The 70052-nt window shown below is 51.8% G+C and overlaps 1 protein-coding gene and 1 non-coding gene across 3 annotated transcripts; one reads left to right on the top strand and one right to left on the bottom strand.

Annotated features, from left to right (window-relative positions):
- Nucleotides 1–23183: 23183 nt before the first annotated feature.
- LOC118613184 lies at nt 23184–23302 on the bottom strand. The gene has a single exon (XR_004955339.1). It is a non-coding gene; the product is annotated as a 5S ribosomal RNA (ribosomal RNA).
- Nucleotides 23303–49595: 26293 nt separating this feature from the next.
- CSF1 (colony stimulating factor 1) lies at nt 49596–67668 on the top strand. 2 transcript variants are annotated; one of them, XM_016155584.2, is made up of 9 exons: nt 49596–50289; nt 53447–53569; nt 54865–54927; nt 56463–56633; nt 58723–58870; nt 60055–61073; nt 61619–61671; nt 62010–62068; nt 65613–67668. In XM_016155584.2, the coding sequence occupies exons 1-8, from the start codon at nt 50251–50253 to the stop codon at nt 62053–62055; spliced, it is 1662 nt and encodes a 553-aa protein (XP_016011070.1). In that variant the 5' UTR covers nt 49596–50250; the 3' UTR covers nt 62056–62068; nt 65613–67668. The 2 variants fall into 2 exon arrangements, with proteins under 2 accessions (XP_016011070.1, XP_016011072.1); XM_016155586.2 differs by having other exon boundaries at nt 49597–50289; nt 60949–61073.
- The last annotated feature ends 2384 nt before the right edge of the window (nt 67669–70052 follow it).

Here is a 70052-nt window from a genome sequence, read left to right as displayed (position 1 = left end):
CCTCTCGTCATGCTCTTTGCCCCAGTAAAACCTGCTGTCTGCGAGGGGCCTTATGGTCCACATTGAGGCAAAAATGACTCAGAAGGCGGCTGGGGCATTCTGGGGAAAGCAGCATGCATGGACGACTTGGCTCCAAATCCTCCCTGGGCCACTTGCTAAATGGAGGAAGATAACATGAGAGGAAAAGCCTAGAATAATGCCCGATGTACAGTAGGTGCTCATTAAAATTGTTATCTGTAAAAGCAGAGGTTATAACCAAACCAGTCAATCTGTCCTAAGCTTGGATGGATATTCTGTATGTGAAAACGCTTAGGAAACCATAAAGTTATTTAACCATAAGAGTGTTAGTATCCTTTCAGGAATGCATGAGTATTATGACAGAAAAGCCTGGAGCCAAGGGATGAGGCCTAGACTGGCTGGGGAGTTTTCCTGGGCACAGAAAGTCCCTGTTGGTTCTCTTGGAACGCACCTAAAAATTCACAATGGGCCTCTGGCTGCCAGCCTGAGCTGGTGAAAGGCTCAAGGAGGAGTCCTGATGCCAGATGCATCGGAGCTTCAGAGAATATTCTAAGGAGCAGGAAGTCCTGTTTTCAGAGGGTGTAGCTTAGGCTGTGGTGCCTGGGAGGCTGTCTCGAGAGGGGCTCTCTGTGATTGCACGGGGAGTTCCAGACAGTACTGCCATTGCTCTGCAAGAGGGCTCTTGCAGACCAGAGGGTGGACGGACAGACAGGCAGACAGACAGACAAAAGAGCAATAGGAAGGGGCTGTCAGTTGCATACTGCACGTGGACAGCACGGCTTCTCGCATTTCCCTCGATTTCTGCCAGGCACTTTACCAACCCTCCTGATGGCACTGAGAACTAGTTATTTTGCTGTTGAAAGCACTCAGGTGTCAAGTCTCACCGCTCCGAAGAGGTAGAGTGGGGATTTAAACTCAGGTTTGTCAGGTCTAACACCCAAGTTCTGTCTGGTAAGTGGTGTGACTTCCAAGGAGCATCATCTTTTAAAAAGTTTTTTTTTTTTTTTAATTTAAATTGTGACTAAAAAAAGAACAAACTTTACCATCTTCATTTTAAGGGTACAGTTCAGTGGTATCAAGGATTTTCACATTGTTGTGTAACAGATCTTGAGAACTTTTTCATCTTGCGAAACTGAGGCTCTTTATCCATCGAATAACAACTCCCCGCCCACCCCTCCCCTCGGTTCCCGGCCACCAGCATCCCACTTTCTGTTTCTATGAGTTCGACTGCTTTAGGTACCTCGTGTAAATGGAACCATACGGTGTTTGTCTCTTTGCGACTGGCTTATTTCACTTAGCACACTGTCGTCAAGTTTTATCCGTGCTGTGGCATGTGAAAAGATTTCCTTATTTTGAAAGGCCGAATAACATTCCATTGTATGTATATATAGCATTTTTAAAAAACCCCACTCACCCATCAGTGGACATCTGGGTTGCCTCTACCGCTCAGCTGTTGTGAATCATGCTGTAATGAACATGGGCGAGAAGCATCAGCTGTTAAAGCAAAGACATTTGCGTATGCACACGTGTACATGAAGACATGGGAATACACACGTGTGAGCCGTGTGTCCATACACTCCACCGAGGACACACCTGGTCCCAATCTGCTTTTTTTTTTTTTAATTTTCTTAAGAATTTTTTCTGACATTCTTATGTGTTTATAAAAGTAAAATACAAACAGTTCCTGATATCACAAAGGTATACTTTATATCACAAAGGTATAAAAGAAAGTGGGCAAGAATATAAGTACCATATCTCTCATTAAGAATACATTGCAAAAACCAGTCTGCTTTTGGGAATACCTCAGAGCAAACCAACTCTTTAGGCTTTAAAAACTTCTACCAAATTAATATAAAGACTTCTATCAAATTCATAAGAGTATTAAAATACAATGGAAATAGTCTTTAAAAAATTTTTCGAAGTGTTTCACTGAGTTCAAAATAGTGGATTTTATTAAATTGGTTTGGGACTTAAACCCTTTTTTATTAGCTTCATATTTTGAAACCGCCAGTCAGATTTTCTCAGAGCTTGTTGGGCAGTGGCACTTGGCCATCAGGTGCATTTGGAAGGACAATGTCCCTCTTTAAGGGTGGCCTGTTCCATTCTAGGTGAAGATAGATGTCAGGAAGACATTTAAACAGTATAAGAAATAACAATACATTTTATATCTCAATCCTGAACACAAAAACATGTATTCGACTGAAGCAAACATTGTCTAAAGCAACACTTAACCTCACTCTATGTGGTGTGCTCACATTTTCCAGTCCAGTGCTGTAAGAAGTGAACTGTGACCCACTCATCACGGGCCAGCGAGGCAATACATGCACAAATGAAGACTAAGTGCTCGGTGCACGAAAAGATGCCTGACATCATCGGCTGTCAAGGAAAGGCACGCCCTGACCCCAGCGAGATATCGCCCCACAGCCGCTAGGATGCCGGTACTGACAAGGGTCGAGGATGCGGAGAAAGTGGAACCCTCCTGCGTTGCTGTAGAGAACGTAAAATGATGCAGCTGCTGTGAAAACAGCGTGATGGCTCCTCGGAATGATGAAGAGACTCATACGACCCAGCAACTCCACGCCTAGGTGTACGCGCCCAAGGGAGATGAAAACACATGTTTGCCCCAAAACTTGTACGTAAGTGTTCATGGCAGCATTATTTATAATAGCCAAAAGGTGAAACAACTCAAATATCCATCAGCTGAGGAATAAACTACGTGTGGTTTATCCATGCAAAGGGGGAGGGGGCCAGGAGGGCTCTGCTAATGGATGGAAGGTTTCTTTCAGGAGTGAAGAAAATGTTCTACGATTGGTTGTGGTGATGGCGTACAATTCTGTGAATACACGAAACACCATTAAATTGTTCACTTTAAATAGGCGAATTGTATGGTACGTGAAGTATATCTCAGTAAAGCTGCCAAAAAATGGTTTTAGAAACTTTGACAGCAATTTGACATTGCTGTGACGTCCACGTATCAGTTTGTGACAGATTGAATTTAGAAAAAAAAAAAAATAGCTACTTGGCCATGACAGGTCACATGAAAGGCACGGTTCTAGACTATTTCATTATTAGAAAAATAATAAAATTCTAGTCTTAAAACACTAAATTGATTTCATTATCCGCTAATGGGTTGTGACCTGTAGTTTGAAAAATACTGAAAAGGACTGCCTCGGTTCCCAGCAGCACCCAGGCAGGCAAAGTCTTCCCTGTTCAGGGCTCTTAGCGGGCAGTCAGAAGTGAGTGGCGGCTGCAGAATGAACTACAGGCCGCAATCTGTGATCCGAGATCCGCCCACTCCTCCAGCCCCACGTGGCACCACGTTGCCACGCAGGTTCTCTGCTCCGGCCACGCTTTCCAGAACAGGCCAAACTAGCTCAGATTCCAGTGCTTTTGTGAAAGACGTCTCCTCTGCGAGGAATGGCCCTCAGTGGCACCCACCTGGAAAACATCACGTTATTCTCCAAATTACGGCCCAGACGTTATCTTCCTCATACCTGGACCTGTTTCCTCGTTGCTCCTCTTACCCTAGGTTTGCAAAAGCAATCGCTACACAACATGGCCATCACCCGTCTGACAGTCTGTCTGTCCCAGGGAACAGTAACCGTCCTGAGGGCAGGTGCGACCCTTTTGGTTCATCTTCACATCCTGGCTTCACCAAGGGCAGTTGCATGATCAATGCTCAAAGCATAAAGATGGGATAGTTTGCCCCAGTTTTTATGAAAACCGGGATATTCCCTGTCTCTGACACCAGGGCAGAGAGCCAGGCAGAGCTCCCTTCAGGTAAACCCTGCCCACCCACATCTTGGTCTACACATTCCCTTCTCTTCTGCTTTCGGGCAGCATCAACCAGTATTGAGGGTTTCCATGGTGACCTCGGTTTCCTGGAGGCTTCTATGTCTTTCCTTCCTGTCTCCCCTACCTTGGTACGCACTGCATCAGGCTTCTCTTTCTCTTTCATACTGATTGTCTCTGGGGCCCCGATCGCTATCATTTCCAAGCTTCTTTGATATGGGAAATTCTTATTTTGCACTATGCTTCTCAGGAACAAAATGATAATTTCTAAACATGTTACTCAAAGGAGGATCCTCCTCCCCGCCCCCTTTCATTTGGCCTAATCTTTTAAGTCCAGCTGGACCCAAGCTACTATGATACATGATATTATGTTTATCTTGTTTCTCTTTCCCTCTCTCTCTCCCAGCCCTCCCCTCCCTCCCCCTCTCCCTCTCCTCCCCTCTCTCTCCTCCTCTCTCTTCCCTCCCTCCTCCTCCACTTCTTTTCCCTCCCTCTCTCTCTCTCCCTCTCCTTCTACCTTGTGTAAAAGATCAAATTACTCCTGACTTGAGGTGAGTATCATAAACAAACTAAGGGAGACAAGCAGACTAAAACACATTGTCGAGATGACTTAGAAAGGCAGAGAAAAGCAGGTGGAACTGGGCCCCGCTTGGCCAAGGTCGAGCACGAATGAGAAGGAGCATACATTTCATTACTCTCCGACGATTTCCAGGTGAGTTGGGACTGAATTTGTGTCTCCACCACAGTGATGCAGCAGTATTATACATCACTCAGAAGCGAGGGCTCTAGGAGTGGAATGTGTGGGTTCCTACACTGGCTCCACTCTTTACCGGCTATGTGGTCTTGGCCAAGGTCCTTAACTTCTCTGTGCTCCTATTTCCTTTCTGTAAAATGAGGATAGTAATTGTACTTATCCCCTAGGGCTGTTGTGTGAATGAAATGAGTTAACACAAAAAAGGCTCATAACACAGAGTCTGTCTTATAGTAGGTGCTCGATTAATGTTAGGTGTTATTAACTGCTTTTGAGTACGGAGTAGTGTGTGCTTATTAAGGCTAAATATCTGAGCAAGATGGGAAGGAAGCAGGCACTGATTTCATGTACCAGGGCCCTACCTCATGGTAGACACTTGGTACCTCATTTAATTTTAACAAGTGCGTTTTGAGATACATTGTGCCACACCATTTTATAGCAAAGTCTGGCTTAGAAATGTTAGGTTAAAGAAAGCAATGAATACAACTGTCAAAGTAGGACGAAATAATGAATGATTCAAGGTTCTAGCAATCATTTTTCACCCACGGTCAAAGTGAAAACTGGTAGGGGATGATGCTTGATTGCCCATCTAAGGATGTGAAAATGCTGGCCAGGCTGGTTCCTGAAACACGCCTGGTTCTGGTTACAGACAGCCTTCCCACGTAGCCTCTCAATTTAGTCTTCAAGCCTCTACAGAACTCTGTTGCGGAAGGAGTCGTAATGTCCCCAATTAATGGCTGGGGACTTGAGCCAATTCAGATGACTAGCGAGTGACAGAGAAGTATCTGGAACTCAGGTCCTTTGGTGACCGTGATTGTTGATCATTGACCACAGACAGTCCCACCCCTGTCTTGGCTACAACGGCGTTGACAGTTCAGACCTCCGCACAGGCTATGGTGGTTTTTCCAGGGAGGACACTCCCATACTCTATTTAGTGTCATGCCTGGCCAGGAAAGCTCCACACTTGATCTCCTACGCACAGCCCCATCCTGCTAGGGCAGTTGGGCTGGAAGTCAAGTCACCTCTTCACAGTCTCCTTTCCTCCTGGTGGCAGTTCTTGGTGGCTTTTCCCAGCAATGGTCCTTGGGTGGGACCATATGAGCTTAGCAGGGAGTTTCTCATAATCTTGAGTCTGAAAAGGGGAGGCATTGGGATATTGATCCTTTCCCTTTTAGTTGACACTGAATATGTATTTATTAAACTGAATTTCATTGAATCTGATCCCGATGCCAAGAATGCCTCATGAGTCACATAAAATCTGAACCTGCCTGTGGAAACTCAAACAACTTTTGCTCATTTCTTACAGATGACTTTGAATCATCTGTAGAAATTGCTCAATAGGGTAAGTTTTCAATGGAAATTGAAACTTTCTTAGCTTAAGTCTGTGTTTCACTCAGTTAGCTCCATCTGCCACCCTCCACCAAACCATAAGCCCCCTGAGGACCAGAAAGATTATTTTTCTCATTAGTATGCCCCTAGCATCCTACGCAGAACCTGGCGTGTGGTGGAAGTTAAATAAATGTGGGCTTGAGAGATGAAGGTAAAAATGGATGATTGGAGGGACAAATGATAGATAGATGGATGAATGGCAGACAGATCCACAGATCTGTGGCCATATAAGTGGACAAGGCCACAGTATTGACAGGCTGCATTGCGATGCAGTCATTAGCTACTTTCTCATGAAGTTGCTGGCGAACTAGAATAAACGTTTGCTGAGCTAACCTGGCAGACGAATCTCAACTACTGATTGATTTTGAAAATTAGAAATGTAAGAGAGATCTTCACTTATTCATTAGCTAATTGCTTTTCCTTACTGCCATTTAATTCGGTTTGTTTTCCAGCGATGATACACGTTTCAAATAGATATAATTAACGTCGGTGCCGCAGATTTGGTGTTTCTTCGGCCCCCAGCATGCCTCCATATTCTCTAGATGGGGCCCTGTGCCTCTACTGTCAGCTCGGAACTCCGGAACCAAAGGACACAATTTCTGTCTGTCCAGAGGCACCCTCCCTCTCACGGGTGGTCAAAGAGCTCGTACGAGTGGACAGACTGGACAGATGGCCTGCAGGTAGGGCTGTGGGCAATGTCTCAAGCTGCCTGTTAATAGCAGACTTGGCAGCAAACCTGTTAGAGGAAGTGCCCTCTGCTCCTGCTCGTCTCCCCGACCTTCTCTGCGGGGCGTGCCAACTGAGACTGCCTGCACTGCTTTCTCCCCTGAATCTGACATCCCCAAGTCACGAGGGCCCTGGCCGGCTGCTCCACGGCTATTCCTTCTCCGCCACCCTGCCTCTGACCAGCCTCTCTACCTGGCTTCTTGTCATCTAGGCCTGTCTGTCTGCCTGATCCGGCTCAGTGCTGCCAAGGCCCAGAATACGGGTAGTTAGTTCTCAGTGATAGAATGTTCTGCGTCATTCCAAGCACCTCTTGGTTCTATGTCCATCCCCTGGGGCAAACCAAATAAGTTTACTCTGTCTTCTGCAGACGTTAGAAGAGAACTTTAAAGACAACGAACGTGTCCCTTTAAGACTGCTCCTCGCTAGGCCGACAAATCATTCTGGTAACTGTTCCTCCAGGTTCTTGCTTCCCAGACCCTCGCCAAACTAGACATTTTCTGGTTTGTCAAATTTACTCTGGAAAAGTCTTTTAGAAGACTGATGAAGGGTCCTAGATTAAAGGAGGCTAAAGAGACATGCCGAGTAAATACCATGTGGGAGGCTAGATCAGGTTCTAAACCAGAAAAGAGTTTAGTGGGACAATTAACTTCATTTTAATAGGATTTGTGTTAATTTTCTGCATTTGATACTCATATTGTGGTTGTGTAAAATGTTAACATTTGGGAAAGCTGGGTGAAGGGTATACGGGAATTCCTTTTGCAATTTTTTTTTTATAAGTCCCATATGGTTCCTAAACAAAAAGTTAAAAATAGTCTTTCAGGCGTTGTGTTGGATTTGCATAGTATAATTTAGCTGGAACTACATTTCCCAGAATTTCCTTCTCTGCGTAGTTGGGAGTTGGATGGCTCATGGGAGGCATTTGCAGGAGGTGGGAGGCAGAAGTGAAAGAGGGCTGTCGGCCTCCAGGCGGGGCTGGGGGGTGGGCGCCTGCTGCAGCTCAGGCCTTGGCGTTCACATGCAGGTTTACCTTGTCAGTCCGGGCAGTGGGTGGGCCTGCAGCTCCTGCCTCGTCTGCTTCAGCTTCTCTGACTCCTCTGCCTGGAAGCGCACCACTGGGAAGGAACGCTTTGAAATCTTAAGGCTGCTCATGTCAGATTTCCTATGCACTGAGCATTTTCCCGAAAAATGCCTCCTTTCCCACACTCACTTGGTCACTCATGTGTACCAATGTTAGCCATTAATCGCCTGCTTATCCCAGCAAACACTTTGATGACCTATATTCAAACCACTTTAACATGTTGATAAGGAACCTGATTAATGAGTTTGTTGGTTTTAGTACATCTGTATCAATGTAGTCTACACTATTACCTTTTTGAGTTACCAAGTCACATTGCAGCTGGTATGAACTGTGACTCTCCAAAAAATGTCCTCATATGAGTTCCTAATCCAGGTCTCCTCCAGTTTATTCTGACAAATGGACTTTCTGAACCTAAATCTTTAACTCTACATTTCCCACATAAAATTTCATTTAGGGACTTTTGGTTCATTACTCTAGCTATCTTGATTAATTTGAATGTGGAATCTGTTATCAATCATCTTGTCCCTACCGACTTCATGTTACTGATATATTTGATAAGAATATTCAAAGTTTTTTCCAGGTCACTGGAAAGGACAGAGGCATGTCATCTTCCGAGGGTTGCCATCAGTAGGTCCAGCCGAGCTGGCTGAAAATCCTCATACTTGTATTATCATCTAACCCACATTCCTCTAGTTTACACACAAAAAATATTATGAGGTTGTCATTTCAGCACTTTCTGGATTTATCAAAAGAGATAAAACAGATCCTTAATAATCCGTAATTTGTGTAACTTGCTGTACCGGATAAAGATTTAAATAAGATTCACATAACTTCTTATTTTCCAGATTAATCTCTTGAATCTCCACATGCCCAAATCAATTTGTTTCAAGACAACCATAACACAGAACCTTGGTGGCATAAAACAACACAAATTTACTCTCTCCAAGTTTAGGAGGCCAGAGTCTGAAATCAAGGTGTCAGCAAGGTTGGTTCCTGCCGGAAGCTCTGAGGGAGTCTGTTCCAGCCCCTCTCCCAGCTTCCGGTGTCTCCTTGCCTTACAGCTGCATCACTACAATCGCCACCATTGTGATCACATGACCTGTTTCCCTGGGTGTCTCTATGTGTCGTCCGCTCCTTATAAAGATAACGGTCATATTGATTTAGGGCCCCTCTCCTCTGGTATGACCTCATCTTAACTAATGACATCTGCAAGGACCCTATTTCCAAATAAGGTCCATTCTGAGGTTTCAGCTGGACATGAATTTGAGGGGACACTGGTTAGCCTAGTAAAACAAACAAAAATCTTTCCCTGCTGCCTGTGATGATTGTCCGGTTTGTGCAATGCTTGGCCGAGGGAGCCCAGGCTCGCACTCTCTGCCACCATCTGTAGCGTCGTTAAAAACAGAAGGCCCACGTAGGTCTCGCTGCACTAGTGCCGACAGCCTAGCTCTCTACGCAAGCCACGGAGAATCTCCCGCAGCATCATGCTTACACGGGATGTGCCCCGCGTGGGCTCCTATTCCTAACCCTGCCTCCATGAGTCAGTGTCAGGTTGGGAAGTCAGAAGTGATTAAATTCGCCCAAATGTATATTCTTTCCCTTTAAAACTGAGCAACATTTCACGTTTCTCCAGCTATTGGCTCCTTTCCCAAATTTCTCAGAAATCATGGGCAGTGGCTCTGCAATCATGTCTTCGAGTTCTGGGAGATTTATCCAAAACCAAAGCTCACGCGATGTGGCCAGATGCTCCCATACCTCATCACTGATCTTGGACTTGACAGTCTTTTTCTGGAATTTGCCTTTACACTTTCTGGTCTGAGAATCACTCTTCTTGAGGGAGAAAAAAATTACGCATTGAGAATGATGCCCCTTCTACTAAGCGCGGGGCCCGACTCTTCCTTAGTATTCTCTTTTGCTCCAAATCATTTTCTAAAACAGCCCTTCTGCGGTCTCAGCCGTATGTTTAGGCCTCAGCTCATTTTGCATGTTAGTATTCCTGACACCAGTCCGACAGGTTTGTGCTTTCATCATTTGTTTTCAGCCCTCTGCCTCCTCACACTGTTGTACATGCTCTTCAAAATTCTGGGCTCTCTCTGTATTCACAGTGGTTTCCTTAGATGACTACTTCTCTCTCCCTCCACCTTCTCCCTCAGTGAGGCTGCCAGTGTATTCCTTACTCTACAAATGTTTGTGCGGCACCTACCACGTGTCGGGCACATCAAGGAACAAAGCCAGACGTGCTGACTGCTCTTACACACTCAGGGAAATGGCCACTATTCGGACAGTTAAACGACTAAGCACAGAATTGCAACTATGATAACTGTAAAGAAAGGAAGGGATCACCGAGTTAAGATCTAAAAGATGAGTAGGGAGGATTTACTGAAGCCGAAAAGGGAGAAGGAAACAACCCAATTAAAAAATGGGCAAAAGATCTGAACAGACACCTCACGCATGGTAAATAACATATAAAAAGACACAAAACATCATAGTCATCAGGAAACTGCAAATTAAAGCAACAATGAGATGCCGCTGCACACCTGTCAGAATGGCCAAAATCCAGAACACTAGCAGTGCCAAATGCTGGTGAGGATGTGGAGCAAGAGGGCCTTTTACTCATTGCTGGTGAGAATGCAAAACGGTACGGCCACGTTAGAAGACAGTTCGTCAATTTCTTATAAAACGAGTCATATGCCTTTGTACTTACCCAAATGAGTTGAAGACAATGCCCACACGATAAATGTTTATAGCAGCAATCCCACAATAGATGCAGTTAAACTGTGTAAAAAAGAAAGCAAAGCAAAAAGAAACATGGAATTCAGAATCATGGTTATCTTGAATAGGGGAAATTGTGGGGGTGAAATGTATGGGAGGGGTATGGTTAGAGATGCTTTTGTCTTGAGTGTGAGGATCCTTATTCCATTATCAAACTAACCAAATAAAAAAGTAGAAGTAGGCATGCCTGAACGGACCATAAGAGTGTCTCATGAAACAAGGATTATGATTAATCTAATTATGTGCACCAAAGGGCCAATTTAATAATAAATAAAAAGGCAGATACAGAGAAAAAAATTACCTGCAAATAATCTCACCACCCATAAGTAATCACTATTAACATTTTTCTTTCCAGGCCTTTTTTTATCTCTGTTTTTTGAAATCTGATTCTTTTGTATCCTCCTCCTCTTTTTTTTTCTTTCTTTAATTAATAGACTTTTTTAGAGCAGTTTTAGGTTCACGTCAAAACTGAGCAGTAAGTACAGACATCCTCCTCTTTTTACTTAACATTAGGGTGTACGAATATTTTTATTTCATTAAAAACATCTCAGAAACAAAACTTCTTACTGCCAACATAATATTTTCTGATACGAATATAAAACGGCCACTGAACATTAGGGTTGCTTGCAGTTTTTTGGTGGTATGAGGAAAGCGATGATGAACATTTTAGTGTATAAATTCCACCATATATATTTATATTTAGCATTATTTCTTTAAGAATGATTAGAATTATTGGATGAACAAATATGAACATTTTAAGACCTATTTTTACCAAACTCCCAACTTACTTTCCAGAAATTTTATGCAGAGTTATAGCTTTACCGGAAGAATTTGAAACGATCCGCTCACTGCGCCTCTTCCCAGCTGTGGAAGCAGAAGTGCAGCCCCACCCCACCCCCGAGAGGTCCTTGTCTACCCCCCGGCGCCTATGAGTAAAACCTGACATGGCAACGGGGCGTGAAGGTTGCTACTAACTGAACTCGAGATGGGGAGATTATGCAGGATTATCTAGACAGGTCCAAGGTCATCATGAGGGTTCTTAAGAGTGGAACTGGGAGGCAGAAGAGAAGCAGAAAGACAGCTAGCTGCCTGAGAACAGCTTGGCTCCGAGTTGCTCATTGAGAAGAAGGAGGAAGGGGCCACTAGCCGAGGAATGTGGGGAATGTCGAGAAGCTGGAAAGGGCGAGGAGGTGGCTTCTCCCTTAGAAACTCCGAAGGGAGCACAGCCCTGCCCTGTGCCACCTCGACTTAGCCCAGTGAGACTGTGTCAGACTTCTGACTACAGAACCGTAAGATAATACGGTTTTATTTTAAACCACTACATCTGTGGTGATTTGTTACCACGCAATGGAAACTGCACGGAGCATCTTCCTTTCATTTCATTCCAATGACATCTAATTGCCATTTTCATTTGTATTTCTCTGATTTTGCGGGTAGAAGACATCTATTGTTCTGTCTACCCAGAAAAGACTCTCCCGGGAAGTACTCCTTCTCTGTTTTCTAAATATGTGGTCCCAAGTTGAACTGGATACCTGAGCCAAACTAAACCATTCAGAGCCTTTCTTTGTCATTTGAAATTTTGGGATTAGGAAAAAAAGAGCCCCATCCTTCTGTGTCAGTACAGAGGGAGAGGTGAGTCATGGCAGGTGTCAATTGTGCGATTTCGCCATTTGCATAAAACCTGTTAGAATGATGCTGACAGGGAGAGAAAGGCAAGGGGGAGGGCCAGGGAGGATGGCTCAGTGGTTTTAGTCACTGAGGTCAGCTGCATGCCTGGCTCTTCTCCCGGCTGCGTGACCCTTTCAAAAAACGTCTCTCTGGCACAAATTCATCTGAGTTGTGTTTCTTCGCTTACCACTAAAAGAATCTAACACAGAAATTGGAACCCGAATTGGGTGTGGAAACTGATGAGTCCTCAGATGGCTGAATTAGAAAGGGTTAGGTGGTGCCGCGAGCATGTGCAGATCCTTGGCTGGGAAAATTGTGTTCCCTAGTTTTAGGTTATCGAGGCGGTTGGTTGGACTATTTTCTAATGGCTCTTGGGATGCAGACTTACACTTTGGGACACTCGATATGAAAATACAGGATGATAGAATATCAGCGATTTCTCTCAGCCTTCAGTAAGGTGCTGGGAGAGAGAAGAGAAGACCTCAGGTTCTGGAATGACTAAGAAGCCGAAGAATCCTGGAAACCAGAATGGTGATAGCTGGGAAGGACCATGACCAGCCACACACCTCATGGTGTGCACTCCCTGCCTGATGAGGAATCCCCAACCTGTTCCCACCCCACCCCAGTGTGATGTGAAAGTCCCAGAGCAGGGACAACACTGAGCAGGCAGCCATACCTTCATCCCCACGTTTTCTGCTGAGCCCAGGGGAAGGGCAGAGCCTCTGAGCTGCCCTAAGAAACCAAAGCCGCGTGCGCAGGCTCCAATAGGCCTCTCACGCCTTCCAACTTTCTGGGGTTGGTTATTGACCAACAGAGACCCCTTCCCCCTCCCCCGCCCCAGTGAAACTCACAGTCAGACAATTAAGATTTTCAGGGTTGAACGCTTAAAAAAAAAAAAAAAAAAAAAGACGAAAACTCAAGCCTGCCAAACTGAGCCATGTGATTGCTCAACCACTAAGGTAGTTATTTTTCAAATTTTCCTGATGATAAGAATCACCTGGGGTGACTATTAACAACAGATTCTCAGGAGCTTCTTTCTGGAGAGTCAGAGGATTTGGGGTGTGATTGGGAATCTGTATTTTCACCAAATTCCCCAGGAGAATCCTGTCATCCAGCAGATTTGGGAAACTCTGTCATGAGGTAATTCTCAGGTAGCACCTAGATGCACAGGAATTGGTCGAATTGGTCGGTGGGACAGCACAGCCCTGAGTAGGGGATGCACCCCACGCCCCCGTTCATGAGGGGTCTTGTGGATGGGGGCAGGGCTCCCAATAGGCAAAACCTGGAGGGTCAGATTGGCGACTAGAGAACTCCCTCTTTGCCAAGACGCAGCGATAGTCACCAGCCACAGCCCTGACCTCACCATCCCTGTCCAGCTGGATGTGGTTTAAATGCTGGACCAGTGACCACTGCATGTCGCCTCTTTTTCACCCATTTTAAATGGTAACACTTGTAATGGTTACCCTGTTTTCCACCAGCATCGAACGTGAGGTGTCTTGGAGGTCATTGGTGGTTGTAGTAATCACACGGCCGACAGGGGCAAGACTGTAAGGAGCTATGAGAAGACTTGACCAAGAGGAACATCCTGGATTTGAACATGCTGTCGAATGGCCCTACAAGTTCATGTTTCAAGCACCACTCCTATTCACACCAAAACACACTCGTTTTCTCCAAATATGTAGAACTAATACCTATCATATATTGAACACTCACTGTATTCTAGGTCCTATTTAAGAGCCCACTCAATCCTCCCAACAATCTTTTTAAGTAGATGCTATTATTACCCTTCAGTTTACAGATGGGGAAAAAGGGGCTCAGGGAGATGAAGAAACCTGCCTGAAGTCATGCAGCTATTAAGCCATGGAGCCGAAATCTGCACACAGGCATTCCGCAGAATCTGAGCTCTTAACCTTCATTTGAGGCTGCCTCCCCAGTGAAAGAGAGACATGTGGAAGAGAGCCACGTTTCGAAAGATCAACATCGCCGTGAATAAGGAACAGAAAAGAAACAGGAAAGCTAATGTGAAGGAAGGCTGCCAACCAAAGCAATCAGCAGGGGGTATACTGTCTCCAGATGAAAGGAAAACAGCGGAGCAGGATGAAAATGACTGTAAAAACATGCTTACGTTTGGAATCCCCAAAAGATGAGGGAAGGAATGAACAAGAGTAAGTGGGTATGCAAGAGGAACAATTAGAAAACCCTGGAAATGAAAAAAAAATCCAGCACTTGAAATAAAAATTGAATGGATGGAGGAAGCTCTGGACCAAACATAGTTGAATAAATAATTAGTGCTTTGGAGGATGGAGCTGAGGAGTTCACCCAGAACTCAGCACGGGAGATAAAAAAATTGAAAATTGTGAGAGGGTAATTGCGAGACGTGGAAAAGTGTTTGAAAGGCCCCATTCAAGAGGAGAGTCTAAAAAGAAAAAAAAAAAAAAAGGATTAGAGCAAATGGTCAGAAGACTGAAGAGATAATAATAGTGAAAAGTTCTCCAGAATTCCTCAGACAAAAAGTGCCCTGAGAATGCTGAGCAAAATAAAGAATAAACCCATACCTATACATATTGTTCTAAATCTGCAGAGCATCAAGAATAGACAAGAAAACCTCAAAAACTACCAGAGGAAAAAGAGATTTTCCATCCAGTAGATTTTGGACTTGGAGCGGGATGCTGCATCCCACTGGGAAGGAGCTGGTTGCACTGTAATGAGAAAGCATTTTGGGGACATTGTTGGTATGGACAGAAAATTATTTGGATGCTGGGAATCCAGTGAGTAGGTAGCCATTGTTTTGCACGCCCAGAAGAGCATCCCCTTCTTCTGAGCAGCATGCTTTCCCAGCTGACCACGTGGTTCACACGCATGCTCCATTCTCTTCGAAATCCTGCCCCAGACACTGTTTATTAGCCCAAGGAAGCGTACCTGACCTAAGGTGGCCAGTCATAATGGTTCACCCTAGGCCTTGGCTGATGGATCATGTGGGGTGAATAAGAGACCTTTCCTGAGATTTTCGACCCTGAGACCTGAGACGGCAGGTCTTAGTAGCTCCCTCAAGGCAGGGCTGTGAAAGGTGAGTCATAGGCCTGTTGAAAGCCAGGCACCCTGTCACGTGGACAGTGCCAGAGTGAGAGAGAATAAGGCTGACTTGCAGAGAAAAATGAAGATGGGAGATAGAGTGACTCTTGTCATCCTATGAGATCTGGTCCTAGCTGTACCCCTGCTCTTCCGGTCTTTTGAGAATCTTCCTTAAATTCTCCCCTTTAACTAAAATTGTAAAATGTAAATTGCTATCATTTTCAACCAAATGAATCTTAGTCAATGGAGTGATGAGATTGCTCCTTTGTTATTCTTTCTCTATTTGCGTATTTTCTTTTGGGGAAATGTTTTTGCTTATTTCTCTTCTGGATCGTATGTGGGTTTTTGTTTGTTTCTTTTAAGTTTGCAGTATTCCCAAACGAAATTTCTATTCTCCAGATCCCAATCCTGGGTTCTCCTCTAAAGGCTTCCTCATCTTTTCATGTACCCAAGCCAAGGACATCAATACCGCCAAATCCTCTTTCTCTTGCTTTACCACCACACCCCAGGGGCCATCAACCCTCATCAATTCCACCCTTGGAAGCGTCTTCTCAATCCATCTGCTCACTTTAACAATGATTAACTCGTCCACTGATAGCACTGCAGGTGGCTCTATCATTTGCTGCGGAGTGTAATTTAGAAGAAATTTTATGGAGGAAAATTTGGAAATATATTTCAATAGACTTAAAAATATTTATACCTTTTGACCCAGCAATTGCACCCTATGAATTGGAGGAGAAATCAAAGATTAAGAACAAAGACCTTTTTAAAAAAAATAAAAATTAAAATAATTACAATAAAGGATGTTTTAAAATAATATTTAATAAGATGATATTGCTTAATATATAATATTAAATAAGAACGTCTATAAAACATTTACTTACAGTATGACTCTGATTTCAATAGAAATGTCAACTCAGTGATTGTACAAAACCGGATATTATCACTAGGCTTCCATTCTCCCTGCCTTCTTTCTGAAACCGGCTGCTCTTCCTTTCTGAGGATGAGGTGGGTGAGGTTAGGCAGTAACAGCTTCAGGGTCATTTGAGGCTTTTCTCAGTACAGAGTACAGAGTTCTGAGTGCAGTATAATTGTCGATATCTTCATTTTGTGACAATACGGACTCCTCACAATTGCCATTTTCCAGTACTCACAATAAAGCAACCCCACACTTTACACAATTTAATTTTTATCTCGCACATATCACATTCGATAGGGCTTTACTGTATTTGTATATCTACATAGGAAAAAAATATGTAAAGGAAACACGATAAAATGTTAGAGTGATTAAGCTCTGCGGGATGGAAGCTTGTTGGTTTTAACATTCTCCCATATCTTTACATATTTTTGAAAATGTACTTGGCGATGGCTGCTTAGCATTCCAACATACAGGTATGCTCTAACTTATTTGATCCAACCCCTCTTCTTGAACATGCAGATAACTTGCTATTTCTACTTTTTACTATTGTGAGCAATGCTGTGGGGCACATCTCGTGCCCATAGCTCTGTGCCTGCTGCATCCTGCAGAATGATACGGACGTGGACCAAAAGGATCCTGCCTTCCAAAGCAATTCCTCCTCGGGAAAGGAGCAGACATTTAGAGAAACAACCACAGCCTTTTATTACATAACAATATTTCAGTCAGCAATGGATCACATATACCACGGTGGCCCCGTGAAATTGGAATGGAACTGAAAAATCCCTGTAGTCCAGTGTCATCGTAGCCATGGTGACGAGTGCACGCATTCCTCACGTGTTTGTGGCGATGCTGGTGTAAGCTCACCTGCTGCACTGCCAGTCATATAAAAGGGTAGCACATATAATTGTGTACAGTACATCATAATTGATAATAAACGACTACATTACTGGTTTATGTATCTACCATACTATTTTTTATCTTTATTTTATAGTGTACACTTTCACTTATAAAAAAGTTCGCCGTGAGAGAGTACGCCAGGTTACCCCGGCAGCAGCCTCATGCATCTCATGTTTACTGCATCTCTTGGTCACATCGCTCTGCCTTGTGCTCAATTTAATCTTGTGTTATTTTAAAATTTAGTGCAGCCCAAGCGTACAGTGTGTGTAAAGTCTGCGGCAGTGGACAGCAATGTCTTTCACATTCGCTTGCCACTCACTCTCGGAGTCACCCAGAGCGACTCCCAGTCCTACGAGCATCCTTCATTGTCAGTGCCTTATAAAGGTGTGCATTTTTTTTTTAAATCTATGGATACCATATTTCTGCTGTATCTTTCCTATGTTTAGATACAGAAATACTTATCATTGTATTGCAAGTGCTTACGGTACTCAGTACAGTTACATGTTACACAGGCTCGTAGCCTAGGAGTAGTAGGCTATCTCACACGGCCTAGGCGTGTGGTAGGCTAGACCACCTAGGTTTGTGTAAGGGCACTCGATGATGTTCCCACAATGACTAAATCGCCTCTTGACACAGAATGCTTCCCTGTCATTAAGCGGCACAAGGTGTATAATGTGAGAAATAACCGCCTTATCGGAGGAGGTGGTGCCAATCCAGGCAGGGTCCAGGCTGCCTGGAGGAGGGGGGCATCTGAGGTAAGCTCCTCAGACAGAGATCTGGGAAGAGGGAGCTCATCTTCCTGGCGGCCACGGAGAGCCGATTTCAGTGAGCACCTCCAGTGGCCCTTGAGAGCTAGAAAGACAGGCCTTTGCCCCAGGGCCTGAGAATCTGGGCCCCTGGTCCTAGGCCCTGTTGGGAACATTCCAACTCTCATCAGGGGACAGGAACATCCTTTCCCCTCTGTTGAAGTCTGCAGGTTTTCCCCCACCTTCCCTCTAGACCCACCAAAGTCCATTCTACTTCTGTGCCCCGTGTGTGTGTGTGTGTGTGTGTGTGCGCGCGCGCGCGCGCCGTGTGCAGCGGGCCATCTCCACAGTCCCTCTTGCCCCCCAGGGAGCAGGGCAGAGAGGCTATACCCTGACAGTCCTGAGCCATATGGCAGGCCCACAGGCTCCAGGTCCCCAGCTCTCGGCACCTCCTGCCAAAACCCAGCCCCTGGGGTTGAAGGAATGTTGAGCAATCTTTAGAATTTTTCAGTGAGAAACAAGCACTTTCAAATTCCATTCAGGCCTCCTGAGCCGGGCACGCTGCCCGAAGCCTGGAGCCCGGAGTCTTCCTGGACAGGCATCTGGGAACTCTGGGGAACTTTGCAGTGTTTGTTTTCTCCTCCTGCTGGCTGGACTGTAGGACACCATTACAGTGAGGTCATGGAGCCCTGCCCCGCTGCGTCCACGGGTGGCCGAGCGGCCAGTATCTTGCAGTCTGTGCTGAATCGGCTGTGCTGCGGGGTAGGCCGGGTCCAGAAGGACTGTGGGGCACAGCCGGGGCTGCACCCTCAGGACCCCTCCGCCCCAGTACTGCCAGGCCTTACCCTCCACCCTGGAGCCTGGCCTCGGCCGAGAGCCTTGGGGCCAGACTCTCTGTCCAGCTTCGTGAGGGCTGCAGGGGCAAATGGCAAGCCCAGGTTTGGCTTGCTAGAAATAACTGAACAGTGCCTTGCGGCTGGTTCTCAACTTAAATGGTGCCTTCTGGAAAGCCCTCCTGACACACACGCCCCCGCCTTGCACAAAGTCAAGTTCCCCTGTTGTACGTTTTCATGGCCCCGTGTGCGTCCCCCGAACGCTCGCCGCTGTGGCGAATAATCATTGTTTGTGCATTCGCTTAACGTCTGTCTCACCGACAGACGGTTGCTCCCCGAGAGCAGGAGCCCTGTTCATCTTGTTCGTTGCTGTGTCCCCAATACCGAGCACGGTGCCTGACACATAGCAGGTACTTTATGGATTTCGTTATGCCATGCAAAGTTTCCCAAGAACGTATTGGGATTCTGCCTCCAAAGACGCCCCTCCCAGGGCATCAGCTTCCGTGGGATCTTGTGCCAGGTTCAGTGGAAACTCCAAACGTGGCCCCACGTTGAACCTCAGTGTCTCTCTGTGCTTCAGCTCCCCCATTCCTGCTTCATCTGCATGTAGTTGGGACACCAAAGGGTCTTTGTTTAACTAAAAGTAAAACTCCTTTGTCTATGACCAGGTTGCAAGCTCCCCGGCAGGAGTGACCCGTCCTGGCAAGGGTGGCCTTTGCAGACGCAAGATGTATCAACAGCACCCACTTTCCTTGTTTCGAGTTCCTCTGTCGTCTTAGTTCTGGAGCAGGCCCTAACTCCATCTGCAAGCCTCCCATTTAACTTAGGTTTGTATAGGGTTTGAAAGTTCCCAAAGCCCATCACACCATTATTTCGTTATTTGTGCCTCTCAACAGGACTCAAAGGTCAAGGAACTAGCCTGCCCACTTTACAGAAGAGGAAACAGTCCCCAGGTCATGACTTTCTCTAGGACACAGCTGGGAAACAGCGGGGTTAGGGTTTTACCCGCAGGGGTAGCTAAACCGATCAGCGCATTTGTGGACCCAGAAGGAGGGAAGCAGGTGTGTGTGTCAGGAAGGCTTTTGTCAAGGTGAGAAGTGGGGAGGGGGGACATGGGGAGCAGGGAACCTGAACTTGAGACAAGAAAGCAGGTGTCTCAAAAGGAACCGGAAACAAGACAGAGCCCACATGCTCTGAGGACTGAACCAGAATTCTGCACCTCATAAACCAGACCGCTTTTATGGTTCTTTTGTTTCCTGGGTTAATTTCCCTAAATTTCTCCCATAGTAGAAAGTAGTAAAAACTCAGAACAGTTCGAGTTGGCCCAGCTGTGCAGAAGGGAGCCAGCGGAACAGGTTTGCACAGATGCTTGTGCCAGAGTGTTAAAGGGGGCAGCAGCCCAGGGCCAGAGAATCCTAAAGGGGAGGGGACCGAGGGGACAGGGAGCTACTTTTTCATTCTCGTCCCCACTCTGTCACCCCAGGCACCAGGGGGAGGATCAGAACTCAACTGTAGAAAGCCTGTGGTTTTCTGTCATTAAAAGGAGTCGGTTGCCTTAACCACTTCGTAAGGTTGTGGTGAGATTCTGTCATTCACACAAGAAATATTTATTGAGTTCTAGGAGCCCGGGATATGTTCAGTGAACAAAACAAAGGCCTCTTTGGCGGCTTAGGTTCTAGTGAGAGAACAGAGACCACAGGCACTAACCAGAATAAGCCAGTGAGTCACACCATAGGCTAGAGATGTGAGGCTCTATGGGACATGGTGAGGAGGGGAGAGGGTCCTGGGTTGGGGTGGGGAGCAGGCCTCACAGGGAAGGAGAGATTGAGCCTCAAGGGTATAGGGAACGTGCACCCCAGGCCCCTAGCGCGGAGAACAGGAGTTGGTCAGTAAGGCGGGGGCAGGGGGGCTGAGGGGGAGACTGGCGGGAGCAGAGGGCAAGAGGTGACGGGAGTGGGCAGGTCACGAGTTGTCTCGCTGGCCATCGCTCAGACGTGGGTGAGTGACATGGGGAGCCATGGAGGGTTTGATCCCTCTCGCTACCACGTTGAGAAAAGACAAGGAGTCAATGAGAGCTTTGATGGAAAACCATTGTACTGACCCAGGGGAGGACGGATCCGGGTAGAGCGATCGGAGGTGGTGAGGGGGGGTGCGGTGCTGGATTAAAGGAGAGTTGACAGGATTTGCTGGTCGTTTTGCTGAGGGACGTGAGAGAGAGAAGAGTCAGACATGACTCCGCAGCTTTGGGCCTGACCTCCTGGAGAGACAGAGCTGCCATTAACTGAGGTCACGCGTGTTATTACAGTGACAGACGACCTACTCCGGGCCAGGTCCTGGGTCAACCACTTTGCACCCTGATCCCGTCCAGTTATTACAGCTGCAGCAGGTAGGCATTGGTCCCCTCGGGGCAACTTTATTGACCTTGGTCACTCTGTAGGTTAAGGCAGGGCCCAGATGTCCTAGACTGGTCTGACACCATGGGGCAGATGTGCAACGCACATCCTGTCCCCAGGACTCAGGACACGTTTCCTCACCTCGTCTGACCTTGTCTGGCCTCCACTTCACTTCCTCTTTCCCCTGCATCGACCTGCCTCAAAGCTGTAGAGCTTGCAAAGCTTCATATTTTATATGTGCTGGGACTTCTTTTAAAGATACTTTAAAACTCCTTATGTGGATGTCTGAATTAAGTGTGGGGCGGCCGAGACTAAGATGTTTGGGAACTTCCGCAGAGGCTTTGCGCGGACAGACTGGCCCTGAGTCAGGGAGGTGACAGGTGGTAGAGGATGTTGGGTTCACCCTGCAGCAGCTGTCGCATTAAAACTCTGGGATTCTTGTGAACGTAGTCAGCTCTGAGGCACCCCTTCCGCCACCTCGTGCCCACGCTCGGGCTGCTGCTTTCCCACAGGATTTCTTTTGCCCTCCAAACCACCAGATTCACAGTTTACAGGCAAAAACAGGTGGACTCCGGGGTGGCCTTGATCTCACTCAGATATGGGGGCGGTCTGTGCGTGTGTGCGTGCACACGTGCGCGCGTGTGTCTCTATGTGTGTGCGTGTGCACGTGTGCTCGTGTATGCCTGTGTGTGCGAGTGTGTACGTGGATGTGCCTCTGTGTGTCTGTGTGTGGGAAGGAGCAGTTGGAAGGGTGGAAATTCATAAACACGGCAGGACTTCAGCAGTCTGAGTGCTACCACCTCAGCTCAGGGCACCTTGAGCCACTTTCCAAGGGTGATTTCAAGAACAACGCAGACACTTCTCCCGCACATCAGCACAGTGCTCTGCCCGCCCTGGCCTGGCTCTGTGCAAACCTTTCCAAACGAGGCTGCTCGGGGCCGGCTTAGCAAGGAGCCCAGGCTCCGGTTTCTGGATGTATGCTGAGGTCCTCGCTGAAGCTGTGCTAAGGAGCTGGATCCCAAATCCTGACACCCACCAGAGTCACGGGGAGGCTGTAAATATGTATAAGGATGTGGGACGGGGCAAATCTCCCTGCGTGGGGATTCAAGTCCCGCACCGAGGTGAACGTGAGGTGGGTGGGGGTGGTCAGTGGGGATCTAGACTGCACGAAGGAAAGAATTCAGGCGCGCGCCAGAGTTAGAATCAAAAGGAAAGCTTATTAGAGAAGGAATAACACTCTGTAGACAGAGCATGGTCTCCACTCAGAGGTAGAGAATGAGAGAGCCCCCCGAATGTTCAAGGAATTGAGTTTAAATCTGTTTTCTTTCCCAGCATGGGGAAGCAGTTGTTGGTAATCTCAGCGGGAGTCTTCCTGTTGGTTCCCCCTTTGTCTGGCCGTGTGCTCATGGCCAGGTTCCGTGTCTAGCAGCTTGTCGTAGGCTCCGAATACAACTCAACTGAGTTTATTATTATCTTCCCTATTTCATAAGCACTTACACCATGCCAGGCACTCGCACACACGCACGGTCTGCCTGGATTCTCCTAACAACTGAGTAGGGATCAGACCCCTTCGGACAGCACTAAAGTTCAGAGAGGTCGAAGGAGGTTTAAAGGTCACACAGCCGGAGCTCCTGATTAGACCCTCAGCTGCCTGACTTCGGAGCTCCAGAGGCCCAAGGTCTTTGAAACCTCTAGTACCCACACCTCAGTGCCCTCAAACCCCTTCCTGACTGGGCCTATGTGTCTGCTGAGGAGGCACTCTGGGTCCGTCAGGCTTTCTCACTAGAGGCCTCGCCCTCTCTGGAGCCTCCCAGCCAGTCCTGAGATGGGGTCAGCCTGCTGGGACGGCTAAGCCTTGGGGATGCCATGGGAGGGGATGGCACTGGCACGTCTTCGGAAACTTTCTGCCTTCCCTGTCCTTTGTGGCAGAGAGCGACAGGGACCGAGCATGCGGGCAAGCTAGGCGCCTCTGTATCCCTAAGAGGTGGTCCCGGGGCTGAGCAGGGCCACCTCTGTGCTCTCTGATATCTTTTTTTTTTTTTTTTTTTTTTGGCAATGCAACCCTTGATTGACCTCCTAGATTGCAAGGACCTTGTCAGCTTACAATCCCTTATTTTCTTTATTTTTTATGCCTACAGCACCTGGTCTTCCTAGGTGGTCTCCCATCCAAGTACTAACCAGGCCTGACCCTGCTTAGCTTCTGAGATCAGACGGGATCAGGCTTGTTCAGGGTGGTATGGCTGTAGACTCTCTGATATCTTTAGAATTATTCTCTCCCTGTCCCACCCCTAAGCCTCCGCTCCAGAGCCAAACGCCTATCTCCTGGGGTTAATTTTCAGCAAGGGGGAGACCAGATGTCTCCATCGGTCTGCGGTTGAACCCCCTCCCCTGGGTGTTTCTCCTCTGCTCTGGCCCCTGGACCCCACCCAGTATCTTAGGCAAGTTTCTCCATTGGAGAAGAAGACGCCTTGTTTGGACCAATGTAGAGAAGGTGCTTATCCCAAAGGATGGAACAAGATCATCTGACCTCACAGAGGGATACTGTGTACAGAGCCTACCCTGACTTTGCCAAAACTTCAGGGAGGTTTGATCTGGTCTCAGGGCTTCGGAACCTCAGGAGGTCAGTTCAGAGGTACTTGGAGCCCTAAATCTCCAGCACTGATGGATGATGACCAGGCCCATCTCCGAACGTTGGCCCTAAGATGTGGAATGGGGGTGCAGGTGCTGAGCGTGGTCAGAGTCAGGCACCTGGGGTGTGACAGGACACGCTTTCCCTGCTTATTAACAAATGCTGACTGTCCCCAAAGCCGGATGCCTCCCCTTCTACTCCCTCCTGAGCTGCCGCTGATCCGGAGTGGAGTCTGCTTAGATTCCGTGTGTGAGGAGCCTCTGCGAAGAGCCAGGCAATTTGCACAAGCATTAGGCCCTGGTGGAGGCCAGAGATGGAGCCTGCGAGGGGGCGGGGCAGCCACACAGACTGCCTCTGTTGGCCTGGGAGGCCGGAGAACAGTGGCCAGCCAAACAATGCTGTTTGCAAATAATCAGCCTTAAGCTGGGGGAAGAGCTCTTTGTCCCTGCTGGTGCCGATGTGGCTCCTGCGGCGCCCGCCCCACCCCCACTCCAGCTAAGGTTCTTCTTTCCCTGCCCCCCCCCCCGGGGCCTTGGAACTGGGGTGGGGGGGACAGAGGTGAAGTGAGGCCCAGGCCTGAGGCACCTGGTCCCCAGATGAGAGTATGGCTCTGGCTCCAGTGGCCTCTCAGGTGCGACCCTCCCTCCTAGTGGTCACGAGGAACTGTCCTTAGCATCACAGGCCCCCCACATCCCTCGCTGCTGGCCTTGGCCTCCACCTCCACCTCAGCGAGTTCTCAAATCCCTTTTCTCTGCCTAGCAACTGGGCCGTAGCTCTGTGCCGTGTACTGTCAGAGTCCTAGGATATCAGACAGCCTTGGTTTGTGGGTAAAGAATCTGAACCCAGAGAGGTTAGATGCCCAAAGTCACACAGCTGATGAGTAGATACACTGGCTGGGTCTCCATATTCTTGGAAGAATTCCCATGTCTTGTATGGGTCCCTCCCAGACCGCGGCCCACCCAAGAGAGCCCGGGCTGGGCTGGGACAAGCAGTCTGCACACATGTGGTGCTTATCAAGCAAGCTTTGCCTCGCAGGGTTTCGCAATGACACTTGCGTTCTGGTCACCCCAATGGATTTGGAGGTACAGGAGAGCAGGGGCCCTCGCGTTTCTCTAACCGCTGCCCGTGTCACTGCCCCACTCATGCCCAGAGTCAGGGCCCAGCAAGATCTGCTCAGCGAGAGAGGAGATGGGCCAAGGCTTGGAGAAGAAACAGGTTAAGGCCATCTCAGGCTTCCTCCCCCTGAGGAAGCCCAGCCATGAGTTATTCAGGAAGGCGGGGAGATGTTTGTAGGAATAGGACTCGTAAAACAGGGAGGTGGCCAAACTCATTCAGATTGGCTGTGGAGCAGGCCCTGCTCCCGGCGCCAGCTGAAATACTCAGACCCGAAGGCTAGTGACATCTCCCCAGAGAGGCCGATCTGGGCCAACAGTGGTAAGATCAGGCATGAGAGGCATTGAGCTGCCTGGCAGAAAGTGCTACAGACATGATGGCAGGTCCTGTGGGGTGGGAGGTTGAGGGGGGTGGGGGAAGAACTGGGACTTTCCTGGGATGCCTTCCTTCTATGATTAATTAACCCCTACCACGCTCCACGCAGCCAGTCAGCCAGCCCAGCAACTGTCTGCATCCAGACTGCCCGTGAGCCCCGTGTCGTGCTAAGAGCCTGGTTGGGGTGGGGTATGGGGCAGGCACCAGACATAGGAGCCAGTGTCTGCCTTCCAGGGGCCTATAAAATAGGGGAGTAAACAAGCACACACAGATCAGACCGTGGTTAGGAATGATTAAACGGCAAACCATGGGTGACCAAATACAATGGGAGGCGGTGGGGGAGGGTCTTTATCCACCGGGCCTAAACTTCGGGCATCTGGCCTTTTATTTCCTTTCTTTCTTCTACCATCCCCCATCCCCCGCCCCCACCTCTGCCCATACCACACAGACCGCGTCCCTACGTAACAGGGTAACAGGGCCAGCCGTAGAAGCTAGAGAATAACTTTCCATAAATCACAGCTGCATAAAGCCTTAGCAACATCTCAGCTCCAGTCTTGATTTTACAGCTCTCAAGGCACTCACACTGCTGGCCACCAGGGCACCACACCAACCTCTTCTTAAATGTGTTGACTGACGAACCGAGCATCAGCGTGGAGGCGGCCAGTACACACGGTTTGCGCAAAGATGGCACACAGGCAGGAAGCTCATACGCAGAGAGCAATTGGGCAAAGTGAAAACGGTCTCGTGCATGGAAGGGAAAGCGTTAGCATGGTTCTTCGGTGAGATCTCCCAAAGCAGATCCTTTGGTTTCCGCTCCCGAAGCTTCATACTTTCCCCAAAGCTGGAACTTCCCCACCTCCTCTCGCTGACAAGTCTCTATCTTATTTTGAAACAGACTTCTATGGAAAGAGTCTCTAGGTCTCACTAGGTCTGACTAATCCCATCAGATCTGCCCCCTCTCTGGGCACCCAACTATCGGTCATCTGGGACAGGATCTGAACATCTGATCTTTCTTGGGTGTAAACATTTTCCACTCAGCAAACTTTTCTGAGCAGATGCTCCATGCTTGTCTCTGGGCTACTGTCAGCAGGAGACAGAGTGGTTCAGGTGAGACACTGCCACTCAGAAGCTCACGTTCTCTTTAGGGAGAGGACACGTAGATCCATCAGAATGAACTTAACTGCACTAGGCAGGCTGGGTTCAGTGTCACATGGACAGAAGAGTCATTCTTTTGTTTGTTTGTTCATTTGTTTATAGCGGCTCTATCTGTCATCTCTAAAAACTAGAAACAAACCAAAAGTCCCTCAAAAGTCATTACTTTTCAAAGTATGGAGGAGGAAGAGCTGGACAGGTAGAGAAGGAGAGATGGAAGTCTGGGAAGGGGGATGGCTGGAGTCAACGGCTGGAAGGCTGAAGGAGCATAGATCAATCAAGTCCGGCAAACGTGTGGCCTACGGGACACACCCTTCCATCCCCAGGCTATGGAGGCCGTTGTTAATTGTGTGTCGTACTGTTTCCCACCGACTGAACGCAGACACCTTTCCAATGTACCATCACCAACGGATTCAAGCTGGCAAGTGCGAACAAGTCTATTGGACCTTTCTAGCCTAGAGTGTTCAGAGGTCTAAGTCTAAAAAAAAAAAATAGATCAAGCTGGAGCAGAAGGCTTGTGCGGAAGAGGGGCAGGGAAGGCAAACTTGTGGGGTTGTAGGATGGCAGGGCTGGATTAGACCATGGGCTCTAGTTCCCTCGTTTTCGCTTACAGAGTCTAAGGCCAGAGAAAAGAGTATTTGCCCAAGGTCTGTGGGAGTTATTGGCAGAGGTGGTGGAGCTCAAGCTAGATGTTCAGATGGGACTTGGATTCTCAGCTGCTGAGCTTTACCCTAATCCTGTGCAGTCTGGAGTTGGCCACACAGGAGCCCAAGGCCAAGGTCTTCTAAGCTCTTCTGAGCGCACCTTTTCTCCTCCTTGTTCAAACTCCCATTCTCCATGTGCTGGAAGCCTGCCATGGGCAGTGTGGGGAAGGGGGTGTGCCCAGGTTCAGTGGGGACTCTGGGCAAGAAAACCAATGGACTCCCTCTCGCCTCCCTCTTCCCAGAGGAGGAAGTCCCTTTCTCTCCCCAGAGCCTGCCCTGATGGAGTGAAGCACCCGTGAAGGGTTTCCCGCCCAGCTGCCAGGCCACGGGGAGCCACTGAAGGTTTTTGAGCATGGCAGTGTTATGATAAAGGAGTTATTTGTAAAATATCATAATGAAAGATTAACCAGTCCCGTGTCCTTCTGGGAGAAAATGCCTCCCATTGGGACATCGCGAATGAATATGAAGCTCTGTGGAATGAAGACTGAGGGCTCCAGGAGACAGAGTACCCATTAAAGATGAAGGGTCCCCTGGAAAGGGGGTCTGCATTTGACCTGGGGTGGAGGGGAGAAGAAAGCTTTACTCCCAGGAACAAGCCATGAGGTCAAGGCTCATGGAGGCTCCCAAGAGAGATCAGGCACAGAGACCAGGAAGCCATAAGAGCTTCGGATGGTCGTCAGACCTCATAACTACCAACCTGGGTAGACTGCTTGCTTGTTTTCCTGTTTACTTCCTTGAAGTAGATGTAAGTAAAGAAGTGTGTTGTGGGTTTGTCTTTGGGGGTCGAATGAAGTGGAAAAAGGGAGAGACTGTGGTCTTTTATGTAGGCAGGTTCTGGAGACCCAAAAAGGGGGAGGAGGGAGGCAAATGCCAGGAGGGGCACAGAGAAGCCCACAGGCTGCAGGCGGTTTCTTAAGATCGAGGGGGTCCGCCAGGAAGCCCCCTGGCCTGAGAAGGGGCAGAGCGACGCTGCGGTGTCTGGAGACCTCCACTGATGGTCATCCTCTGAAACGTGGGGGCCGTACCCCAACCTTCCTCGGCACGTAGTCCCAGGCTCTGGAGACTGGACACTGCCCATGGGCTAGCCATGACCTGCTTGACTGTGGTCGACTTCCTCCTTTTTCTTGACCATTTGTCAAATCATAAACAGTTCTCCCACTTACAGAAACGGGCAGGAAGTAAACAGCACGCCCCCTGCTCACGGAGGGGTCATCGGAGTGAAGGTAGAAGTGACTGGAACCAGAGAGATAAGCTCATTTTTTCCTTCGGAAGTCACCACTGACGTCCCAGTTTCCAACCCCAGCTTCCACTTTTCAGAGATCGCCCTTTGGGGCAGCTGACCATTGCTCAACCTTTGCTTCTTTAAATGTTATCCCCTGGACTTCCGGCCTCTGCACCTTCATGATTCTCCCTCTATAGCCCTAGTTCCTCTTTCTCCACTTCTTGTGTAGTAGAGTCTTCTCCGAATCCCTTAATAGACCAGGTGTTCCTCAAATTCTGTCCTTGTCTTTTCCCCTTCGAGAGTCCCTGGTCTGACCACTGATTCAGCCTTGATGATCTCTTGCTTGTTGGTGACTCTACAGACCCGAGCGCTCCTGCAATTCTAGGCCCTCATTCTCAAGAGCCTGCCGGACAGGTGCATGTGAAAGCTTCCACAATCCCCAAGCTCAACACACCCATTGTTAGGAGCTCCCATGAATCTTGGGAGAGCCACGCTGGAGGCCACACTTGGGGATCCAGACCTGGGGACAAGGCCGCCCTGGTGGCTGGGTCGTCACCTCGCTTGACCAGCATCAGGCCCGCAGCCACCCCGCAGGAGGCTGCCCTCCCTCCTTGTCCCCGGCCACTCTGCCTTCTGCTTTCCCTACTGACGGGCAGTATGGAGACAGGGTGTGAGTTACTGACGTTGGTTGGACCTGGAGGACTGAGACACCCCACTGGAGGACATAGTGGCGGGTAAATTCTAAATCCATCTGGAAACCATCCTAGTTCTGGGGAATGCTCTGTGCTGAGAGCTCACAGGAAGATAAGACAAGACCTCCCAGGCGGAATGAAGAGAAAGGCCACTCTCTCAGTCACCCCAGACATGTTAATTGAGCTCCTTCTGTGGACCAGGGACTACATTAGGGGCTTGGGATACGATGCAGAAACAGACCGGATGCTGCTCTTGGGGAGCCCACAGTTTACCAGAGGACCAGGCTCAGGGCAGGTGATTTAAGAGTGACAAGTACTAGAAAAGAGAAGCCTGGGATCGGGGGGGGGGGGGGGAGTGAAGGACAGAGGCCAACACTACAGGATTATTAAGAACTAAAAGGAAAAGAGAAAGAGATTGTTCTAGGCAGAGAGCACAGCATAGGGGAAGGCCCAAGGCAAGAGAGGGCTCGGTACTTTGGAGAAACTGAAAGATGCTCACGGTGGCTTCAGAGTGTTGAGAAAGTGGCCCATCGAGAGGAAGGAGAGGTGGGCAAAGGCCACCTCATGCAGAGCATGGGGGGTTGTGGTAAGGACTTCAGACCTGAGAATTTAAACCAGGGAGAGTCATGGCAAAATGTACATTTCAATGAGGCATTTGGGCTGCTCTGTGGCAATGGCTACCAGGGAACAGAGAGGACACCGTGGTGGGTAAAAAGTGGTGGGTGGCCTAGACTAGGGGGGGCGGTCGCGGTCACTAGAGAGAAGTGATCAGATTTTAGGGATATTTAAGAGGATTCTGGAGCTAAAGAAGAGCTGAGGCGTCAAGGACGATTTCGCTTTTTTCACTTGCATAACCCAGTGTATAGTCAAGTTTGTCCCATGAAAATTGTGGTTGTAGAAATAGGGAATGGAGGTGCCTGTAGGGCCTCAAATGAGAATGTCAAATTGTGCAGGAAGGCCAGAAAAGATAAGATGCACAGTGAAATCGAATTTCAGATGAACATCAAATAATTTTTTAGTATAAATCTGTCCTAAAGATTACATGGGACATACTCATGAAATAATTTTTTTTCATCATTTATCTGAAATTCAAATTTAACTGGCCAGCCTGTATTTTTATTTGCCGAATCAGACAACCCTGCAGGCCACCGTACACCTGGATCTGAAGCTCCAGAGAAAGAGGTCTAGACAGAGGTGTATGCGTGGCAATTTTGACACCCGAAGTATCAAAAGTATAGAGAGGCTTAAGAGAGACAAGGCCTAGGTCGGAGTCTGACTAACTTCAACATTCAGAGTTTGAGTCAAGGAGAAAGGAGGAGAAACAAACAGGAGCGAGCCACAAAAGCTTAGGGCACTAGAAGGAAAAAATCAAACACACAAGGGCTAAAAGCATTCACCGAATATATGGAGAAGTCAAGAGTGATCTTGGTGACAACGGTTTTCTTTACATTTTGTGATGGGAAAAAAATATGTCACAGTTGAGTTGAGGGGCAAATGGGATGAGGGTTTGAGGAATTTTCTGGAGAGGAGAAGGTGGTACTTGGAGGAAGAGGTAGGATCAAGGGAGGGCTTGACTTAATGTTAGACACTTGAACTTGTTTAAATGTTGATGGGAAAACATGACTGAAGGAGAAGTTGAAGATAAAGGAAAAGGAGAGACAGGCAAGGTCCTTGAGATGTCAGCCATGGTAGGAATCTAGAATATGTAAGTGGCAAGATTAGATAGAAGGATATATGTCTTCCATTAAACCGGGAGGCAAAGTAGAGAGGAAGGGTCCAGGCAGATTGGTGGAAAGGGTGGCAGATGTTGAAAGATTTCCTGCCTCGAGTTTTCTATTTTATCTTTGAAGTGAGAGGCGGTACCACCCTCTGAGAATTAAGATGCAAGTCAGTATCTTAAGGCTTTGAGGACAGGGGATAAGGCTTAAGAGAATGATTGTATGAGGAGTTGAACAGGTGCTGATTAGGGAAAGCATGGCAGGCATTGCTGAGGACCCAGTCGAGCTTGGTGACCACAGATGGTGGGGGACCCAGTCAGCTCGCTGGTGTGGTCTTCTCCAGCAGAAACCATCTACCACACAGGCACAGGGCAGAGGGAAAGGGGAGAAGGCTCATCCACGGTTGGGGTTTTGCCAGGTACTACAGCAAAGAGGATTTACATTATAGGGGAGAATGAATGAAATTCTTAGCTGTGCAATCTGAGCCATGAGAGAGGGAGCGAAGAAAGACGGGATTGCCGGATACGGAGGCAGCTGAGGGGTCAGAGGTCCGGTGTAGGCGAAGTGATTGAGTGCATAAGCAGAGAGCATAGAAGGATGTCAGCATTAGTAACTTCAGGGTGGGGGCGGGTACTGGGTAGTGACTAAGTCTGGGGAGTGGTGACAGGCGTGAGTGGCCAAGACACAATGGGACAGAAGGTTGTCAGAGATGGAGAAACCAAGCAACTGAGAGGCTAGGGTGTGGGCAGGGTCACTCGTGGACACTGAAGTCATCCACGGTGACGGCACGGCCTCCCTGTGTCCTCCACACATTCTACTCCTCATGGCAACACGTCCCTGTTTATCCGGCCACGGCCACGTGGGTTGCTGTGGGAAGAGGTGGGCGTGGAGCTAAAACTGGGAGGGGACCATGAAATGCTTTCCTAGTAGAGCGAGATTTTGTGTAAGCTTAGAGCGAAATAGGTCCTCTTAGACGGAAGGCACCGTAGCCGGTCACCAATGCACAGTCGGACTGAAAATCTCCTGTGATTCTTTCTCTTCTCAGTGTTACCGTAGAGTCCAAGAAAATCATGTCCAGAATGGCATGCCTCGTCTTCCTGCCCACCTCTCTTGTGTTCTTTCGGCCGCTCTGGCTAGAAACTTCAGTCTCACTTTCCATGTCCAATTGGTCACTGATTCCGCCTCCCTCCCTGCTGCCCCTGTTCCGATTCATATGGTGGTCATCTTTTTCCTCACAGTACTATTGCTTCCTGAATGATTTCTCTACTCTCTCCTCCTTCCCCGCCCCATCTTGACTTTCCCCCAGCTTCTCCCACTTCCCAAAAAGAAGCAGAGGCCAAGGAGAGGGCACTCCTAGCAATGCTTTCTCAAAATAGACCCTTCTCATAGCCACTAGTATCATCCTCCTAAAACACTGCTTAGCCCATGTGCCCCCGTTCTAAAAATTCCTCAAGGGGCCTCTGTGTCTACAGAACAAAGATCGAACTCCTTAGCATGGTATTCACAGTGCTCTTGACCTGGCCTCATGGTCTTCGCCACCCACATCTTTTACTCCTCCCTTCATGCACCACGTGGGCTCTAGTAAGCCATGTTCTTTACTGACTCTGAGACTTTACATCTGCTGCTCCCTCAGCCTGGGATGGCCTTTCTGTTCTCCACCGCATCCTGTAAGGCTTAGCTGCAATCGAGCCCTCTCCCTGGTGCCTTATCCAATCCTCGTCATTCAGAATGAATCGGCACTTTCCCTAGAACAAGGCCAGGAAATTGCCAGCATCCCTGTTTAGCATGTATTTTCTTCAGTCTTGTAATAATAGAGTGAACTGTTTAGAAGTGGCTCGTGCAACATTTATTCTGCAAACATGTTTACTTGTATGAGATGCTGAGGATATAGAGAGAGGAGACTTGTCCCTGCCTTCACGGGGTTCATGTTCTGGTGGGGGTGCTGCCGAGCTGTCGGACAGTGACAACACATGACCCCGTTCACGGCACATGCTGAGACAGGCAAAGGACCAGGTCATTCCCCATGGAGTGGAATCTCTAGTTAATGTCTGTCTCCCCAGCTAGAACCTAAGTCCCTTGAGTTCCGAAAGATGTTTTACTTATCCCCAAGTGTCCATGCTCCCACTGAGAGCCTGGCATGTCCCAAAAGCACCCACGGTATTAGTTAACATGAATCTCAGGCTCCAGGTGGCAGGAGCCGTGCCTTCTTCACTCTCTGGTTTTTCTTTCTTCCTATGCCTTATACTAGGCAGCCGGTGGAGTCAACAGTTGCTGAAATGAATTAAGAGTTGCTCGGAAGTAGCAGGTGCTCTGGGGACCTGTGAGTAAACCGTTGCCCTGGGATACGTCTCAGACCAGGCAAGTGTTCACACACAGTTCACATGACTGCTGTCGCGATCCAGACGCCAGTGAGGCATTGCTCATTCCTGCGGGGTCCCCTGGCTGGCTGGCTGACCAAGACCTCCCAGCCCATCCCTGGAGCCACTGTCTCCTGCACGTGGCCAGGAGCGGGGAAGGGACAATTCTAGCAAGCGGAGGCAGGGCCGGGAACTATGGGAACCGGCCTGGAAGGACGCGCTGGGAAAGCAGAGGAGCACTGAGCTGCAGCCACAGAACCTTCTTCCCCCAGCAGCGGCTTGGTCCCCAGCCTGCTTGTGGAGGCTGCGTGTTCAACAGTTGTGGCGTCAGCCGTTGAGCCACCCGCCTTAAGGAGAGGACAGAGGGGACTCGTCCCCTATGTTTAGGTAGATGTGGGGAGAGAGCGTCTGCTCCTAAGGCAGGTGCAGAAGTCACGGGAGACTCTCCCTCCCATCCCCGAGTGTGTGTGTGTGTGTGTGTGTGTGTGTGTGTGTTGGTATGCAGAGGACGAAGAGGTCATGGAAAAAGCTGGAAAGTGTCCTAAATTCCTGGGCTGAGGAAAATCCCCCCAGGGTTCTATAGTTCTTACCAGGAAGTGGGAAATGCCCAACAGCTTCCGGGGGTGGGGGGCACATGGAAGGGAGAAAGTACCGGGAGGTCAGACATGGCAAGGGCCTCCCCTCCTGAGGCAAGTCCCTGTTTATCCCCTGAGAAATGGGCTGTGGGAGCACTCAGGTTCCACACACAGGGCGGTATCCCATCCTTCACCCCTCCCCATCCTTCCTGGCTCCTCACACTTCCTCTTCCTCCTCCTCCTCCCTTCCCAGCATGTTTTTATTCCCCTCACAATCTTCCCTTCATCTCCCCACTTAGACCAGGAGAAAGCGAGCGGGGGGCGGGGTCTAGTTTCTTCTCTCTGTGGAGGGTCTGCAGGGCTCAGGGTCTGGTCTGCGCTCATCCGCCCGCAGTGGCCACGGCTCCAGCTCTGTTTGGGAAGGTCACCCGAGTGCACCGAGCCTAGGCCTGCCCCTCTGTAACATGAGGGTGCCCCCGCCTTAGCGAAGCTTTTTGTGATGAGCCACTGTACACAAGGGCTCTTTGCAAATGAGCTCTACAGAGTCCCTCATTCGTTTACTCGGACATCCCTGCTGCAGTTTTCGTCAGGGCTACCGTGTGCCCCGCGCTGCTCTATGCGCGAAGGATGCAGCAGTGAACCGGACAGACAGACATTCCTGTCCTCCTGGCGCTTGCACTCCAGTAAGGAAGAAGAACAAGAAACTAACAAACAAACAAATAAATAAATATTTACTCTATTCTAGGTGTAATTTTCTGCCATGGAGAAAAATAAAGCAGAGCAAGGTGCCGGAGGGTGGGATAATTCATTCCATCTGAGGATGCTCAGGAAAAAGCGTCTAAGTGAGAGGAGGTGACGACGTTTGGACAGAGACCTGAATCTAGTAAGGGAGGAGGCCTGGTGACAATCTGCGGGAGAGTCTTCCGGGCAGAGGGAACGGCAGGCTAATGCCCTGAGGCAGGGCGGCACTTGGCTCAAGGACCAGCAGAGCCCGTTTGGCTAGAGCGGAGTGAGCAGGGCCAGCGTGTGTGGGGGAGGGGAGGAAGGAGGGTAAGATCAGCTAAGAAGGCTGGGCCAAGGCCTGGAGGGCCTTGTTTGTCTCGGTAGGGAGTTTGTGTCTTATTCTCAGTAATGCATTTGAGCAGGGGAGTGACATGATCCGATGTATGCTTTTAAGATTACTCTGCACCAGGAGTTCACTACCAAAGTGGGACCAGGAGAGAGGTTAGGAAGCTGTGATCATCGTTCATCATAACTCGTCCCTCTGCATCTCCCTCCCCTCCCCCGGTTATCATCCCAGTTATCAGCCTGACCCACAACATCAGCCCCTGTCCCATCTCCCCTCCTCTCTTCTTCCGGTCCCCTGGTTTCCTCCCCACTACGCCTGGAGTCTGTCTGCACGCCGTACAAAAGCTTCGGCGAGCAGCCTCCTCCGGGGGCCTTTCCAGACTAGACTTCTCTGAGGCATTCTGTGTTCTCGGTCTCTCTTCCTGCTGGGACTCTCAGCTCCTTAGGCATCCCCGCACTGCCAGTACTACTTGGGGCTCCCCCAACTCCCATGGGGTGCAGACACGAACGCCTATGCGCCTATGCGAGGTCCGCTCTCCACCAGCCTCTCTGCTGCGTCAGGCTTGGGTGCCGCAGCTCCCGGGCTCTGCCCGAGGCCCCGCCTCCTCCCACTCTGACCGCGGTTCTGGGTCCACTGAGACGCCCTCCCGCCGCTGCCGCTGTCGGCACACACACTCCCTGGTGCGTTGCTCGGTCACCAGTGCCCACCAGGTGCCCACTCTGGGCACTTCTCCGATACCTTCAGGTGAAGGTGAATCAAACAGACTAAGCCTCTGCCCCAAGGTGCGGGGTGGGGGTCACATTTCAATGGTGGAAGCAGAAAACCAAATCAACGACCTTCTGATAGACTGTTGGGGAGCGATGACAGCTGTGATGGAAACTGTGAGCAGACGGAGAGTGACGGGTAAGGGGCTGTTCCAGATAGAAACCCGAGTGGCTTGCGTGCACAAGCCCTGCGAATGTCTGAGGGAACAGTGTTTCGGGCAGAGGACAGAGCATGTGGAAATGCCCCGACACTCGAGCTTGTAGAGAGGGGGTGCCGGAAGAGCCTGCCTCATGTCTAACTCCAGACTCCCCTCTTCGCCTGACGCCAATGTCCTGTGACCTGCTGGACTCCTCCAGCTAGAGGTCCCACGGGCGTCACCGCAAACTCGGCGGGCGCAAAACTTAACCTATTTTCTTCCTCCCAAACCTGCGTCCCCTCTTCTCCTCTGGTCTAAACTGTCCTCGTGCTGGTAAGCTGGGGGTAGCTGTGTCACCTCTAATCCCACACCCCCAGCCATCACGAGTCCCACTAACTCGCCCCGGTAAATATTTCTTGTATCCATCTCCTCTCTTTCTGGGTCAGGATCCAACCCCTGTCATGAGGGCGTTGCCGGAGTCTCCGACCCGGCTGATCTGTGGTAATTCTCTGACCAGAAAGACGATACGTACTTCGAGAAAAGCTCAATAGCACAAGGCAATGTGGAACATGTCGGCGGGGGCCACGGCTGGGCACAGGAAGCTGGAGGCAGCGAGGCAGGCATCATGGAAGAGGGACATCTCACTCCCTCACAGTTCGATGACCATGTACAGCTCAGTTCCCCTAGTCTCTCCATCTAGCCCAGACCTCTGTCCGGAGACCTCGCTTTGTCAATACCCGTCGGTGGCTCGCCTTCGACTGCCCTTCTGGAAGCTCACACTGAACAAGTCCGAGTTTTCGCTTGTCATCTCCTTGCCTGCGCACCTGCCCCCCTCAGTAAAATGAACCCACGGCCCACCCACGTAATCAGAAACCTGGGAGCCACAGCCTCCGCTGGCCTCCACCCCTTGCCCGAGCAATTGCCAAGTCCCGTCAACTGGACAGGGCTCTAGACGCACCATTTCGCCATCACTTGGTTCAAGCCAACACTGCCTCCGGTCTAAGCTGAATCACCTCCTAACGAGTCCGTCTGTGGTCTACGCCTCAGCCCTGGACCATCTAAGGTGCAAATCTGCTCATCACATGCCTCTGCTATAAACCTTTCACCGGCTTCTCATGGCTCTTAGGATAAAGCGCAAACCATGTGGGGGCCACTGGATGACTCTCAGCTTCTCTCATCACCCCTCACGCCCTTGACCCAGACTTTCAGTTCCTAGAATGCGCCATCTCCTTTCTGGGCCCTTCCTGCTTTCGGCTTCCTCCAGTCCCAGCACCCTTGCCGCCCGCTTCTCTTCCCGGTTCCCTCACCTACCTAACTCCTACTCACTCCTTGAGAAATCAGGAGTTGCCTCCTCCAGTGAGCCCCCCGTGATCTTCTCAAGGCTGGCGAGGTGCTCCTCTCCGGGATTCCCTAGCACCTGAGCTCACCTCGCCACGCCGAGCGGGCCTGCCGATGTTTCTGCACGGTCCACGGCCTGGTAGCTCTGCGAGCACGGGCCACACCCAGCTTCCTTGGCAGTAGTGACCTCAGCTCTTTTCATAGGGCTTGGCCTGGAGAAGGTGCTCGACAAATATTTTTTGAATGAAGGAGACGGGTGATGTGAGAATGGAAATGGAGTTCAAAGTATGGGAGTATCCGGAAAGGAAAAGGCGTCCCGCCATAGGGGGCGATGGAGAGGGGCAGAGCCAAGGCAAACGTGTGAAGATGGCCAAGGGCACTGTCACCTTCAGGAGAGAAAGAGGCCACCCTGATCGGAGCGAAGGGCGTGAGGGAGTGCAGGGCGACGGAGGTCAAAAAGGGAGGTTGGGGCCAAGCTAAGGCATTTGGACTTTATTCTAGAGGCCGTGAGGAGACTTCGAAGATGCTAAGCAAGCTGTGACATAGTGAGAGCCACTAAGAATGTTAATGATGGGGCCTGCAGGAGCCTAGAGGAGAGAGCAGGGCTTGGAGACCACTTTCACCCTCACTGCGGGGGACAGGAAGCCTGTTCTGAGCCCCTCTTTCAGCTGGGAGAGTCCCCTCTGCCACAGAACTCTCTCACACCACTGCTTCCTTCTGCGCCAGCAGGAGCTAATTGCCCTTCCTGGTGACTCACCCCAGAAGGGTCCAAGCAAAAAGTCATTGTTGACAGGAAGAGAGGTCAGACTTTCCCTTCCCCCCACTGGCTTCCCAGGCACTGAGACAGCAACATTGGACAACAAAGAGTGGGGAGGAAGGCCCCCTGAATGGGCTGGGAGAGCCCCTACCCCGACCTGTGCTGCCCGCCTCGCCTCTCTGGACCTGACGTGCACATGGCAGCCAGCCTGGCAGTGCGAATTACTGGTGAATTGGGCAGCCCCGGAAACCCTGTGAGGAGGCGTGAGGGCCTTGGAGGACCAACCCTCCCAGTCTGGTCTGAGGCATGCGTCTGAGGGGGATGCTGGAGCCGGCGAGGGCATACGAGCTGGGGACGGAGTCTGGCAAGGCTTCTTAAAGAAGTGGGACCTAAAGGAGGGGACAGGACCCCAGAAGGGTATAACCCGGAACTAGGACCTGGTCAGAAAACCCTTCCCCTTGGCAGAGAAGCTGGCAAGAGTTTGCCCACAGGCTGGCTCCAGATCCAAAAGCTGTTGGAATGTGTTCCCTACAGAAGAGTGACGTCGCACGTGGTGGCCTAGTTCTTGGGCTAGGCTGTTGCACAGCATTCTGTGAGTCAGAATGTTTAATAAGAGAGAGTTACAAGTGTTTATAGTTCACAGAGCTGTATAGTTCTGTTAAGACGACATGTCATCTAAGTATTCTTACCACAAAAACAAAGCAAAGCGAAAGAAACACAAAGAAAGACGCAAGGAAACTTTTGGAGCCGATGGGTCTGTTCACTGCCTTGACTGTGATGATGATTTCACGGGCGCGTGCCTGTGTTACACTCATCAAATTGTATACCTTAAATATGTACAGTTTTTTTGTGTTTGTTTTTGGTATATCAATCATACCTCATTAAAGGTGTTTTAAAAAAAAAAGAATGGGAGAGATGCAAATTTGGGTGAGGAGGCAGGGAGGAGAGGAGGCTTGGAAGAGGGTCTTGAATCCATATGCACACAGCTGTTTCTTCAACCCGAGTTTGGGGGCCCTGAGCCAGGACTTCTAAGTTGTTTCCCAGTTCCAGGTCTGTGTCTGGGAGTGGCTCCGGCGAAACCCACACTGTCCCCTGCATTGGGGGTTGTGACCTCCCGTGCACAGGAGGAAGCAGAATCCAGACTCTCCTGCTCACCTGCCGGGCGACAGAAGGGCAACCTCTGGCAACAGGTACTGGATCCAGAGGCAGGTGTGAGGAGCAAAAACGGGTGCCAGGCCTGAGCTGAGCTGAGCCTGGCTTTGAGCCATGCGGAAGGGGGAGGGAGGGGAGCCCTGGGCTGACGGGTGGGACCTGGAGAAAAGGGGTGTAGCCTGGGAAGGGAGCTGAGGAGACGTACCCCACCACAGCCACCGCAGCACCCTGAGTTTTTCCTTTTGTCCCCAATCTCCTACTTGTCTTCCTAGCGCTGCAGATTCTGCTGCTGGCTCAGACCTGGGCTCAGGGCAGAAGCAGGAGCCAGAGCCGGTGTGTCCCTCTGCCTGGAGTTCTCTTCTCCCTGCTGCCACAGAGCTGACTCCTTGGCCTACCGGGCTTAAATGTCACACCCTCTGAGAGGCCACCCCCGATCGCATCTCGAATGTGGGTCACCCTGATGTCACGATCACAGCCCTGACCACTATCTGGTTTTCTGTTACTTGTTTCCTCACTTCTTCCTGTCCCCATTTTCTGTAAGGTAAGCTCCACCAGCTCAGGGACTCTGTCTGCCTGTGTTGCTCACAGCCGCAGGCCCGGCACCTAGAACGGTGCCTGGCACAGAGTAGGTACTCAAATATTTAATTTATTCCTAAATAAATAACAATTGCTAACATTTATTGAGTGCTAACTACTACATGCCAAGTACCTTCTTATGTTTTAATTCAGGGCCAGCAAACTATCGGCCTTAGGGCAAGCCTGGCTCTCTGCCTATTTTGAAAAATAGATTTTATTGCCCTGCACTCAGGATGGTGTATGAATTGTCTATGGCTGCTTCTGCAATACAAGGGCAGAGTTGAATGGTTGTGACAGGGAATATACGGCCAAAAACAACAACAAAAAAAACATTTATTATCTGGCCCTTTAAAGATAAGATCTGTTGACCCCTTTGTTAACTCATTTAATCCTCACCAATGCCATCGAGGTCAGGGCTATTATTATTGCTGTTTTGCAAACAATGCAACTGAGGCAGGGAGCGCTTGTCTCAGGTCACACAGTTAATGAGCACAGAAGTTGGATTTGAACCCAGATGGTCTAGCTCTGAGGCCCACATTCGCAGCAGCAGAGAGCTGCTACATTCCATTACCTTTTTAGGAAAGGACAGGAAGTGAGAAGGAAGGTTGGAAGGGTCTTGGCATCGTGGGGGTGGCCTATAAAAAGAAAAGGAAAACCAAAAACAGAAACTTGGGGCAGCTAGGACGCCAGGAGAGCCATTGGTTTTGAGGTTTGGCCCGACTCCGAGCCCAGAGATCCCCCATTCTGTTCTCTGGAATAAGAGCCACCCCCCACCCCACCCCCCAACATAATTGAAGACCCTCTTCCCTCCATCTGAAGACTGAGTGTAGAATGTTCTCCACTTAGGACTTGAGGCCCTGACATGCTGGTCAAACCTTAACACTTTTGACCTCTGCCACTGCTCGTCAAGGACCCCGTGGTCTCTGATTTAGCGCAGGAAAGGGGCATTTGGGGTTGCACGCACCACTCTTTATTTTTATTTTAATTCTGGCTTCTAGGGGTTCCACCTTTCAAACACGTTCAAGAACCTCCCACTCTCCTGATGTTAACATTTGGATGCAGTGCAACCCAGAGGTTAAGGAAACTGAGAAGCAGAGCCCCATACTCCAGGCTTCCTAGCAGTGCTAGAAGCTCCTCTCAGCTGATAGGAAATGCAAGAGCGGGGGAGGGGCAAGCTGGAGCGGAGCGGTGGGCAGAGCTGGGCTGGAGGGCCTCGTCCAGGTAGGGAAGTCTGATCTGGACTGAGCACCTTCTGGGAGGTGCATTCTGGTGAAAAGCAGCGGGAAAGCACCCCGCCCCCAAACTCCTGGCCTCTGAGGCTGCTTTAAAGTTTGCCTAGTGCTTCCACGTTTGTTATCGCCTTTGCTCAGGACAAGGTCTTGAGGGAGGAGTTATTTTTATGCCTGTCAGAGAGGATACAGGATTTGTCAAAAGGCATGCCGCAAGTGTCTCCAGACAACGGCCCTCCCTTTAGACAGATTCCTTGCTTATCAAGCAACCTCCTGATGACTCATGGTGAGCTTGATAAAGGAGGAGAGGTGATCCGGGTGGAGACTTAGGCATTCAATGCAATTCGTCCCTCTTGGTCTCTGCCATGTTCCCTGGACCTCAAACCCACGGTAGGCTCTCTCCGAATATTTGCGGAGAGTATCAAAATGGCACGTCCTACTTGAGAGGAGGTCCCAGTTGGTGGAGCTGGTAGGACAGGCACACACAGAAGCCTAAGATCAGCTAGGACACGAAGAGGGGCCATCAGAGGAATACGAAGGCCGCGGGGCTCTGAGAAGGACGAAACCACATGGCTTGGCGAAAAAGAAACTCTTGCAGGCGGCAGCTGAACGGGCGCTAAGGGGAGGTTTGTTTCCACGGGCGGGGATGGGATAGTGGCAGTTTTCAGCGCAGCCCCTGCCTTCCTTGCCAGGGCGCTCCCCATCAACCCTCCTGTGACACATATCGGGCCACACCGAGCCACTCCCCCCTCCGCCACCCGTCCTTGCTACTCCCTCGGCCTACAAGGCCCTCTCCTTCCCGCCTTCCTCACCCCTCCCTATGTCTCCCCTCCCCTCCCCTCCCGTCTCCTCCCCTGCAAGCCCCTCCTGACCTTCTGTGGGGCTTCCACCGGGCTTCTTGCCTGGCACTACCTAGAGCAGACTCAGTGGTTATCCATTTACTTGTCTGTCTAACTTCCTTTGGCCCTGCTGGGCTGTGAGCTCCTTGAGAGTGGACTGTCTTTTATTTTGGAAATTCCAGCAACTAACCGTAAACCCGTCTGTAGTAAACCACTGAGCAGAGAAATATCGAGCGTATGGGTATCCAATTTCTGTCGGGGCCGCTGGTGGATAACAGAAGCTGAAGCCGAAGCAGAGGCTGGGAACCGCCTGAGGAGGGGCTGCCATCAGAGGGGGGCGAGCACAGAGCCTCTTCCCATGAGCCATGTGGCCGCCGGCGCCCACCGACAGGTCCGCCCTGCAGGGACACGAGGGCTAGAGCAGAGAGAGGCCGTGCAGGGGAAGGCCTGAGGGTGGCTCCAGCAGCCCAGTAAGCACGCCGGTCTCCGGAACATTCAAGGAGCCCACACAGGCCCCCAGATTCTGCTCACACCTGGGCTCACTGATGGAGTGAGTTCAAACCCTTCTGTTCTGGCACCCTGCCATGGTCTATGACCTCACCCAAGTGCAGAGGGCCTGTGACAAGCATGTGACCGAGCAGCCATCCTTAGAACAAGCCACAGTGGGGTGAAATGGAGGAAATCAGCCTAGGAAGAGCCAAGGGAAGGTCATCTGCAGTGGGGGGAATGACCTGGGTTCCTGAAGTTCATTTATTCACTCATTTATTCATTAATTCATCCATGCGACACGCTTTTATGGAACACCAGTGTATTTGAGTCCCAGGGAAGGTAAAAAGCTGTCTCTATCCTCAAGAAGCTCAGAGTTTAGTTGGAGGATGGAGGAAGAAGTGCGTAGAGAAAGGGAGGCACGCATGTGAGAGACAGAGACCGGAGCACCCTGGGGTCCGGAGAAGGGAAAAACTGTTCCCATTGATTGCAATGGATGAGCTTCCTGAGAAGGGGACATTTCAGATGGCCTTAAAAGACATGAGTTCAACATGAGGACTTGGGAGGAGTCGGGCAGCAGGCCAGGCAGAAGGAGAGCGTGAGCTCTCAGGGCGGGAGCTGTGGGTTTGGTCCATCGCTGGGCCCTGGAGGTGCTCAGTAGTCATTTGTCTCATTTGTTGAATGAGGTAGTGGCCTTCTCCTGGCCCCCCTCCTCCGCTCCCTAGGGGGACCTGCAACCGAGCACCCACACTTTTCTCAACATCACTGAGTCTCTGAAACCCTTTCCTTCTGCTAAACCCACGTCTTTGACCTCAGAGCGGAACCATCCCTTGCCCTGACCCCACAAACCTCTCTGTGCATTCTTGATCTTAGCCCCACCCACTCCCAGGACCCTGCTCTCTCGGTATCTCTCCATCTCTTTAGCCTCTTTCTCTCTGTGCTTTTTCCCTTTAACTGTTAAATGTGGTTACGTTGCGGGCATTCCCCGTACCTCCTCACTTCCTGATGAGATGCTGCATTTCCTGAGGACGAAAGTCTATGCAGCACCTATGTACCTCTGGATGGGCCCCTCTGAAACTAAGGATAGCTCCCTAAGCTCAGAAAACATTCATCAAATGGATGGATCCCATCCTGTCACCCCCCAGCTTGCTTGGTGGCTCCTCAAGGTGAAGTCAAATGTCAGGCATAAGATTTACAGGTACCTGAAGAAGGGAGCTGGTTTGGCCTCTCTCTCACTTTTATTGATCCTTCCCAGCTGCAGTTATTCTAGAATAAGTACACTGCCCAGAGCCCACCACACTGTCGCTTACCTCTCCTGCCCTTCGTGCATGCTCTTCCCTCCCTCTAGAATGTCTCTTCATCATTTCTGCACCTGGTGCACTTCTGCTCTCAACGCAGCTCAAAGGTCTCCTCCTCCTGGAAGCCTTCCTGACTCTCTTCCCACCCCCAAGCACCTCCTCCCAACACCCAACGGCACTGTTACTCTGTGTGGGAGCAGTGTGTTTACAAGCCTGAGAGGTCCTTGAGGGTAGGGATGGGTCTCGTTCAATTATTTTAGCTCTAAGGCCTACGGCCTGGCAATTGGTAGGTGCTCAATGTTTATTAAATAGATGAGTTAATTAATGTTTGGAAAAGTGCTAGCGATTTCAGAGGTACGTATCCAATTTTTCTCTCAAGTCCTGGTTCCCACCTGCAAAAAGGGGTGAAAGTCTGTAGGGGTGAGACTCTGTAGTGCCCAAGATGACATGAACCCACAGTCCAGCACCCCCGAACTCAGCTCTAGGAAGACCCCTATTTGAAGTTGGCCTTTAAAAATTAGGTGAATGGTCCATGAGCTTATTTTTTAAATTTAAGAAAAACTGGAATATGATTTCTATTGTTGTGTTCTAAAAATATTTTTTTCTATAGTTTTCTGCTTTCTTCATAATAAAATAACTTTGGCATGACAGTCTCCTTGTGTACTTGAAGACACGATTTAGTGAAATAGTGGTTTATGAGCTTTCGGGGGGGGGGGGCAAACATCTGACCCAAGGCAGGGTGAAAGTTGGGGAGAGGGCTCCAGGGAAGACAGTTTGACTTCCAGTAGAGCAGGCCCAGGGTCTGGCATCAGGAGGCTTGGGGGTTCTAGCTTTTTCAAGGGACACTGACAGGATCAATCATTCTCAATCAATCAGCAAATATTTACTGAGTGATTACAGCATGGGAAGCTGCAGCTGAGTAGACCAGAGGATGTGTGTGAGCCTTTCTGGTTCCTCCTGGCCATATCAGAACTATTACTTCTGTTGAGTAATTGCAGCTAACGTTCTTTGGACATCAGCTCTGCAACGAGGGTCTGGTTATAGCTTGTACTGACTGTTCACAAACTCTCTGAGACAGGTAGTATTATTTCCATTTAACAGGTGAGGAACCTGGGGCTCAAAAGAGGTTCCTACCTGGTCCTAGGTCTCACCACTAGAAACTAACAGATCTGGGATCAGAGCAGAGAGTTCTGATTTCAAAGCCAGAGTCCTTTACAAATGATAGCCAACACTGGCAGGAGTCTTTCAAGGGTACAGAGCATTTTCCAGGCAATGTTAAATTTGATCCTGTCACTAACGATGTGAGCTCATAAAGTTATAACCTCCGTTTTACAGATGAGGACACTGAGGCTCAGAGCATCCCAGCAAATTGCCCAAAATCCCTGTTAGTAAATGGCATGTCCAGGATTTGAACTGCGGCCAACCCTGTGTTCCTTCTACTACACCATGTTGAGGACTACTAGATCATCTAGTTCTGGCTCCTCTCAGCTTCTAGCACAGAGCTGGGCACTGTAGTCTTGCAGACGATTTTTATTCTGGGAACAGAATTCTCACTTAGCCCCCAGAGCCTCTGTGCCGCACTGCGTCCCTGCCTGGACTGGGCCCCAGACTGCTGTCCCTAGAAGGACGGAAGGGAAGGGGCTCAGGGCATGATGGCCAGGCTGCTCTGGGGCCAGCAGCCCAGCAGCTCTCAGGAGCTGGAATGCGAGGCAGAGGGGCGGGAGCTGCGCTGGGCTCCCAACGGGAGGCTTTCTAATAAGTGATTGGTGGATTGGTCCCCGCAGTTATGTGAGCCAGTTGTGGTTAGGGGGGAAGGAAGACGCTCCGTAGGAATGCTGCATTCCTGCCCCTGTCAGCAACTCAGGGCTCCAGGGCTCCGACCAAGTGTGAGCACAGGCCTGTCCACCTCTCTGGCTCCATGATTAAGCCTCACCGCCCCCACCCCCTCCCGGTCCCCAGAGCGGGGGACCCTCTCCGCAGGATCCAGAGGATCAACAGGAAAGGGTGGTGAAAGCGGCCTTGACATTAGGCAAATCAACATAGAGAACCCAGGCCAGAAATGACCTTCAATCACATGAGCTATCTGGGACCGAAACTCTTCCAATCTCCTTGCTCTTCTCTACTCCAGGTTTCACGACTTCCAGGAGCCATGCCACTCTGGCCCCTGGGACACTTGGACGTTTCCCCATCATCACTGCCTAAATTTGGACTGTCCCTAATGTGTCTGTCTCCCTGGCAGACTGGAAGGGAGGGCACGTCATTCCACTCACCAGGATGAGCACAGAGCCCAGCACACAAAAATGCTCATTGCATTGATGACGAGCACAGAGGGCATAGGTTCTCACTTCCCGTTTCCAGGTAACTCGGAAGTCAAAGACAGGAAGTGGGCCTGCTTAGCCGACACATCATTCTCTTTGTGATTCTCTTTTTCCAACGAGGGTTAGAATAAACTTTCATTCTAGAAGAGTCCTCAGCTGAGAGCTCGTGACTCTAGCGGGTAGCGAAGGCACTCAGGAAGTCAGAATTCACTGCGGATACGTCATTTCTTCATTTTTAGATTGATCGATCAGCTCCGAGGCGTTCACGAGAGCCACCTGAGAAAGCCTGTCTTCCCTGGGGCAGGAGACGGTGCTTAGCCTGGTAGCTGAAGGAAGCTTGGGATGGAGGAAAGAGCTGGGCTGCTGAGACAGACAGCCCCCCAGCACTGCCTGCCTTCCAAGGGCAAGGCCCCTGGCAGCACGGCCTTGAAGCCAACACAGATGTTTCTGCAGCTATAAGGACAAGGGGGACAGCTGGCTCTCCTCCAGCCTGGGGAAGGGGTGATCTCAACATCTGTAACAGTGGTTGTCCAAAGTACCAAATGTTGGCTCCTGGTAGTTTCCCAAATGCAAGATCTTCACAGTAGCCCTGGGAAGCTGGCTGTCTGGGAGCTACCATTCCTGTTTAATTAACGAGAAAGCCAGTCCAAGACTCCTTTTGTTACCGCTGCTTTACTACTTTTCACGCTGTACCTCCTTCCCCCCTGAAAAAGGGAGAAGACATGACTAAAAGGGCAGCCCGTGATGCCAAAGAGCGAAGTGGGCGGGATGGGGATGGGAGAGTCGGGGTTCTCGGCGCCCTCCGGCTCTCTCTGCAGCACCTGTCAGGACCACAGGGACAGGCGAGCAGCATGTCCTCTGCAGCCCCAGGCTTCCCAGGCGGCCGCTGTCCACTCTGGTCTACTTCCCAAAGAGCCGCGGGCCACTTTCATGGAAGGGAGAGAGTATGTAGGAGGGAAGGAAGGAGGAGCAGGGAAGGAAGGAGAGAGGAGGAAGGAAGGGGAGGAGGAAGGAGAATAAAGGAGACAGAGAAGAAGGGACAAAGATATGGAAAAAGACAGAGGGAAAGGGGAAAAAAGGAAGGAGGGAGAGAGGGAGGAGAATAAAGGGAAAAAAAGAAAAAAGAAAAGAAGCCCTTTGTGATAGAACTCAACTCTCGCAAAAAGATCCCAAGGGGAAATTGCCTGTCAAGTAATTTCAAGGAAATGACATTTCGACAACTAGCGAATGGGGCTTTCCTCCCACTTCCTGACATCCATCACCATTTCTCTCTTTTCGATCTCCTCCTCCCCTTGGTTCTCTCCTCTGGCAAGCAGGGTCCCTCCGGTACTTCCTTCTGCCCTCCTCCGGGGTCAGCTGAGCACTGCCTTCTTGATGATGTTACATTAGGAAATCATCGAAACCCTAAATCTCAGATCGTTCCAAATTCCTCAATGCCTCCCCCAGGACCCAGCTCCGGACATGACTCCGCTACTAGTCAGCAGGGAGAACGGTAGCGAATCTGACCAGGGAGAGCACACGGGAGGGACCCAAAATTGCTTCGTTCCAGGACTCACTCCTGAGGACCCCAGCCCAGACCGTGTCTGTGGTTCCGACCCTCCCTGCCCATGCACGGGCACACGCAGGTTTGCGCAGGCATGAACAGCTAAGGAGCCACATACAGACGACGCCGTCCTGCTGGCTTGGCCCTGAGATCCAGCCAGGACCTGCCTGCCTGAGGCCTCCCAGCCAGCCAGCCGGGGGCAGAAGCAGGAATATCCGCCCAGTGCAGGAGAAAGCACAGGAGACACTGCTCAGGGGAGTCCCAGCAGGCCCTCCATTAGCCTTCCCAGCCTTGACTTCCCCACGTTGGGTGGTAAAGCCTGTCTGAGGTCAGGCAGATTAGCTACCTCTCCTTTTAAGGGAACAGAGATGAGACAGCTGCAAGTCCCACTGTGGAGTCACAGTTATCCAGGGCCCTGTCGTCCCCCCCCCCCGCAGCTTCAGCGTCCCAAAGCCCACGATTCCGAAGCATTTTCATAACTAAGCACTTACTTTGCACCATCTGTTGCCCAGGAGACCCCCATACGTCAGTGTTTTGACCCCAGTACCACTCCTTGGGGAAGGGGCTTATCATTTCCATTTCACACACAAGGAAAGGAGGCGCTCAGAAGGATAAAGGACTTTGTCTAAAGTTGCACAGCAAATGAGTGACAGAGCTGGGACCAAACTCTGGTGTTGGGACTCCCAAGTCCATTGCACCATGTTGTGTCATTGCTTAAGACCCATGTGAATGGACAGATAATAATAATAATAATAATAATAATAATAACAACAACAACACACTCACTACCTTTAGGTCCTGTGCTAAACACTTCACAGGCACCATCCCATTCATTCCTGAACACTCGGTAAGAAAGATAAATTAACATCTCCACTTCGTAGATGAAGAAGAAGACGCCGAGGTCGAGAGAGGTTTGTCCAAAGTCACACAGCAAATGATGGAGCAGAGCTGTCAAGTTCAGATAGGTTGTGAGTGGTGGAGTCAGAGTTCAAACTGGGGTATGTAAAGAATGTCAGTTGGTGGGGAGCAGGGACCCAAGCCTTGCCCTGACGGGGAGGAGAGCTGCCTTCCGGAGGCAGAGCTGTCTGTTCCTCAGTGAGCCCAGGGCAGGGCTGGGCTGGTGAAGGAAGCAGGTAAAATTTGACTCCCTTCCAACAAGTCAAGAGATTTATCTTCTCATATTACTGTGCTTCCTGTAACCTCTTATCAGTCCTAAGAACTGTGGTGTCAACATGTTATTTTAAATCATTATTGTACAGGGACCACTTGATAAACACGCCCGGCAGAAGTAAACCCTCAACCTCCTTCCTCTGGCCAGGCTCTCTTTCTTCCTCCCTCAGAGCTCTGAGCACCCATCTCTGCCCATACTTCTTAGCTGTGACTGCTCCCAAGCCCATGAAATCAGGGACCATGTCGGCATGTCCATCATCATATCCCCAGGACCAGCACAGTGGCCTGCCACATAGTAGTCACACGGTGCACATTTGTCAAATGAATTAATGATTCCCTAATGGACTCATTCTTCTCAGTCACTGCTAACTGGATGCCTATTAGGTGCTAGGTGTTGTTGATTTGGAGGTCAGCAAACACAGACCGGCCTGGAGGAGGTCTCAGTCCAGGATGGGGGCAGAATATGTTCATCAGTACCACCTTAGATACTTTTTAGGATAATGTGGAGAATGACTGAATGAATGACAACTTATCAGAGCCACCAGGGAGGAAGGAGTCAAGTCCAGTGGGAATGCAGGGAAAGGACTCATCGATCCACCTAGGGAAGAAGGCATTGCTGGTAAAGGATGTGGTGTGATTTCAGCCTTGAAGGACAAGGAGTTTGCCTTAAATACAGGTGGGATAAGGAGCATTCCAAACAGAGGGACCAATAATGAGCAAGGACATTCAGGTGTAAAATTACTACTTAGGGCTGGAACAAGTGACAAGAGATGCCTCTTCCAGGCCAGGCCACATATCACATATTTCCCAGGAGGTGGGCATGGGTGGTCTCACAATGGGATTGAAACAATGAATCACAATGAAGAAAGAAAAAACTCCTGAAGCTGCATTTTTAACAGGCTCATCCTATTAGGTCTCATTTAGGGTCATTCCATGTAGAGACAAAACGTAATTAATCTTCCCAGTATATGTAAGTACTTTCAAGAGCACCACGGGAAATCTAGGGCCCAGGTGCCAATCTAGGGCCCAGATGCCAATTGCCCAAGGTTTTAGCGGTCAGGAGAGAGCATGGGTACCAGCCAGCATTTACATCACCGTACTGTCTGGGCACTGGTCAAGTGCCCAAACTGCCTCACGGCAGAGCTTCCCTGTCCCAGGACACAATCCCTCCCCCCCTGGCCAGATAGCTAGCCTCCTCGCTTGAGCCTTGCCCCTAGAATTGGAGACAAGACGCTGGGAGTGCTGCTTGTGGGGCTCCGGAGAAGGAGGGGGGGGGGCTGCCTGCAAAGCCGCTGACTCCGGACTCGACCAGGTGCAGCGTCGCGCACGGCCGGGGAAGGCCCCAGTCTTCAGTGTTTGCCCCTGCCCTAGCCCATTTCCTGGTCGGATTTGGGAATTTTCAGGCCTAGAGGGAAAGTCCCTTGAGAGGAATGTTAGAAAGAGAGCTCCGGATCCGCCTGGAGAGCGAGGAAGGAAAAGAAAAGACTGTCCGCAGCGGGGCGCGCAGGAGGGCGAGAGGTGGAGCCCGCTACTTTCCCTGAGGCTTTGGAGTTGAGCAAAGAAGACCAGGCCACTGGAAGACAGGCGGGGAAGCCCAGCCCGAGGGTGGGGGCCGGGAGGCGGCTAAGGGTACCTCGGGAGTGTGTCTGTCTGTGTCAGTGCGCGAGCGCGCGAGCGCGTGTGTGTGCGTGTGCGTGTGCGTGTGTGTGAGTGTGTGTGTGTGTTTCTGGCGCCTGTCCAAGGTGATTTCCCATAAACCACATGCCCCCACAAAGTCCGCTTTAAAAGGCTGTGCCGAGCAGCTGGCCCGTGGAGCCGGCCGGGGAAAGTGAAAGTTTGCCCGTGCTCTCTGCGCCGCCGCCGGCTCTGCGCGCTCCCCGGACAGCTGCGCGACCCTCGGCGGGACGCGGACTCCGCGGCGGCCAGCGAGCCAGCGAGCCAGCGAGTGCGGCCGCCGCGCCCGGCCAGGACCCAGCTGCACGCATGACCGCACGGGGCGCCGCCGGGCGCTGCCCTCGCACGGTAAGCGGCGGCCGCGGCGCGGGGTCGGGAGGGGACCGCAGCTCGGCGACCGGAGCGGCCCTGCGCACCGGCCGCCAGGGCGCTCCCGCCGCGGCCACGGGCTACGGTTGTCATCCCATGCTTGCGCGGGGCGGCTCCCGCGCGCTAGGGCTGAGACCCGCGGCGGCCCTGCAGCTGTTCCTGCGGCTCGATTGTACGGAGGGCTTCACTGAGCCACCCGCTGGCAAGAGAGAGGGGTTCGGAGCCGCCGGCAGCGGCTCCCTGTCGGCTAGGGGGCCCCTGCCTCTCCTCCTCGGACCAGCCACCTCTAAGGAGCAGGCGGAGTGGCAGTGTGCGGAGCGTGGCGCCTTCCCCGGTGGGCATCCTCCTCATCCACCACACACATGCTTCCAGGCCCTGCTGGGGAGTGGGCGCTAATGGATGGAGCAAGTTCAGGGTCTTCAGCTTATAGGCTGCCAGGGCTTCTGCCCAGAACTGCTGGCAGGAGGAAGGAGCCGGGCATGCTTCTACTTGTTCCGGCTCATAGGCAGGAGCTGCTGGGGACTTGGGTGGTTGAATCGGGTCTGTTTTTTGTTTTTGTTTTTGTTTTTTTGGTTTTTTGGGGGGGGGCGGGGGGGGGGGACGACCAGGCTCCAGAGTTGCCTGGGGCTAGCCCTGAATCACTTCCTTGCAAACACTGGTGCAGTCCAATGGGGGAGATCCTGGGCTTGGTGGTGGTAGAGGAAGGTGGAAGGAGGGTTTGGTGTTGGGGGGCTGTGGTCAGGCGTTGGGGCTGCTCTGGACTACTTGGCCAGGGTCCTGCCCCCTCTCAGGCAGTAGCGGCTGCAGCTTCTAGAAGGTGCGGAGTGGCACTGTTAATGAACAGCACGTGGTCCTCTGATGTTTCCGAGGAGCGCTGGAAGAGAATGGAGGAGAAACATGGGCGGAGAGAAGCAGGAAAATGTTCCGAGGGTCAGGGAGGGAGTTGCAGGTGGCGTGAAAGGGAGAGGGAGGTTAGATGCACAGGGTCAGAAGAGCCCAACTGAGCAAGAGGAGACTGGGCCGAGAGGGGACATGGAGGAGGGCGGAATGGTAGGCGGCATGACAAAGATAAGGAGCTGGAGGTGAGGCCGTGAGGAAAGTCAAGGTGAAAAGAAAAGGGGGCGGGTTTTAGACGGGGCACCCGGAGCGGCCACTCATGCAGGAGTCCCCCCAGGGACCTTGCTGAAGGGGAAGATGGAACAGAATGGAAGGCAGGTGAGGATGGACAGCTGGGCTGAGATGTCCCAGCATCTCTCTGAGCCTGCAACAGGGATTACTTCCTGGCTGCCCCAGGGGCCAAGGCTGGTGGGTGGGAGGAAAGAAGGAGGGGGGAGAAGAAGCAGCCCAGCCAGAGGCAAGCGAGACTGTTAACCCTTGGGTGGCTGTCCAGATCCTCCTCTGAGGCAAAATTGGGGCCCCAGGTGCAGGGGTGGCCTCCTTTGGCCTCCGTCAAAGTCGGCCTCCCATGTGGTAGCTACACTCATTCCACAGGAATGCTTGAAACAGCCCTTGAGAGTAAGCATTGTCCTCTCTTAGCTGCCCTCAAACATCGCTACCTTGAAGTGCCTGTGGCAAGGATGTCTTACTGAGCATCCCCTTCCCCACACGCCCCTCCCTCCATACCGCTTACATCCAGGGCTCCGAGCCTCAGTGGCAGCCAGCAGACGAACCGCCTGCATGTCCCAGATTCCTCTAGTGGGTCCTGAGCCAGAAGTTCCTGAGGACCTGAGCAGTCATTCCCACCCAAGGCTACCTCCTCAACCGCCCAACAGAGCCCAGAGTTCCCCCCATGACTGTCCTCCCTCTTCCCATCGCTGCCCTCCCTCTTCCACATTCTCCCTCCTCAAGTCAGGCCAGGGCCCTCATCACATCCCTGTGCCGAAGGGCATCAGGCCTCTTCCCTCCAGGCCTCGCCTTCCCTCTCTCTGCATCAACTTCTCCCCACCTTTCGAAGCCTCACTGAGGTCCTTCCTCGCTGCAACTTCCCCGGTAGCTCAGCCAGGGCCTCTCCTCCCTGATGAAAGCAGGCGAACATTTGGGCTTTTAGTAAATCAGCATGTCATCGTGTGCTATTTCATAGCCTCCCTGTGTCCTTCCAATGCTCTACTGATTTGCAGTATTTGTCTCATCCATCTGGATTACCGAGGCAGAGCCCAGGGCCCCAGAAGATGTCAGCCCTCACCCCATCCAGACAGCATTGCCTTGAATCTGGGGACATCAGCTGCCAAGAGGCGACCTCCACTGGGGAAAGAAAGCCCAAGGGTTTTTCTCTACCTCTGACCGGAGAAGGGAAGACTTAGGGCCAAGGAGAGGGTGAAGGGGTGAGGAGGAAGAAAAGAGGAAGGAAGGGGCATGTCAGGAGCCGGCCCCATCTCTCGGGTGAGCAGCTACTGGGCCAGGTGCTGAAAGTGGGGAGAGATCTCAGGAAACATCTCTGACGTGTTAAGAATTGGCTGGCTGGACGCAGAGCCTAATGAGGCTGACTGGTGGCAGAGCCTGACGGGGTTCGGATAGGCAGGTGCCAGCCGCGGATGGCCTAGAGCTGGCACTGCTGCCTGCCTCTGATTAATTGCTTGGACTCCTTTAGACACCGTGCACAGGGCTCCAAAGGTCTCTGGCATAGGATGGGCTCCCAGTGAAAATGAGTTTGGGCCCCTGGCTTTTCTAGTAGCAGAGCCAGGCTTGTGTGGAATCAGGTAGGAGGAAGGGCTGGGCCCAAGGAAAATGTCTCTGGCTCGAAGTCTGGAAGCTGGTACATAAACCTGAACTTAAGAGGAGTAGGCGGTTCACAAGATGCCTGGCTCAGTGTTTGATGTTGTAGGAACAGAATAATGGTTAGATGTAAGTCTTGTACTCAAGGAGTTTCCTGTGTAAATGGAATTTAGGCATACCTCCCATGTCCTTAGTACAAGTTCAATGTATGGTAAGGCTTGGCCTAGGTTGATCTAGGAAGGCCTCTTGGAGATGACATTTGTTCTTATGGAGGGAGAGCAGGATTGTGCCATGGCTGTTAGGCAATCTTGAGAAAGCTGGATTTGGGGAATGCTGCATCCTGGGGTGAGGGGCAGAGCCTGTAGCCTTATAGGCATGAGGGCATAGGGGTTCCTGGGGAGAAATGACATCCTCTCTATCACAGACATGGCTGGGCCCCCGGCTGCTGCTGCTCTGTCTCCTGGTGAGCAGGAGCATCACCAAGGAGGAGTCGAAGCACTGTAGCTACATGATTGGGGATGGGCACCTGCAGCTCCTGCAGCAGCTGGTGAGTGTGTGGACAGACCTACCTTACCTTCTCCCCACTGGGGAAACCGAGGTGGGAGCCAAGGAGCAGGGTCAGAGTGAGGGGTGGCGGCAGAGAAACAGGGCTGTGCAGAACATGGCTTGCGGCCCCCACCTAGCTCCACTGATACTCCCCTCACTGACCTTCTCAAGGTCAGGGCCTCTGACCCCAGCCCCAACCGCGAAGCCATCTCTGACCTCCCTGCTGGCAGGGGGCAGGGTGGGCTTCCAGCTGGTTGCGTGGGTGAATGATTGCCTGGAATGTCAATCACAGACTCTGAAAAGGCTTGTGAGGCCTGCCGTCTGTCCCTCAGTGGGATGCTTCCTCTGAGGAGCCAGCTCAGTCTGCCTGCTGTGTCCAGATGTTGCCTCTAGCTCCTGGACTCCCAGATGTGATGCCAGCCTGGCACCTGCACCTCAGCCAGATTTGGCGGTGGCGGTGGCGGGGTGGGGGGGGGGGCGGTACTCCTGCCTAACTCCCAGCCCTTTACCCTCGTGTCCCTGGCTCTTGCCCGAGCCATGGAGCTGGGATGACCTGCTCACCCGGGACATGAAGGAGCCTGTGCTTCATTCTGTTTGGGCCAGCAGTCGTCAACAATTCTAAACATGTTTCTGTGAAGCAGAATCAGGTTGTTGTCATGGCTGCTGTCCTGCTCAGGAGAGAATTTACTATCCCTCTGGCCAGTCAGGCAGGGTGGGACATGACTGGTGAAGGCCACCTTCAGGGCCCTGAGCTTAGGGCCTGTAGGCTGGGCCTCCTGCCTCTCTTACCCCTATACTTTTTCTCCTGCACATAGCAACCCAAAGTAAACCAAAGAGCCGTGGCATTCTCTGAGGCTTAGAATCACAGAACCACTGCTCTGGGGGCCAGCGAGGGCTTTCAGGGCATCTAGCCCCAGCCCCTACAGATCCTGAAGCCCCAGAACTTGTCTAGCCTCTGTTTGAATTCCACCCATGACAGGGAGCTTACTACCTCCCACAGGAGATTATGTCCTATATCCTCTATTAGACAGTTCTTTCCTATACCAAGGTGGCATCTGTCCGATTTCTTGGAGTGGGAGGTAGAAGGAAGAGACTTCTTATTCTTCTACTGCCCTCACCTGGGCATGTGAGAGACACAGGTTTTCCCCTAGCCTTGGTTCTATCTTTCTAGGTGTGGTTGGGGGTAGGCGGATGAGGATTAAACCCTGATTCACCTAGAAACTCTAGTCCCCATTCTCAGGCAAGCTCAGCTGAGCTGCAGACCACCTGCCACCACTGGCTCACTCTCTCTTACAGATCGACAGTCAGATGGAGACCTCGTGCCCCATCAGCTTTGAGTTTGTAGACAAGGAACGGTTGGTGAGTTATGGCTTTATATGTTTCCCAGGGCAGGTATACGTGGGAGCGTGAAAACTGGAGAAATCCTAAAGCTGGGCAGGGTGAGGGTGTGAAGATCTCCGGATCCTTAAGTCTGGGGCACCAAGGGCCAGGGCTGGGCAGGTCGAGGGGCTCAGTTCCCCTGCTGACCCCTTCTCCTGGCCTGGCATGTGTCAAGGTCTTACTACGTGCCAGGCACTTTTCTAAATTAAGCCTGACGGAACCACTATGTGGCACACTCATCTTGTTTATTGTCCCCAGAGAGATTAAGGGGACACAGCTAGCATGGGGTAGAGGCCTGATTTGCACCCGCACAGGCTGGCTCTAAGGTCTAAGGCAAACCGGCACTTCTGTGTCACGTGCTTTGCTTAAGGACGTCACCTCCATCCAGCGGGCCAGCAAGCAGGGAGTCAGTCCAGCCCTTTCCCTCTTCCTCCTGTCCTACCCCCAGCCAGTCTAAGTTCTGCTGGTTCGGCCTCTCAGCAGCTCCGGGGCCTGGCCCAGCCCCATCCCATCATTTTCTTGGACTATTTAAAGAACCGAACCTCTGAAATGTGCTCCCTGCTGCCAATGCACCCCTCATCTCTCCACTTAAAGGAGCTCTTGGAACCCTAAACTGCTACCTTCCCTTCTCTTCCCTTCCTCAAAGCTGTCAGGGACCTCCCTCACTCCAGGAGAAGCCCAGGCTGTTTAGCCTGGGGTTCATAAGCTGCGGCCTCCACCACGCAGCCCTACTCACTACCTCCATTCTCTACTCCTTCCTGCCCCCGGGCCTTTGCACAAACTCTTCCTGATGCCTGTAATGTCTTTCCAAGGGCCCTTATTTTGTTTGTTCATCTTTGTTCTTCACGCAAAACCACCACGATGCCCAAAAGTTGCACCCATCTCTGTGTTTCTTCATACCTGACCCATACATAGTTCTATTAGAACTGGAGGCCACCTCAGAGTCCAAATAATAACCTCTCTATTTCATTCTTTCCCTTGCTCACCAATGCTTTAAGAAGCATTTATTAGGAACCTATTGGACCAAGTGCTAGGAATACAGAGCTAAAGCAGAGCCTGTACCACCATCTCTTCAGGGAGACAAAACACTGAGGTTATTCTTTGGACCATGAAGTATCTCCAGCACCTCTACGGCCTGGAGAATTAGAAGGAACCATATGCTAAAGAAAGATAGAAAGAAATAGAAGTTCCCCAGCGCCTACCCTCCTTATGTGCCCCCGTTCTGGCTAAAGTCTCATCGTCCAGAAACCTGAAGCTCTCTCTAAACAGAATCCACATTTCCTTCCTCCGCCCCAATCCCCAGCAGTGCCAGGTCCCAAAGACAGAGAATGAAAGGCCAGCTGAGGGCAGCATCCTCCTAAGTACCAAAGCACTATGGCCTGTGGCCTCTGCCCCAGGTAGTGGGAGGGCCTGCTACAGCCCTCTGTCGGCCTGGGATGGTGGCCATCTGGCAGGGAGCCTGGGTTCCCAGGCCGCATCAGCCAGACGGTCAACTCCAGGTTCTCCTTTTTCAGAAAGACCCCGTTTGTTACGTTAAGAAGGCATTTTTCCTGGTGCAAGAAATCATGGAGGACACCGTGCGCTTCAAAGACAATACCTCCAATGCCCACGCCATCCTGAAGCTCCAGGAACTCTCTGTGAGTTTGGAGGCCTGCTTCCCCAAGGACTTTGAGGAGAAGGACAAGGTAGGAGGGTCCTAGAGCCGGGGGCACTGAGTCAGGGCGGGTGGTGGCCGTGGCGGCCCTCTCCCTGCCCGCATGCTCGGATGGCATTCCCTTTCCTCACTCCACACCATTGTTCCCTCACTCTCTCGTTCGTTTCTTCTTTACACAAACCTTTACTGAGGACTAACCAGGCAGGAGGCACAGTGCTAGGCCTTCAATCTCTTCATGAGTAAGAACTGCACGGTTTCGACTCTCGTGGAGCTCATAGTGACGTGAGGTTGGCAGCCTATAAACAAACAACGGCACACGCAAACAGAATTTCAAACCATGGGGTCTAGTCGTTCATTCAACAAATAGTTAACGAGTGCTTACTATGTGCCAGGCACCGTTCTAGACACTGGGGAACAAACAAACGAACAAACAAAAACAGACGAAACTCTCCATGTTCATGGAGCCTACATTTAGGGGTGGAGAGACGATTAACAAAATATGTAAGTCAAATATGCGGTATGTCGGATGGAAGTAGCTGACCTGCAGAAGAAAAATCCAGGGGAGGGGAGACTTGAAGGCGGTGAGGACATGGGCCATAAAGGAGAGCTCCATTAGGCCCTGAGAGGGAGAAATGAGATTAATTTAAAGGGGTGGGGAGGAAGAGGCAGGGACAGCTTCTGAGTAAGAAAATAATCGTTTGAGGTCCAAGGGTGAGTAAGTCAGGAAGCAAGAAGGCTGGTCCGTGCATTCCAGAACAGAGACTGCAACAACGTACAAAGCGGTGAGCAGAAACTTGCATATTCAGGAACCCAAAGTGTGGGCAGCATGGCCAAGGCTTGGAAGTGAAGGGGAGAGAAGGACAGGGGAAGCGAAGGACCGGAGGTGGGAGCCAGGGCACCTGAGGTCCTAGAGAATGTGCGAAGGCAGCCATGGTGAACAGGCCCGCGTCCTAACCTCGTTTGCGTTGTGAGACCATTCTGGTCGCTGCGTGGAGAATGGGTGGTGGGGAACGGGTGTGGAGGCTGGGGGACCAGCAGGAAGCGCGAGTCCCAGCCAGAGCCAGAGGCAGGATGTGACAACCTGGTGGTCCCCGTTGGAGGCAGGTGCCACGTCAGGGCGAACAGAAAGAGAGGAATAGAGACAAGACGGCATTTAGATGTCAGGTAGAGGAGGAGAGCCTGGTAAGGAGCCTGAGAAGGAGCCGCTCAGGAGTTGGGAGGACTACCAGCAGTGTGCAGAGTTCCTCAGTGCTCCCGTGGGTGTGGGGAGCCCGAGTCCCACAAGCAGAAGGGAAAAGAATAGCTCAACAGACGGAGCTGAGGCAGGCTTGGCCCTCCTTCCAAGACACCAATGCCAGAGAAGGGCCCACAGCCCCAGGGCCCACCCCAGGCCACTCGGCACCATGCACCACCCACCCGCCTCCCCGACGGTCCCTCAAATGTCTTCTCCATGCTCTGTGGATAAGGTTAACGGTTCTTGACACGGCCAGCGAGGCCCCGCAGGACCTCGCCCTTATGACCTCTCTCAGTCGCATCTCTCCACACTCCTCCTAGGTGGCAGTACTGTAGCCACTCTAGTCTTCTTTTAGTCTTTCGACAGTTCAGGCTTTCCTGCCTCAGGACCTTTGCACGGCCCATCCCCATCACCTGGAGAGTTCTCTCCAACCCCGCATCCCTTCCTGGTTTAGTCTTGCTCATCTTTTAGTCGGTTCCTTGGGGGCCCTTCCTGGAGCTCTACTTTAGTTCTCTTTGTTTTACACTCTCAGATCATCCAGTACTTCTTCACAGGGCTCCCTGCACCTGCAGCAATGAGTTTAGTGCCCGTGCCCTGCTGGACTCAATGTCCAGTTCGGCCAGGGACCACCTCTCTTGTCCATTGCGTGATTCCCAGATAATTACCATATGCCTGGCACACATAGGTGTGCTAAATGGATCCGCGAATAAATGGCATATCTCGCAGCCTCGGGATGCATTGTGCAGCAAACTAGGGGAGAGGGGAGGGAGGAAGCGAAAGAGAAAAAGAAGACAGGTGTGAGAAAGGCCAAGGACATTTGACAAGCAACCTGGAGACAGAGGCCAGTGCCCTCCTCACCAAGGGGGGCTCCCCGCTCTTTTTCCAGGCCTGTGTCGGAAATTTCAGCGAGTCGCCCCTCCAGTTGCTGGAGAAGATCAAGAATTTCTTTAACGAAACAAAGAATCTCCTTAAAAAGGACCGGAACATTTTCAGCAAGAACTGCAGCAACACCTTTGCTCAATGCTCCAGCCAAAGTAAGCATGAAGGGGCCAGAAGGGGAGGGGTGAAAAGAGCAGGGGTGGAGGGGTGAGGAGGAGGGACCCCCGGGAGGCAGCCCGGCTGCTACTCACGCTCGTGTGTGTGTGTAGATGTTGTGCTCGTTTCATGTACATATGTGGCTTCGTGTACCTCTGAGTGGTCCTAGGCACATGTCTGTTCTGACGTGAATGTGCATGCACGCCTACGTATGTCTGCATGTCGAGGCATCAAGACGGATCGTGCTGGTGGCTGTGATATTAGGGAGTGGAGAAGGGGCCCCTCTCGGGGAGCCCTGTAGGCATGGAAGCTTCCCCACCAGCTCTGCAGGCTGGCTGAACGTATGGGGGCATCTGTGGAGAGAGCAGAGGGTCCGTCTGGGAGTCGGGACCCTCGCTCCAGGAGTCTTGCTGCGAATCACCAGGATACCCTGGCTGCAGAAGTCCTCAGGATGCCTTGAGTGTCCCCTCAAGGGACAGGCTGGATTTGAAGTCCGAGCATCATTCAAACTCTCCCAGAGCTGGCCCAGCTGCACACATGTGTACCCCGCGTGTCCTCGTCTCTGCGTCCTGTGCCACGTGTGCCCCCCTACATGCAGCCTTGCGCCCTGAGGCGGGGGCTGAGGCCCCACCACCCGCCAATGGCCAAGTCCAGTGTCTTTGCTTCAGTCTCAAGGCCTCAAGCCTTGGCCACATTCTGGCCTCAGCCTGTTCCCACCTGTGGCTGTGACTGTGTGGCCCTTCGCTGTGCATGAAACCACCTTGCTGCTTCCAGCCAATATACTGTCTTTGAGTCTTGAGGGTGTCTTGTGTTAGTCTTGGAGACTACTGCTCAACCTGCTGGCTGGCCACTGATCACCCCTGGCTTGGCGTCTGGCCAGCTGGAACTTCGGGAAGGGCTGTTCTCTGGTCCTTCTTGACCCCGAACCCCAGTCTGTGCCTCTAAACCCCTCTTTGCTTTCTGCCCATAAGACTCTGCAGTTTGCACCTGTCCCGCTTACAGCCAGTGTCATGAGCATCGGCTTCAGCCCTGTCCCCTCCTCATCCCAAGGGCTGAGTCAGGGGATGTGGGGATCTCCAGACCGATACCCCCCCCTCGACCCCCTCTGATGAAGCTGTGCTAAAGGCTGGTGACCCTATCTCCTCCCCGTCTTTCTCTCTCCCTCTCTCTGTGGTTCTTTCAGATGTGGTGACCAAGCCTGATTGCAACTGCCTGTACCCCAAAGCCACCCCTAGCAGTGACCTGGCCTCTGTCTCCCCTCAGCAGCCCCCTGCCCCCTCCGTGGCCCCTGTGGCTGGCTTGACCTGGGCTGACTCTAAGGGGACAGAGGACAGCTCCCTCTTGCCCAGTGAGCAGCCCCTTCGCACAGTGGACCTGAGCAGTGCCAAGCAGCGACCACCCAGGAGCACCTGCCAGAGCTTTGAGACACCCGAGACCCCAGGCGTCGAGGGCAGCCCCACTGGAGGCTCACCGGAGCCCCTCTCCTCTGTCGGGGCGCCCGCCTCTGGGATGGAGGACCTTCTTGACTCTGTGTTGGGCACTAACTGGGGCCTAGAAGAGGCCTCCGGAGAGGCCAGTGAGGGTCCTGTGTCTGGAGGGGCAGAGCTTTCCTTCTCCAGGCTGGGAGGAGGCAGCATCCAGGCAGAGGCCACCAGAGCCCGCGACCTCTTCTCACCAACTTCTCTGCTCTCCGGATCAGCAAAGGGGCCCCAGTCAGTGGATGTGCCTGGCAGCCCCCTACCCAAGGTGGGCCCTGGGAGAACCACTGGCCAGGCTCCGAGACACGCATTTGAGAAGACAGGCCGTCCATCTGCTCTGCCTAGAGACCACCAGGAGCCAGGCTCTGCCAGGACCCCATCAATGCACCTGCAAAGTCTCAGCGGCCCCTCCACCCTCTCTGCTGGACCAAGCCTTCCCAGCAGCCACTCCTGGGGCAACGTGCTGCCCCTTGGGGAGCCAGAGGGCAAGAGGAGCACCAGGGACCGGAGGAGCCCCACAGAGCTGGAAGGACGTCCAGCAAGCGAGGGGGCAGCCAAGCCCCCTGCTCATTTTAACTCCGTTCCTTTGACTGATGCAGGCCATAAGCCGGAGCGCCTTGAACCCTGGCCCCACGGGTTTGCCTTTTACCTGCTGCTACCCAGCGGCGTCATCTTGGTCCTGCTGGCCGTGGGCGGCCTCCTGTTCTACAGGCGTAGGCGGCGGGTAAGAGCTCAGTGAGGGAGAGGAGCGCATCTCACGGGGCAGCGGCACAGGCGGGAGCTGGAGCAGGTCCAGCTGGTGGGACGCCTGCTTGGGTTCAGCCTGGGTTCTTCAGACACTGAGACAGGTGGCTGACTGAGCACAGAGGAGGGGAGGTTGAAATGGAGGTTTCTTCAAGAATGGGGAGGGCTCAGGCTAGAAAGTCAACGGGAAGGGATGGGGCGGCAGGGAGTTGGAGAGAATATTCGTGGGTCAATGGCAGGATGAGAACTCCGATGGGGGACAGTAATGCTGTGTGAAGGCCAGGACAGGGTGTTCCCTGGGGCTCCACAGAGCCCAGCCCGAGGGCCATAGGATAGCAGGTAGCCTGCACAGGTGCCCGACACGGGCATCGCCAGCAGAGAGGCTTCAGGAAGCTCCCCTGGCCCTCTGGCTGATCCCACTTCCGGGAGAAACTTCTGGAACTCATCGGCGCCTCCAACACCCCGGCCTGGGCGTGGGCCTTGGTCCCCCCAGCGCTCAGTGAGTCTGCTCTTTTCTGTCCCCAGAGCCGTCAAGTGCCTCAGACAGTGGATTCTTCCATGGAGCAACCAGAGGGCAGGTGAGAGTTTGGGGTGGGGGGTTTCTGTAGGTACCGGGGGCCTGGCTTGGCATCTATTTCCCCTGTAGATTTGGGGGAGACTTTCTCTCACTTGCTCTGAGGAAATGCAACTCAGAACAGGAGGTGGGGTGGAGAGGAGGAAGGATGTCCAGTCTTTCCTTGATAGCTGGGATTTTTCCTTATTTCTTCTCAGTTCCTTATGTCTTAGGCAGTTTTGGGTCTTCTAAAGCTGAGGGGGCTGAAGCACATGTGCAGGGAGGTGCGGGACAAACTTAGGGGGTTCCCTTACTACTCAGCCGCTGCTGGCGTCTCACGCCAGCCTCGCGCTCTACCCGCAGCCCCCTGACGCAGGACGAGGACAGACAGGCGGAACTGCCAGTGTAGAGGGCATTCTAAGGTAAGACTCTGATTTGGATCTTTCTCCATCCCTTAAAATTAGCTACATCCTTTTCCAGTCACCCTAACTTGTTGGCGATACCACCAACTCCCCCGAGGCCCACACACTTGACTCACGCCCCTCTCTCCTACTCCCCTTTCCATCCATCACCAGGGCTGGCGAAACTTCTCCTGGGTCCTCAGGTCTCTCTGCTGTCCCTCTATTCCCATCACCCCATCTGAGGCTAAACACTATCACCTCTACGTTCGGCTATTCTGCCTTGGGCTTTAGTCTTGCTGCCACCTTCCATCCTAGAACCACCCAAATCCTCTTGCGTAAGGTCTTTACCCTCCTGGGGAAATTCAGGAGCTGTGCATCACCAACCACTTCAAACCCATCATTCTCAGCTCAACTCCCAAGCTCCTCCAGCAGCTGCCCCTGACAGACACCTCTTGCCAGCTCCCTCTCTGCTCACACCCTGATTTGACCCTTCTCTGCCAAGGTCATTTCTGCCTTTCAGCTTTTGGATTCATGGAGCTATAGAATCTTAGCTTTGGAAGGGCTCTCAGAGGTCATTTGGCCTAGCATCCCACCCGAAAAGGGCTCCCTTTCTCTACATCCCTGGCAGGGAGTCACCCAGCTCCCAGTCACACGCTGTCAGTCCAAATAGCACTATGAGGTAGTCCTTCCTCGTGCGAGGTATAACTGGCCTCCCTGCCCGCCACCCCCGCCCCCCATGAAGGCCCTCCCTCCTAGTCTCACGAGAGCCCTCCAGTAACTAGTCAGTTATCCATGACTCCTTTAAGAATTCTCTCAGCTAAGTGTGGCCAAGTCCCTCAAACACTCCTTATATGATATGGTTTTCAGACCCCTCACCATCCTGGTCGCCCTCCTTTGGACACACTCGTTTGTCAATGTCCCTCTGAAAATGTGGCGCCCAACCCTGGACACAGTACTCCAGACGTTGTCTGACCAGCTCAGAGTACAGTGGGACTGTTGCCTTCCTTGATCTGGACAGTATTCTGCTGTTTGTACAGATTAAGATCGCATTAGTTGTTGTTGCTGTTTTTTGTTTTTTTTTTTAACAACCGCATCATACATGTTATATGTTGAGCTCGTGGTCTATTAAAACCCCCAGTTCTGCTTCCCGTAAACCTCTGTCATAGACCTTCTCGACCCTGTGCCTGGACAACGTAATCGTTTCAACCAAAGTGTAGTTTATATTCACCCTCGTTAAACCACCCTGCTGGGTTCTGCCCATCATCCCCCGAGCCCACTGAAATTGTTCTCCATCCCGGTTCCGCCTCCCCAGCCCCCCCCCGCCCCCCACCGTGTGTCTGTGTACGTTAATGGTGCCTCTTGTTGTCCTTGCCCACGCTGTTGATAAAGATGGGACCCTCGCTGCTCCTCGCCCCTGGCTTCTTGGCTCCAGGCGGCCTCTCCCTCCTCCCCTTATTCCTCTTCGCCCACAATTAGTGGCAGGAGACCTTCCTTTCGGATGGTCCCCGCCGCCCTCTGATTGCTCCTTCGGGTCATACCCTTCTGCTCTTTTGTATTTGGTTACTACTACATCAATTTGCACTTATTTGGATGTCGTTTTATACATCTAAAATTCTTATTTTGCGTGTCGTGTACCCCTAAGAAGGCTGTAAGCCCCTCGAGGGCAGGGACTGTGTCTTCCACTTTTTTTTGCATTTCTTTTTCTATCCTGGGTTCTAATACAAAAACAGCTTGCTAAGAACTCAATAAATATTGACCGAATGGCCTCAGGGCTGACTGACCAGCTGACTATGGGCAGTTGCCTCTAACTGACCAGCCTCTGGCTGACTGACTGGCTGGGCGGCAGGACAGGTGAGTCTGACTGACCAATTGACGAGCTGCTAACTACCTAACTGGTCAGTTGTTGATCGGTGAACTGATTGGCTAACTGACGAGCAGACTTGCCTGATTTGCCGATTGACCGGCTAGCAGACTAGCTGAGGTGACCCATTCAAGTTTCCAGTCATACCCTGTGCCAAACGCCAGCAAGTGCCTTGGGGCCTTCTCACATGTAAGACGACAGGTCTGGGCCACTCCTAGGAGGCGGGAACTGACGAATGCTCAGAACCAGAGGATGTACTTGGACAAGAGCAAAAGTAATATATCTGGAATGCTGGGGTCTCCTTTGCCTGTGCGGGGAGCGGGTCGGATGGGGACACTGGCCGGGCTGTGAGGATGACCCAGCTCCCCTTGGGACTGGTAAGCAGAGGGTGGACCGAGGTCCCTGGGGACTCTGCGGCCCAGTGCTGCTCTGCCCTCTGAGTGGCCCCTGGTCTTGGCCCTTTGCGCCATCTCCTCTACACTCCTTTCCCTGTGTGCCTACTCTCTTCCCCTCAAGTCATCACTCTCAGCAGAGCCCAAGGCAGAGCCACATCCAGACTCTCCCTTGGATCAACAGGTTCAGCCGTAAGGCGGCCTCCGGATCAGGCACTAGGAGTCCCAGGGTGATTCAGGGCCAGCCCCCAGACTGACCGCCACTCTGATGAGAGAGAGATGAGCAAAGGACCCTCAGAAGGAACACACCAGCAACCAGCCCTTCCGCTCCAGGAAACCAGGAGTTAGGGCAACAGGCCAAAGCTTGCCTACTTGGTGTTTGCCTCCTAGGTCCACCAGGGCCTGTGACCCCGTTGTACCCAGTATGGCTCAAGTCCAGTTTATGGCTTCCTCCTCCTTTCCCCTCTAGAGCATGGGAATGGGCTGGGAGCCAGAGGTCATGGTCCCATCTTTCCTTCTTACCCATCATGGGCTTTGCCAGTATGGACATCCAGGGAGAGGAGCGCCACACAAGGTCCAAAGTCAAACTGTTGGATGGAGTCCAGGGGATTTCTGGTCTGGGAACAAAGTGTTCTGAGGATGCTGGGCAAGTGGACAAGAATGGGGGTGGGGTGGGGAGAGAGCTGGGCCCTGACTCCCATGGATGATGTAGGGAGGCTCATCCAGAAGGAAGATTGCTTAGGGGCGAGCATGCCAAGTGGTAGGGAGGGAGTTTCCTTGTCCCGGAACTGCTGCTAGCTCTTCCTCTTTAGTTACCTCTGCTCTGCTATCCTGAATACTGTGTGCGATGGCCCTCTCCGGTGGATGGTGTGGAGGGGGGAATGAGAAACCTGTCTTCTTTGCCAGAGTTGGCAGGATGCTCCCATGGCTCTTTGGACCAAGGCCAGCAAGACAGTCTTGTCTGAGGAGGGGTCCAAGGACACTCAAGTACCCCCTTCCCTCTCTGTCACACCTCTCTGCTTAAGCAATGCCTCCCGCCTCCGGCCCTGGTCAGACCTCCAGCAGGCCCGGTCACTTTTCTCTGTGGTCCCTGGTTCCCCAGGAGGAGGTAGGAAGTGAGGACAGTCTGGCCAGCGGCTTGGGTTCCTTCCAGGGAAAGCCGCCTGGTCCCTTGTGGTGTCTGGGGTGGCTGGGAAGACGAGAGAAGGGACAGGAGGAAGTCCTGCCTGCAGCACCCCCAACAGCCCACAGGAATGCTACGCCTCCCTCCACTCCCACTTGGCTGACCATGGTTTCCTTCTCTCCCCTACAGCTGGATGCACAGGACAGTCTCTCTGTGGCAGGAGACATTATGGGGGCATCCACCCCCCTCTTCCCCAGCCATTCTCCTGGGAATATGGCCTGCCCACCATGAGAGCTCCTGCCTCCCAGGACTAGACCAGAGCAGCCAGGCTGGGGTCCCTCCACCCTTGACGCTCAGACTGTGGACTAAGAGAGGACCGGAGGATGCCCCCCGCGCTGCTGATATTTATCGTGGGCCCTGGAGGCCCCCGTCCACTTAAGGGATACTGGCAAACCCGGCCAAGGACCCTCTTCGAGGGGCTGTTTTCTTCTCCTACCACCCCCCTAATCCAACACCTGGGCCAGGGACCCAGAGGCCCATGGATGTGGGAGAACAGGGTGAACAGAAGAGCCCTTGTGCCCAGAGGACCCACCTGGTGCCAGTGGATCCTGACAACAACAAGCAGGGACTTGTCTCCTGAGAGAAGTATGAGGCTTGCAGGGCGGGACGGCGTCGGCTGGATTTCCCGGAAAGGTGCAGCTCGAAAGACAGGAGAAGAAGGCCTGCTGGTCTGCACCGACAGCCCGGAGCCGGTCTACACCCTAAGTGTCCTCTCACGGCTGCCAGGCGGTGGGGGAGGCCAGCCCTGCCCTCAGGACCTGCCTGGCTTGGCTTGTGATGCCAATGGGAAGACCAAGGCTGGCCTCGGCCCTGCTGTCCCTCCGGCCCTGCTGGAGCTTCTCTGGGAGGCCGCACAGAGGCTTCCCTCATGAAGGAAGCCATTGCACTGTGAATACTGAACCTGCCTGCTGTACAGCCTGCCCGTCTATCCCCGTGAGCGAACATCTGTCCGTCCTACCGCCCCTCCAGCCTGTCCCCAGCTTCCTGCACTGAGTGCCCGAGCTGGCCTCGCCTGTCGACTGAGGGAGCCCCTGAGCCCTGACCTTCTGTTGACCCAGCTTTTGACTCCTGGGGTGGATCAGGGTGGGAGAACTGCCTGAGCTGCCAGCCAGAGCTGGTCTTTGGGCTGCAGTCGTTGGCTCAGGTTTCTGCATTTTGCACTTTGACATTGCCAAGAGGGAAGTGACTAGCGGGAGGGAGAAATGGAGGGGAAAGCAGAGACAGACAGACACAGGGAGAGGTGGCAGGTGAGCTGACTGCAAATGGGTCTTTGAAGTTATGGGTATGCCCGAGGTCGTGGAGGCATCTGCACTTCTTACCCCTCAGCCTAGTCCTTTTCCTTGAAGCGGACCCCTGTCCCAGCCACAGCCGCAAGGTCGCTGCCAGCAGGCACCTGGGGCTGAGCAGGTAGTGATACCTCTAGGTCTCACCCCCACGCACCCACTCCCAGCATCTCTCTGGCCAGGTGAGCAGGGCAGGTGAGAAACCAGGAAGGCCTAGGCATCTGCTTCCCAGTTTGCTTTGAGGACCACAGCTATGGCCGGGGCTCTAGAGCTGGGCAGCAGGTGACAGGTGCCCTTGGACCCTTCATGCTGCTGTGCCTCTTCTACCGCTCTGGGCCCTCCACCAGCTGCTGGGCCGGGGCCCATGACCTTTGCTTCCCGCCCTTGAAAACGTGGGTCCGCTGGCCCTCCCTCCCCTGCCTACTGGTGACAGCAAAGGGAAGGACAGCAGAGGACTTCTCCATGGGGGCTCTTTTTTCTAGTCACAGACTCTTATATTTGATGCTAGAAAATATGTATTTAAAAGTGGAAGGAAAAAATATGCAGAAAAAAAAGCATTCTTTCTCCACGCCCACCTCTTAAACGTATAGTATTTTAAAAGTCAGGAAAGCAAAGAGCTTCTGCAATGGGTTGGATTTGCTTTCTTGACACAGGAGTGGGAGGGGCCCAGAGCCACCTCTGGGTGGCTCCCCTGGCCACATTCACAAGAACCCCTTCTTTTTTCTCTGAGAAAGCCGAGAGGGAACATTGGCTCACACGCTGTGAGATTTTGTTTTTATACTTGGAAGTGGTGAATTATTTTATATGAAGTCATTTAAATATCTATTTAAAAAATAGGAAGCTGCTTATATATTTAATAATAAAAGAAGTGCACAAGCTGCCACGTGTGAGTCGTGGGAACAGTTGCTTTCGTGGTGTGGTTGACAAAAATGGGGGTCGGCGGGCATCAGCTGCTGGGCGAGCCCTCGCTCAGAGAGCTTTGCGGAGATTCGCGGGGAAGGAGGGCTCTCTGCAAGTCCCAGCTTTGTTACCAAAGCCTCCGGCATTCCTGCGGCACCAGGCACCCTCATTTGCATATCTGTTTAATAGGAAAGGGACACAAACCAGCCAAATCTCAGGCCTGGCTACCAGCCCCAGCTTCAGCCAAGCCTAGCCCAGCCTGGAAAAATGGCTGGTTAGGCTCTGTCCAAGGGCTCGAGGAGCCTCCAAGGACCAGGCTCCTTGACCACTGACCCCCTGCTGTCCAGGTGAGAAGGCGCTGGCCAGGTCCTGGCAGGGCTCTGACATGAATGGGCACTGTCTCTGGGCTGGGAAGTGGGTGAGGCTGGCAGGAGGAGCCAGCAGGCTGTGAGGGGGCTTAGGGCCCGATCTTCCTGCTCAGAATGGAGAGGAGACCAAGGATGCAGCCTTCCCAGGACACGGGGTGTCGGGGAGGGCCAGAGCGACTGGAGTCCAAACTCACGCCCTGGACACGGCTATGACAACGGGCCTCTCCGTCCCTGAGAGTGTGGTAGACCAAGTTTTGGATCACTGCTTTCACCCCAGCTCACCAGAGAATCACTTCGTTTCTTTCTTTCTTTCTTTTTTTTTTTTTTCAAAAAACACCAATACCCAAGCCCCACGCTAGGTTAACAAAATCAGAATCTCAGATCTCAGGGGTGAGGCTCAGACACCAGGCATCAGAAATGTTTAAAGACATCTCAAAAGATTCATTAGGGTGAGAAGCCTGAAGAACTGCGCTGTCTGATATAGTGGCTATTCATGTTTAAATTATTAAAAAGAAAAAAAGTAAACATTCAGTTCCCTAGTCACTAGCCGCATGTGGTTACCATGTTGGATAGCACGGAAATAGAACACTTGAGTCATCACGGAAATCCTACCGGACAACGCGGCCCCAAGTGTTGAGTCTGCCCTGAGGACGCCAACGTTAGGCAGCAAGGACAAGCACCAAGCCGACTTGGCCAGCATCTAAGGCCCCAGGTGACTCAGGCATCCCTCTCTGTGCCCTTAATCTCCACTACCCCCCTGACCCTCACTTCCCTTAAGCAAGCTCTTCCTTTTCTATCCAAAGGCCTTTATCCTTTAAGCTAACTCTTCTCTCAGAAAAGATTTTTGAAGACACTTTTATATTTTTTTCATTCAAGCCCCAACTTAAAAGTCACTTCCTCTAAGAAGCCTTCCCAGCCTGCCCCAGGCCCCTGAGGCCCACTCAAGCTTAGTTCCTTCCTCCCCTGTGCTCCCACAGAGCCTGTTTATTTGTCTGTCTGTCCCACCAGGCTATGAGCTGCAGCAGGAACTGTGCTGCATTCCTCCGTGCATCTCAGTGCCTGAGAGTATCTGGTGCACAGTAAGGGCTCAATAAATGTGTGTCCAAAGATTAATGCAGCACTGGCTGCGTGAACAGGGGCATGGGAATGCGAATGCTGTCAAGATTTAATTGGTGGCCTTTTCCAGGGTCTTGCTAGTATTAACCAATGGAACGTATATTGAATAACTATAATTCACTGGCCACGAGGAGGAGGAATTTTCAGCAGAAGGGTCTCCCCACCTTCTGATGGGGGTGGGGCTAGGTTTAAACCCTGACTGATCACTGGCCTGGGGATGGAATATATATTTCAAGGCCTTTAAGCAAGGAATGGCAAAAAACAAAACAAAACAAAACAAAACAAACCTGTCCCTCACCCGCCTTTCCAGAAGCCTCAGGAGGTATCCAGAAAAAATAGCGGGAGAATCTTGGCAAGCCTTTCCTGGGCTTCTCATACCAGAGGAGCTGCTTGAGAAGTGTCCAATCTGTGAACCAATAGTGACTTTAGATTCAGAGCAACAGGACTTAGGTAGCTGGCTTGGATCTCTTACTGCTCAGCCATGTGAACCTGGGCAACTATTTAACCTCTTTGAACCTCTGGTTTCTCATCTGTAGAACTGGTTTAAGAGCACAAGCCAGGTACACCTGTGGACTCCAAAGGACTGCCCCCAAATCTATTGTGTTCTGGTGCCGCCCCTGCCAGTGGGTCCCTCGGTGGCCAGGCCAAATACAGCCCGCTCAGGGCAAGCACTGGGGACCCAAGATGCTACCAGGACCTGGCTGTTCTCAGCAGAGGGTGGCAGAGTTGGGCATTTCTTGCCAGGGTGGGATTCGGATACCTTGTAGCTCAGGGACTTCTGGCTGGAAGGCGGTGAGGACAAGGAGGAGACTGGGGCAAAGGCGGCCCTGGGGTCCAGCTGGTGCCTGAGCAGGACAGGTCAGGAACTCTGGCTTTGAATATGCAAATAGAAGGGCCCAGCC

Source organism: Rousettus aegyptiacus, unplaced genomic scaffold (genome assembly GCF_014176215.1).
Source record: "Rousettus aegyptiacus isolate mRouAeg1 unplaced genomic scaffold, mRouAeg1.p scaffold_m13_p_17, whole genome shotgun sequence".
In the NCBI taxonomy this organism is placed as follows: Eukaryota; Metazoa; Chordata; class Mammalia; order Chiroptera; family Pteropodidae; genus Rousettus; species Rousettus aegyptiacus.
Note: the sequence above shows the minus strand (reverse complement) of the source record. Positions and strands in the feature narration are given on the sequence as shown.

Excerpts from the sequence above, each read along its gene's own strand:
- CSF1 (XM_016155584.2), top strand. The coding sequence starts at position 50,251 with ATGACCGCACGGGGCGCCGCCGGGCGCTGCCCTCGCACG. Across the intron at positions 50,290-53,446 it reads CCGGGCGCTGCCCTCGCACG|ACATGGCTGGGCCCCCGGCT; the intron begins GTAAGCGGCGGC and ends TCTCTATCACAG. Across the intron at positions 61,074-61,618 it reads TCTACAGGCGTAGGCGGCGG|AGCCGTCAAGTGCCTCAGAC; the intron begins GTAAGAGCTCAG and ends TTCTGTCCCCAG.